Here is a 72089-nt window from a genome sequence, read left to right on the forward strand (position 1 = left end):
AAATTGGAAATGGAAACATTGCACGCAGGAATCAACCAATCATCAAACAGAGGCTGAACTGGGTAATCAAAATGACTGCTAGGAACTAGCTTTTCATCCCGCACTGGGATTACATGAATACCTCTACATTGCAACTGTTCACAATTCTGTAGAATTAGATTAGCAACAATTTTAACCAAACTCCTGTCTTAAAAAATAGTCCTGGAGCATGTGCTAGATATACAAGAGAAATTTATTTGCTTTTTATCAGCTTTAAGTTTTCATTATCTCCCAAACAAGATAGTAAAAACGAGTGATTCATAATTAGTTCAGAGTCAAAAAATATAACAAAGTCTTGGCACACAGTGTCTACAGAGGCAAGAGTGGAAGCTACAACACAAGGGAGAGAATTTCTACTCTGCTGATAGTGATTTTTAAGGCTATTTGACTCAAAGTTGGACTTAGCAGCAAAAGGGGCAGTAACAAAAAGACCAGCTCTAGTATTAAATGATAAGGTTAACACCTCTGTGAAAGATTGCTCATCCCGAGGAGATCGCAGCTCCATTTTTCCTTGGATTGGAGTCTGATCAATAGTCTCCTTCGGAGACAGAGCTCCAGAGACTTCCATTTCATGGAACCTAATTTTTCTTGGCTTTTTCTTCGATATCCTCTGTTTACTCTTCTCAGAGGGCCGTTTTTTGCATTTCACTTCCCCTTTCTAAAAGGCGGAACGGAAGACTCCGGTGGACAGGACGAACTGTTGGTCTAAAAATAGGAAAAGATTCCACCACAGAGCCCGAATCCTTAGGCAGGATATCAGCTTCAGAGAGGTGGGAGGAAGTGTAAAAAGACTTTTTAAAGAGTAAACAAGGCTGACTTGACAAGATAAGTTCTTCCTTAAAAGCTGCCTTAAAAGATACTTGAGGCTTTCCTACTTGCGTTCCCTGTTAAAGTAATGAAGATCATTGAGGAGCTTTTTCAGACAAAACGCTATCAGATGCCACAGGAAGTGGACCAATGTCTGAAAGACCCAGCTTTCTACAAGCTGCATGAGTAGCAGTTAAAAATGTCTTGCCCAGGGCCAGTCCCTCCTCCTTTGAGTCCATCAGCACTTTCAGTATTACCAGTAAAATGTCTTGTATATAGTTAGACTTATTCACCGATTTATTGAGTAAAGCTAGAACAGAAGAAAATTCTTTCCATGCACTTGAAAGACTCGGATATTAGCACATATTGACCAGGGAGATCACAAGACAGGTTAGCGGGAATTTCAAATTCAGAAGTTGCAGTTGTGTGAAGTATCGAAGAAGCTTGTTCCATAGGAGTGCTGCTAAAAAGCCTTTGACGAGAAGCCTGTGTGGCATCCACCAGGGACTTTGACTTCACCACAGACTGGAGAGCTGCTTAAATTGGCTACCACATTGACATCAATGTGCGGGAGAGGGAAATGTTCTATAAAAAGCAACCCTTACAACTAGAAGATGTACTGTTCTCCATTTCTGCAACTGATGATGATTTTACAGCAGATGAAACTAATGAGGCATCATTTACATCTTTTTCAGCAACCACAGGAGAGTTAGGAGCCACTCTATCAGCCATTGTACCTGGGCAGACTTGCTTCTTTTTTTTTTTAAAGATTAAAATGGTTGTTTGAACTTTTTGACTGGGTCAGGCTGAGCGCCTTATTTCTAAGTGGATTTAATTTAGTTTTTTACATGCTCTTGTAAGAATTAATCTGCCCGAACGTAACCTCTGAGCTGTCATGCCTGTGCCACCTAAAGCCTCCAGGCCAAGTTCAAAGACAAAGCTTTAGGTTATGATACCAGGTCACACTACAACACTTAATGATCACTTTAAGGTCTAAATTGAAAGTATGGTCTGCAAAATATGCACAAGAGGGCAAAAAGTTAGCCCTCATGTATATAACGTGCCAAGCACAGGCAAAGTGTGCAAGAGCTGTGCAACAACTGGGTAGCAACTGGGCATGAGAACATCATATACCCAGCAAGCTGCACCCAATTCTAGAAATGGGCCGTTTCTGCAGGTCTGCCAACTTTACTCCTGGAGAGATCCTACAGCTGCGGCAGTGGCAGCGGTGAGCCCTTCGCTGAGTTCCCTACTCTTGCACTTTGTCTCCTCGTTTGTACCCTCTTCCCCCATCGTCTTACTCAATGTCTTGGAATGTCACAGTGAAGAACCTCGCAGTGCTTCCCAGGGGGTTGCCTAGCGGCCTGCGGCATTTCCTCTCTGGCGTCTCCTGTTCTCTCCACTTCCAGGACCCCCTGCAACACCTTCTCCCAACAGCACGAAGTGTGGCATACATCCTTGCAGAGTGAGTAAGTCATAGTGGGACTGAGTGAGCCCCACGCCAAGCCCACTGAGAAGTCAGGCTGGCACACTGGAATTTGAGTCAAAGATTACACCACACCACTTCTAAAGGTCACCAGCTGCCATTGTGATGCAGTTACTCAAACCCCAAGACCCTGACCTTGATTAATTAACCTCACTAGTTCTGCCCCAAAGGCCGGATCCACACCCAATCTGATCTCCAGCCCATGTGGCAGGTCTCCAGTGTCACCACCACCCCCGAACCCTGCCTTCTTAAAAATAAAATATAATGCCCCTGATATGCTGTTAACCCTTTGGTTGCATCGGACAGCTGGGAGCCATCCTACGCAACAGTGCTTTGTGTGTTGAACGGCTCCCGGCTGTCCGTGCACATGGCACTTGAAATCCCTCTGATGCAGGCACCAGAGGGATTTATTTTACAAAGAAACAGGCTCAGGAGACGAGGGAGAGCTTCCCCATCTCCCGAGGCTTTTTCTTTGTTTTCATTGAAATGACGATCAGCGTGCACGGCGCTGACCTCATTTCAATGAAAACTAAAGTGAAATGAGCGATCAGCTCATTTCACGTTCCCTGCCTACAGGTTTAGGGGCTTATCTCAGGCTTATCTCAGTACCCGAGCACCGATGCAGGTGGGAGAGGAATCATTGGAAAGGGGAGAATCTCCCCTTTCCAATGGTACTCTTTCCAAGTGGATCTTTGCTTGGGGATAGCCCCAGGAGGGCGCTCCCCAAGCAGGGACCCACTCCACTAGACACCAGTGAGGAGGAGTGGCCCCTTGGGCAAGGACTTTTGATCCCTCTCTAATTATTTTGGCACAATTCAGTCTTTCTGCCCCCCTGGGGGGCAGATAGGGGTATCAGCCCCTGACCTGCCCTCCTGGGGAAAGAAAGCACATTAGGTACCAGGGAGTACTTTTATTTATAATGTATAGGGGTAAGGGTTGCCCAAAATGGGCACATCCCACACCATATACACAGTCTCTCTGCCCCCCCGGGGAGCAGATGGGCATAATTACCCCTGATCTGCCTCCCCAAGGAAGCAGAAAGCCCACTAGACACCAGGAATATTTTATATATATAACAGAGGGGTGGGGGCTTCCCACAATGGGCATGGCAATGCTCCCACCAAAATAAACTGGTCCTAAGTCTTTCTGCCTCCCGTGGGGCAGATGGGGCCAACAGCTCCAGGGGGTCAGAAAGCCTACTAGGCACCAGGGATTTTTTAAAGAAAGGTCTAGGCCTGGCAATGCCCCCACCCCCCAAAAATGGGCTCAGTCTTTCTGCCCCCCACCCCCAATTGTTAGGTGTGGTAATTACCCCCAATTTGTCCCCAGGAGCAGAAGGCCAACTAGACACCAGGGATTGTTTTGTTTTAATAAAATAGGGGTAGGAATTGCCTACAATGGGCATGGCCATGGCCCTGCCAAATATAAATGGGGCTCAAGTCTTTCTGCCCCCGTGTGATGATGGGGGCAATAGCCACTGATCTCCCTGAAAGCCTACTAGGCACCAGGGATTTTTCTAAGGAAATTCTAGGGGTGGGGCTGCCCAGAATGGGCCTGGCAATGCCCCTACCCCCAATAAATGGGCACAGTCTTTCTACTCCTCTGGGGGCAGATAGGGTAATTACTCCTGATCTGGCCCCTAGAGGCAGAAAGACCAACAGACACCAGTATTTTTTTATATTTTTAAAGAGGGGTGGGGTCTGCCCACTGCCATGGGGGTGGTTATGCCCCAACCCACCTGAAGGGGGCAACATTATTTCTTCTTCCCCAGCAGACTAGAGCATCTCATCCCAATGACACGCAAGAAGACATTTGGCTCCTTTGGGTGTTGATTTTATATATGGGCCAGGAGAGCTCGGCTAACTCCATATCATACCACTTGCAATGGTGAACAGCTGCACTTTTTGGGCTTGGGTAGGCTGCAGACCGGAAAAACCTACCAGACCCAGGTACTTTTAAAAACCAGACATCTGGTGGAGTCCATGGTGATGTGCTTTACATGCACCCCACACTGTGCTCTTACCCACAATGCCCTGCAAACTTTGCCTGAAGTCACGCATTTTCCATAAATTCTGTGATGGAAACTTCTGGAATACGCAGGAATCCACAAAATTCCTACCACCTAGCATTGCCCCACCTCTGCTGATAAAAACTCTGCCCCACTTGTGTGGCTGGGCCTAGTGCCAGTGACAGGAACGGATCCAACCAAGGTCAATAGGAGTCTCCATGTAACTGCTCCCATTGTCCTTGGTTTGATCCATTCCTGTCACAGCACTAGGCCCAGCCACATAAGTGGGACAGTTTTTTATTGGCACAGGAGGGGCAATGCTGGGTGGTAGGAATTTTGTGGATTCCTGCAGATTCCGGAAGTTTCCATCACAGAAATATAAGGAAAATATTTGATTTCAGGAAAAGTTTGAGGTTTGGAGGGCATTATGGGTAAGAAAACTTAATGGGATTCATGCAAGTCACACCATCCTGGAGTCCCCTTGGTGTCTTGTTCTTAAAAATGTATGGGTTGGCTAGGTTTCCCGAGGTGCTGACTAAGCAAGGGTAAAAAATCTACAGCTATCCACATCAGAAAAAGAGTGTCTGTTTTCAGTGGAAAAATGTGCTGCATACATGTTGCATTTTGGGGCATTTCCTGTCATGGGCACTAGGCCTACCCACACAGGTGAGGTACCATTTTTATTGGGAGACTTGGGGGAATGCTGGGTGGAAGGAAGTTTGTGACTCCCCTCAGATTCCAGAACTTTGCATCACAGAAATGTGAGGAAAATGTGTTTTTAGGCACATTTTGAGATTTGCAAAGGATTCTTTGAGACAGAACTTGGATGAGAGCCCCACAAGTTACCCCATCCTGAATTCTTCTAGGTGTCTAGTGTTCAAAACTGTACAGGCTTGCTAGTTTTCTGTAGTCGCCAGCTCAGCTAGGGCCCAAAATACAGTTAGTCCTTTTGTAAAAAACACAAGACAGTTTTCAATGGAAAAATGTGATGTGTCTATGTTGCGTTTTGGGCTGTTTCCTGTTGCAGGCACTAGTCCTTCCCACACATGTGAGGTACCATTTTAATCTGGATAATTAGGGAAATGCTGGGTGGAAGCAAGTTTCTGGCTCCCCTCAGATTCTAGAACTTTGCATCACCAAAATGAGAGGAAAACGTGTTTTTAGACAATGTTTGAAATTTGCAAAGGATTCCGGGTGACAGAACCTGGTGAAAGCCCCACAAGTCACCCCATCCTGGATTTCTCTAGGTATCTAGTTTTCAAAAATGTACAGGTTTGCTAGGTTTCCTTAGATGGTGGCCGAGCTAGAGCCCAAAATCCACAGCTAGGCACTCTGCAAAAAAGGACTCTGTTTTCAGTGGAAAAATGTGATGTGTCCATGTTGTGGTTTGGGCCTTTCCAGTCGCAGGCACTAGGCTTGCCCACAGAAGTGAGGTACCATTTTCACCAGGAGACTTGGGGGACGGCTTGGTGGAAAGACATTTGTGGCTACCCTCAGATTCCAGAACTATGCATCACAGAAATGTGAGCAAATGTGTTTTTAGACAAATGTTGAGGTTTGCAAAGGATGCTGTGTGACAGAACCTAGTGAAATCCACACAAGTCACCCCATCCTGGATTAACCTACATGTCCAGTTCTCAAAAAGTTTCCCTAGGCTTGGTAGGTTTCCCTAGCTGCCGGCTGAGCTAGAGCCCAAAATCCACAACTATGCACTTTGCAAAAAAGGAGTTGGTTTTCATTGGAAAAATGTGATGTGTCCATGTTGTATTTTGGGGCGTTTCCTGTTGCGGGCACTAGGCCTACCCACACAAGTGAGATACCATTTTTATCAGGAGACTTGGGGGAACACAGAATAGCAGAAGAAGTGTTATTACCAATTGTCTTTCTCTGCATTTGTGCCTTCCAAATGTAAGACAATGTGTAAGAAAGAAGTCATTTTGGGAAATGTCCTCTAATTCACAAGCTAGTATGGGTACTGTAGGAAGTTGGCTCTGTATGTGCTATTTCAAAGTAAGGAATAGCATGCACAGAGTCCAAGGGTTCCCCTTAGAGGTAAAATAGTGGTAAAAATAGATAATACTAATGCTCTATTTTGTGGTAGTGTGGTCGAGCAGTAGGCTTATCCAAGGAGTAGTGTTAAGCATTTGTTGTACATACACATAGACAATAAATGAGGTACACACACTCAGAGACAAATCCAGCCAATAGGTTTTTGTATAGAAAAATATCTTTTCTTAGTTTATTTTAAGGACCACAGGTTCAAATTCTACATGTAATAGCTCATTCGAAAGGTATTGCAGGTAAGTACTTTAGGAACTTCAAATCATCAAAATTGCATGTATACTTTTCAAGTTATTCACAAATAGCTGTTTTAAAAGTGGACACTTAGTGCAATTTTCACAGTTCCTAGGGGAGGTAAGTATTTGTTAGTTTTACCAGGTAAGTAAGACACTTACAGGGTTCAGTTCTTGGTCCAAGGTAGCCCACCGTTGGGGGTTCAGAGCAACCCCAAAGTCACCACACCAGCAGCTCAGGGCCGGTCAGGTGCAGAGTTCAAAGTGGTGCCCAAAACACATAGGCTAGAATGGAGAGAAGGGGGTGCCCCGGTTCCGGTCTGCTTGCAGGTAAGTACCCGCGTCTTCGGAGGGCAGACCAGGGGGGTTTTGTAGGGCACCGGGGGGGACACAAGTCCACACAGAAATTTCACCCTCAGCAGCGCGGGGGCGGCCGGGTGCAGTGTAGAAACAAGCGTCGGGTTTGTAATGGAAGTCAATGGGAGATCTAGGGATCTCTTCAGCGCTGCAGGCAGGCAAGGGGGGGGTTCCTCGGGGAAACCTCCACTTGGGCAAGGGAGAGGGACTCCTGGGGGTCACTCCTCCAGTGAAAGTCCGGTCCTTCAGGTCCTGGGGGCTGCGGGTGCAGGGTCTCTCCCAGGTGTCGGGACTTAGGATTCAAAGAGTCGCGGTCAGGGGAAGCCTCGGGATTCCCTCTGCAGGCGGCGCTGTGGGGGCTCAGGGGGGACAGGTTTTTGTACTCACAGTCTTAGAGTAGTCCTGGGGTCCCTCCTGAGGTGTTGGATCGCCACCAGCCGAGTCGGGGTCGCCGGGTGCAGTGTTGCAAGTCTCACGCCTTTTGCGGGGAGCTTGCAGGGTTCTTTAAAGCTGCTGGAAACAAAGTTGCAGCCTTTCTTGGAGCAGGTCCGCTGTCCTCGGGAGTTTCTTGTCTTTTCGAAGCAGGGGCAGTCCTCAGAGGATGTCGAGGTCGCTGGTCCCTTTGGAAGGCGTCGCTGGAGCAGGATCTTTGGAAGGCAGGAGACAGGCCGGTGAGTTTCTGGAGCCAAGGCAGTTGTCGTCTTCTGGTCTTCCTCTGCAGGGGTTTTTCAGCTAGGCAGTCCTTCTTCTTGTAGTTGCAGGAATCTAATCTTCTAGGGTTCAGGGTAGCCCTTAAATACTAAATTTAAGGGCGTGTTTAGGTCTGGGGGGTTAGTAGCCAATGGCTACTAGCCCTGAGGGTGGGTACACCCTCTTTGTGCCTCCTCCCAAGGGGAGGGGGTCACAATCCTAACCCTATTGGGGGAATCCTCCATCTGCAAGATGGAGGATTTCTAAAAGTCAGAGTCACCTCAGCTCAGGACACCTTAGGGGCTGTCCTGACTGGCCAGTGACTCCTCCTTGTTGCTTTCTTTGTTCCCTCCAGCCTTGCCGCCAAAAGTGGGGGCCGTGGCCGGAGGGGGCGGGCAACTCCACTAAGCTGGAGTGCCCTGCTGGGCTGTGACAAAGGGGTGAGCCTTTGAGGCTCACCGCCAGGTGTCACAGCTCCTGCCTGGGGGAGGTGTTAGCATCTCCACCCAGTGCAGGCTTTGTTACTGGCCTCAGAGTGACAAAGGCACTCTCCCCATGGGGCCAGCAACATGTCTCTGGTGTGGCAGGCTGCTGGAACTAGTCAGCCTACACAGACAGTCGGTTAAGTTTCAGGGGGCACCTCTAAGGTGCCCTCTGTGGTGTATTTTACAATAAAATGTACACTGGCATCAGTGTGCATTTATTGTGCTGAGAAGTTTGATACCAAACTTCCCAGTTTTCAGTGCAGCCATTATGGTGCTGTGGAGTTCGTGTTTGACAGACTCCCAGACCATATACTCTTATGGCTACCCTGCACTTACAATGTCTAAGGTTTTGTTTAGACACTGTAGGGGTACCATGCTCATGCACTGGTACCCTCACCTATGGTATAGTGCACCCTGCCTTAGGGCTGTAAGGCCTGCTAGAGGGGTGTCTTACCTATACTGCATAGGCAGTGAGAGGCTGGCATGGCACCCTGAGGGGAGTGCCATGTCGACTTACTCGTTTGGTCCTCACTAGCACACACAAGCTGGCAAGCAGTGTGTCTGTGCTGAGTGAGAGGTCTCCAGGGTGGCATAAGACATGCTGCATCCCTTAGAGACCTTCCTTGGCATCAGGGCCCTTGGTACTAGAAGTACCAGTTACAAGGGACTTATCTGGATGCCAGGGTCTGCCAATTGTGGATACAAAAGTACAGGTTAGGGAAAGAACACTGGTGCTGGGGCCTGGTTAGCAGGCCTCAGCACACTTTCAATTGTAAACATAGCATCAGCAAAGGCAAAAAGTCAGGGGGCAACCATGCCAAGGAGGCATTTCCTTACACAACCCCCCCCCAAACGAAAGAGGATGAGACTAACCTTTCCCAAGAGAGTCTTCATTTTCTAAGTGGAAGAACCTGGAAAGGCCATCTGCATTGGCATGGGCAGTCCCAGGTCTGTGTTCCACTATAAAGTCCATTCCCTGTAGGGAGATGGACCACCTCAACAGTTTAGGATTTTCACCTTTCATTTGCATCAGCCATTTGAGAGGTCTGTGGTCAGTTTGAACTAGGAAGTGAGTCCCAAAGAGGTATGGTCTCAGCTTCTTCAGGGACCAAACCACAGCAAAGGCCTCCCTCTCAATGGCACTCCAACGCTGCTCCCTGGGGAGTAACCTCCTGCTAATGAAAGCAACAGGCTGGTCAAGGCCATCATCATTTGTTTGGGACAAAACTGCCCCTATCCCATGTTCAGAGGCATCAGTCTGCACAATGAACTGCTTAGAATAATCTGGAGCTTTGAGAACTGGTGCTGAGCACATTGCTTGTTTCAGGGTGTCAAAGGCCTGTTGGCAGTCCACAGTCCAGTTCACTTTCTTGGGCATTTTCTTGGAGGTGAGCTCAGTGAGGGCTGTCACAATGGATCCATATCCCTTCACAAACCTCCTGTAGTACCCAGTCAAGCCAAGGAATGCCCTGACTTGAGTCTGGGTTTTTGGAGCTACCCAGTCCAGAATGGTCTGGATCTTGGGTTGGAGTGGCTGAACTTGGCCTCCACCTACAAGGTGGCCCAAGTAAACCACAGTTCCCTGCCCTATCTGGCATTTGGATGCCTTGATAGAGAGGCCTGCAGATTGCAGAGCCTTCAAAACCTTCTTCAGGTGGACCAGGTGATCCTGCCAGGTGGAGCTAAAGACAGCAATATCATCAAGATAAGCTGTGCTAAAGGACTCCAAGCCAGCAAGGACTTGATTCACCAACCTTTGGAAGGTGGCAGGGGCATTCTTTAAACCAAAGGGCATAACAGTAAACTGATAATGCCCATCAGGTGTGGAGAATGCTGTCTTTTCTTTTGCTCCAGGCGCCATTTTTATTTGCCAGTACCCTGCTGTCAAGTCAAAGGTACTTAGAAATTTGGCAGCACCTAACTTATCAATGAGCTCATCAGCTCTTGGAATTGGATGGGCATCTGTCTTGGTGACAGAGTTGAGCCCTCTGTAGTCCACACAAAACCTCATCTCTTTCTTTCCATCTTTGGTGTGAGGTTTGGGGACTAAGACCACTGGGCTAGCCCAGGGGCTGTCAGAGCGCTCAATCACTCCCAATTCCAGCATCTTGTGGACTTCCATCTTGATGCTTTCCTTAACATGGTCAGACTGTCTGAAGATTTTGTTCTTGACAGGCATGCTGTCTCCTGTGTCCACATCATGGGTACACAGGTGTGTCTGACCAGGGGTTAGGGAGAAAAGCTCAGGAAACTGTTGTAGGACTCTCCTACAATCAGCCTGCTGTTGGCCAGAGAGGGTGTCTGAGTAGATCACTCCATCTACTGTGCCATCTTTTGGGTCTGATGACAGAAGATCAGGGAGAGGTTCACTCTCTGCCTCCTGATCCTCATCTGTTACCATTAACAGATTCACATCAGCCCTGTCATGAAAGAGCTTAAGGCGGTTCACATGGATCACCCTCTTGGGGCTCCTGCTTGTGCCCAGGTCCACCAGGTAGGTGACCTGACTCTTCCTCTCTAGCACTGGGTAAGGGCCACTCCATTTGTCCTGGAGTGCCCTGGGAGCCACAGGCTCCAGAACCCAGACTTTCTGCCCTGGTTGGAACTCAACCAGTGCAGCCTTTTGGTCATACCAAAACTTCTGGAGTTGTTGGCTGGCCTCAAGGTTTTTGGTTGCCTTTTCCATGTACTCTGCCATTCTAGAGCGAAGGCCAAGTACATAGTCCACTATGTCCTGTTTAGGCTCATGGAGAGGTCTCTCCCAGCCTTCTTTAACAAGGGCAAGTGGTCCCCTTACAGGATGACCAAACAGAAGTTCAAAGGGTGAGAACCCTACTCCCTTCTGTGGTACCTCCCTGTAAGCGAAAAGCAGACATGGCAGGAGGACATCCCATCTCCTTTTGAGTTTTTCTGGGAGCCCCATGATCATGCCCTTTAATGTCTTGTTGAATCTCTCAACTAAGCCATTAGTTTGTGGATGGTAAGGTGTAGTGAATTTATAAGTCACTCCACACTCATTCCACATGTGCTTTAGGTATGCTGACATGAAGTTGGTACCTCTGTCAGACACCACCTCCTTAGGGAAACCCACTCTGGTAAAGATACCAATGAGGGCCTTGGCTACTGCAGGGGCAGTAGTCGACCTAAGGGGAATAGCTTCAGGATACCTGGTAGCATGATCCACTACTACCAGGATATACATATTTCCTGAGGCTGTGGGAGGTTCCAGTGGACCAACTATGTCCACACCCACTCTTTCAAAGGGCACCCCCACCACAGGAAGTGGAATGAGGGGGGCCTTTGGATGCCCACCTGTCTTACCACTGGCTTGACAGGTGGGGCAGGAGAGGCAAAACTCCTTAACCATGTTGGACATATTGGGCCAGTAGAAGTGGTTGACTAACCTCTCCCACGTCTTGGTTTGTCCCAAATGTCCAGCAAGGGGAATGTCATGGGCCAATGTTAGGATGAACTCTCTGAACAGCTGAGGCACTACCACTCTCCTAGTGGCACCAGGTTTGGGGTCTCTGGCCTCAGTGTACAGGAGCCCATCTTCCCAATAGACCCTATGTGTTCCATTTTTCTTGCCTTTGGACTCTTCAGCAGCTTGCTGCCTAAGGCCTTCAAGAGAGGGACAGGTTTCTTGTCCCTTACACAGCTCCTCCCTTGAGGGTCCCCCTGGGCCTAAGAGCTCAACCTGATAAGGTTCAAGCTCCAAAGGCTCAGTTCCCTCAGAGGGCAGAACTTCTTCCTGAGAAGAGAGGTTCCCTTTCTTTTGCTGTGTTGCAGTTGGTTTCCCAACTGACTTTCCTGTTCTCTTGGTAGGCTGGGCCATTTTTCCAGACTCCAGCTCTACTTTTTCACCCTGTGCCTTGCATTGTGCTCTTGTTTTCACACACACCAGTTCAGGGATACCCAGCATTGCTGCATGGGTTTTTAGCTCTACCTCAGCCCATGCTGAGGACTCCAGGTCATTTCCAAGCAGACAGTCCACTGGGATATTTGAGGAGACCACCACCTGCTTCAGGCCATTGACCCCTCCCCATTCTAAAGTAACCATTGCCATGGGATGTACTTTTCTCTGATTGTCAGCGTTGGTGACTGTGTAAGTTTTTCCAGTCAGGTATTGGCCAGGGGAAACCAGTTTCTCTGTCACCATGGTGACACTGGCACCTGTATCCCTCAGGCCCTCTATTCTAGTCCCATTAATTAAGAGTTGCTGTCTGTATTTTTGCATGTTAGGCGGCCAGACAGCTAGTGTGGCTAAATCCACCCCACCCTCAGAAACTAGAGTAGCTTCAGTGTGGACCCTGATTTGCTCTGGGCACACTGTTGATCCCACTTGGAGACTAGCCATACCAGTGTTACCTGGATGGGAGTTTGGAGTGGAACCTTTCTTGGGACAGGCCTTGTCTCCAGTTTGGTGTCCATGCTGTTTACAGCTATGACACCAGGCCTTTTTGGGATCAAAGTTTTTACCCTTGTACCCATTGTTTTGTGAAGAGGCTCTGGGCCCACCCTCCTGTGCAGGTTTTTGGGGGCCTGTGGAAGACTCTTTACTATTTTTAGTTTTGGTTGTCTCATCACCCTTCTGCTGGGGAGTCTTCGTGACCCCTTTCTTTTGGTCACCCCCTGTTGAAGTCTTGGACACCCTTGTCTTGACCCAATGGTCCGCCTTCTTTCCCAATTCTTGGGGAGAAATTGGTCCTAGGTCTACCAGATGCTGATGCAGTTTATCATTGAAACAATTACTTAACAGGTGTTCTTTCACAAATAAATTGTACAGCCCATCATAATTACTTACACCACTGCCTTGAATCCAACCATCTAGTGTTTTCACTGAGTAGTCAACAAAGTCAACCCAGGTCTGGCTCGAGGATTTTTGAGCCCCCCTGAACCTAATCCTGTACTCCTCAGTGGAGAATCCAAAGCCCTCAATCAGGGTACCCTTCATGAGGTCATAAGATTCTGCATCTTGTCCAGAGAGTGTGAGGAGTCTATCCCTACACTTTCCTGTGAACATTTCCCAAAGGAGAGCACCCCAGTGAGATCTGTTCACTTTTCTGGTTACACAAGCCCTCTCAAAAGCTGTGAACCATTTGGTGATGTCATCACCATCTTCATATTTAGTTACAATCCCTTTGGGGATTTTCAACATGTCAGGAGAATCTCTGACCCTATTTATGTTGCTGCCACCATTGATGGGTCCTAGGCCCATCTCTTGTCTTTCCCTCTCTATGGCTAGGATCTGTCTTTCCAAAGCCAATCTTTTGGCCATCCTGGCTAACTGGATGTCCTCTTCACTGGAGTTATCCTCAGTGATTTCAGAGTTGTTGGTCCCTCCTGTGAGGGAACCAGCATCTCTGACTATTATTTGTGGAGTCAGGGCTTGAGAAGCCCTGCTCTCCCTAAGTAGGACTGGAGGGGGGGAATTTCCCTCCAAGTCACTATCTTCATCCTCTGAGTTGCCATCCTCAGAGGGGTTGGCCTTTTCAAACTCTGCCAAAAGCTCCTGGAGCTGTACTTTGGTAGGTTTGGGGCCCATTGCTATTTTCTTTAGTTTACAGAGTGACCTTAGCTCTCTCATCTGTAGATGGAGGTAAGGTGTGGTGTCGAGTTCCACCACATTCACATCTGTGCTAGACATTATGCTTCTAAAAGTTGGAATACTTTTTAAGAAACTAAAACTGGTTCTAGAATCTAATTCAAACTTTTACAAACTTTTAAACTCTAAAAGAAATGCTAAACAGGATCTAACACAAGGCCCTAGCAGGTCTTTTAAGAATTTAGAAAACTTTTCAAATTGCAAAAATCAATTTCTAATGACAATTTTGGAATTTGTCGTGTGATCAGGTATTGGCTGAGTAGTCCAGCAAATGCAAAGTCTTGTACCCCACCGCTGATCCACCAATGTAGGAAGTTGGCTCTGTATGTGCTATTTCAAAGTAAGGAATAGCATGCACAGAGTCCAAGGGTTCCCCTTAGAGGTAAAATAGTGGTAAAAATAGATAATACTAATGCTCTATTTTGTGGTAGTGTGGTCGAGCAGTAGGCTTATCCAAGGAGTAGTGTTAAGCATTTGTTGTACATACACATAGACAATAAATGAGGTACACACACTCAGAGACAAATCCAGCCAATAGGTTTTTGTATAGAAAAATATCTTTTCTTAGTTTATTTTAAGGACCACAGGTTCAAATTCTACATGTAATAGCTCATTCGAAAGGTATTGCAGGTAAGTACTTTAGGAACTTCAAATCATCAAAATTGCATGTATACTTTTCAAGTTATTCACAAATAGCTGTTTTAAAAGTGGACACTTAGTGCAATTTTCACAGTTCCTAGGGGAGGTAAGTATTTGTTAGTTTTACCAGGTAAGTAAGACACTTACAGGGTTCAGTTCTTGGTCCAAGGTAGCCCACCGTTGGGGGTTCAGAGCAACCCCAAAGTCACCACACCAGCAACTCAGGGCCGGTCAGGTGCAGAGTTCAAAGTGGTGCCCAAAACACATAGGCTAGAATGGAGAGAAGGGGGTGCCCCGGTTCCGGTCTGCTTGCAGGTAAGTACCCGCGTCTTCGGAGGGCAGACCAGGGGGGTTTTGTAGGGCACCGGGGGGGACACAAGTCCACACAGAAATTTCACCCTCAGCAGCGCGGGGGCGGCCGGGTGCAGTGTAGAAACAAGCGTCGGGTTTGTAATGGAAGTCAATGGGAGATCTAGGGATCTCTTCAGCGCTGCAGGCAGGCAAGGGGGGGGTTCCTCGGGGAAACCTCCACTTGGGCAAGGGAGAGGGACTCCTGGGGGTCACTCCTCCAGTGAAAGTCCGGTCCTTCAGGTCCTGGGGGCTGCGGGTGCAGGGTCTCTCCCAGGTGTCGGGACTTAGGATTCAAAGAGTCGCGGTCAGGGGAAGCCTCGGGATTCCCTCTGCAGGCGGCGCTGTGGGGGCTCAGGGGGGACAGGTTTTTGTACTCACAGTCTTAGAGTAGTCCTGGGGTCCCTCCTGAGGTGTTGGATCGCCACCAGCCGAGTCGGGGTCGCCGGGTGCAGTGTTGCAAGTCTCACGCCTTTTGCGGGGAGCTTGCAGGGTTCTTTAAAGCTGCTGGAAACAAAGTTGCAGCCTTTCTTGGAGCAGGTCCGCTGTCCTCGGGAGTTTCTTGTCTTTTCGAAGCAGGGGCAGTCCTCAGAGGATGTCGAGGTCGCTGGTCCCTTTGGAAGGCGTCGCTGGAGCAGGATCTTTGGAAGGCAGGAGACAGGCCGGTGAGTTTCTGGAGCCAAGGCAGTTGTCGTCTTCTGGTCTTCCTCTGCAGGGGTTTTTCAGCTAGGCAGTCCTTCTTCTTGTAGTTGCAGGAATCTAATCTTCTAGGGTTCAGGGTAGCCCTTAAATACTAAATTTAAGGGCGTGTTTAGGTCTGGGGGGTTAGTAGCCAATGGCTACTAGCCCTGAGGGTGGGTACACCCTCTTTGTGCCTCCTCCCAAGGGGAGGGGGTCACAATCCTAACCCTATTGGGGGAATCCTCCATCTGCAAGATGGAGGATTTCTAAAAGTCAGAGTCACCTCAGCTCAGGACACCTTAGGGGCTGTCCTGACTGGCCAGTGACTCCTCCTTGTTGCTTTCTTTGTTCCCTCCAGCCTTGCCGCCAAAAGTGGGGGCCGTGGCCGGAGGGGGCGGGCAACTCCACTAAGCTGGAGTGCCCTGCTGGGCTGTGACAAAGGGGTGAGCCTTTGAGGCTCACCGCCAGGTGTCACAGCTCCTGCCTGGGGGAGGTGTTAGCATCTCCACCCAGTGCAGGCTTTGTTACTGGCCTCAGAGTGACAAAGGCACTCTCCCCATGGGGCCAGCAACATGTCTCTGGTGTGGCAGGCTGCTGGAACTAGTCAGCCTACACAGACAGTCGGTTAAGTTTCAGGGGGCACCTCTAAGGTGCCCTCTGTGGTGTATTTTACAATAAAATGTACACTGGCATCAGTGTGCATTTATTGTGCTGAGAAGTTTGATACCAAACTTCCCAGTTTTCAGTGCAGCCATTATGGTGCTGTGGAGTTCGTGTTTGACAGACTCCCAGACCATATACTCTTATGGCTACCCTGCACTTACAATGTCTAAGGTTTTGTTTAGACACTGTAGGGGTACCATGCTCATGCACTGGTACCCTCACCTATGGTATAGTGCACCCTGCCTTAGGGCTGTAAGGCCTGCTAGAGGGGTGTCTTACCTATACTGCATAGGCAGTGAGAGGCTGGCATGGCACCCTGAGGGGAGTGCCATGTCGACTTACTCGTTTGGTCCTCACTAGCACACACAAGCTGGCAAGCAGTGTGTCTGTGCTGAGTGAGAGGTCTCCAGGGTGGCATAAGACATGCTGCATCCCTTAGAGACCTTCCTTGGCATCAGGGCCCTTGGTACTAGAAGTACCAGTTACAAGGGACTTATCTGGATGCCAGGGTCTGCCAATTGTGGATACAAAAGTACAGGTTAGGGAAAGAACACTGGTGCTGGGGCCTGGTTAGCAGGCCTCAGCACACTTTCAATTGTAAACATAGCATCAGCAAAGGCAAAAAGTCAGGGGGCAACCATGCCAAGGAGGCATTTCCTTACAGGTACCCACAAATTCAGAGATGTGCAAACAACTACTGCTTCTAAACTCCATATCTTATGCCCATGTTAGACATATATAGGATTCATTGATACCTATTTTGCACTCTTTATATTTTACCAACTGAATTGCTGTATACCCTGTGTACAATGAACACCCATTGCAAAGTGCAGCTCAGTTATTGGCTCTGGGTAGCTTAGGTTCTTGGATGACCTACAAGCCCTATATATACTGGCAACCAGAAGGATCCAGTGGCTGTAACAATATATTGCTTTCGAACATCTGCCATAGTTAGAAGTTACTGATGAAAACGTAGACAGAAATGGCTATTTTTTTCAACTCAATTTTAATATTGTTTTAATTTCAACTTTCTATAGGAAAACTTTGAAGGGTCTACACAAATGACCCTTTTCTGAATTCAGAATGTTGTCTGCTTTTCAGAAATGTATCGCTTTTGGGATCCACCATTGGTTTTACACCCATTTCTGTCACTAACTGGGAGGAGGTTTAAAGCACACAAAAAATAGGAAAAATTTGAGAAATTAGGTATGTTCCAGTAAAATGCCAAACCTGCATTGAAAAATTTGGTTTTCTGATTCTAGTCTGCATGTTCCTGAAAGCTGGGAGGAGGGTGATTTTAGCACCACAAAGGCTTTGCTGATGCCATTTGCAGGGATAAAACAGATCCTTTCATCTGCTGCACTTGTCCCATCTTTCCTGCAAAACCAACACATTAGCTGTATTTTGGCTAATTTCTCAGTATCCTCCAGGGGAATCCACAAACCCTGGGTACCTTCAGAATCCCCAGGATGCTGGCAAAAAAAGGGTGCATATTTGGCATGGATAACTTATGTTGACAAACAGTTATGGGGGCCTAAGTGAGAATTACCCCAAATAGCCAACAAGGCTTAGCACAGGGAGGGGGAAGACATACCAGCGAAAGGGTTAATGTCTACCAGAGCATGGAGTATTTTGTTGTTTTTTTCCTGCCTGTGACAACCATGCTTACCGTACATAATGATCGAAGGGGGCAACCAGCATTGACAAAGCCATTAGGTTTTGCCTATGCGAACTATTGGCTTTGTCAATGTTTTTAGCCATGTTGCATAGCAGTAAGCAACAATGTGGAAGGGGCAAGCAACAATGTAGGACTAGTGGAAAGGGACAAACAACAATGCAGGGCACAGTGGAAAGGTGCAAACAACATGACGAAGTGGAATGGGAGGGTAAAAGCAACAACACTGAAAGGGTTAGATTGGTGGGATGAGGCAAATGATAACACGGAGAAGGTGGAAGTAGATAAACAGCAACACAGAGAGGGACAGGAGGCTGGGGAGAGGACAAGAAACAACACGGAGTGGGACAAGAAGGTGGGGGTGCATGCAACAATATGGAGCATGGTGGTAGGGGCAAGCAACAACATGGTGTGGGACGGGAGGGTAGAAGAAACAAGCAACAACACGTAGTGGGATGAGAGGGACGAAGGGGGCAAACAACAACATGAAGTGGGATGGGAGAGGACAAGCAAAAACACACACAGAGATGGGAGGGTGGAAGTGAGCAAGCAACAACGGGGAGTGGGACAGAAGGGGGCAAGCAACAACATGAAGAGGCAAAGCAATAACACAGAGATGGGAAGGACAGGGGACAAGCAACAACAAGGAGAGGGGCAGGAGGGTGTGGGTAGAACCTAAGGGAGATGGCCTGCAAATACATGCACTATTATGGAATTCTTCAACGAAAAGAAAAAAAAGTAGCTCCAGGGCACAAGTACGTGGGCCGTGCTCCAGAGAGGGACAAATATATAAATAAGAAGTGAAGCCAGCAAGCTCAGACCAAAGAGAATCAAGGACATGAGAGTGACGATGAAGCCAACTAACAGTAAGCAATGGGTAGGCTCTAAGGCCACTATAAGGTAACAAATGCCCTGAATGTGACAGCTCATGCGCTGTCTCAGGCGAGACCTCAAAACTGCATGGGAAGGCCAGTCTTTACTGTTCTAAATAACGCAGACCTTTTGATGCTATTGAGCTAACAGTCCTGGGGCACTCAGCCTGCCACCAACGGGTTTCTGACAGAAGAAAATAAGCTATTTCCCTACACCTAAATGTGGTGGAGAAACCGAGTGATGGGTGATTGTGAGGCCTACATATTGTCTGTGTGTTCTCACCTCTAAATTGCGTCCTTAGAGGTTTTATGGTTTTTAAAGGCATGGCTGGTATTAATTTGTAATGTCTTATGCACAGTGCTTAATTTGTGCTTGTTTTTTCCGGTGCTGAGCACCGGCACTTAGTCTTCTGCCTCAAGCATTTGCTGCAAGCAAAAGACACATATGGGAAAGACGGAGGAAGAGAAAGCGTCACAAAGGTAGAAAGCAGAAAGCTGCTAGAGTGAGCTCAAGGGGCAGGGAATGGCTGTAAAGAGGCCCGAGATGGCTTCAGGATTACGCTGCTTCAGTATTCCGTGCTCGCACATTTAAATGCAGCAGCTGCTTGTGTAAGAGGAGGGCTTTGGGCACCGGCACGTATTATTTACAAATTAAGCACTGCTTATGCATGATATTTCTTGAATATGTGATGTGCCTCTGTTATGATGGGTGTGCATTTAGTAATCTCTTTAACGACATCAGTGAAATGCTATTCCAGTAGGCATTTAGTTATAAGTACATGCTGTTGCGAGCACCTTGATACCCATGCATGTGGGTGTTATGGTGGATGACCGGCGATGGTCTCTCTAAATGTGTGTGCTGCTGTCAATCGCCACAATTAAATATGTTTGTCTGACGAATTAGCAGCGAAACTGGAGCTGAGTGTAAAGTCTGTATACACCGAATCTAAAACATGTATTGTGCAATACCATACAAATGTTCACTTTACAACCAGGCCTATTCGCCTTATCGTTTCGGAGAGTCTTTTCGGCTGCATGCGAGTCAGTATACGGTGAAAAATAGAGCATGATTTTAGAGCTGCCGGCAGTCCACGACCCCGTGTCATTTAAATGTCAGCTGAAATGACCCATGTGAAGGTCAGAAATGACGCGCCACCCTGCTACGCCCTCGTTAGCTGCAGCTGCCTTCTCACCTTATCTTGGAAAGGACAGTGTGGGGGCTCAGACTTGCCTCTTCTGCACCAAGAGCTATTTTGGTATGGCTATACTTGTCACTCAGTGAGGGTCATTTCCCTCCCATTGGAGGAGGGAGGTGGCTCAGATGGGCGGCAGGTTTTCTGCACTCCCATTGGCCACCTGGGCTGACATGCAGCTTGCATGGGCAGCAGGCTGAGGGGTGCAAGCAGGATTGACTGCTGTGATTAGTACAGGCTCTATGGTGGTGGTCGTCAGTAAGGCATCACCACGTAAGCCTGCAAGACCAATCCTGTGGTTGTGTGAGTGGTGTATACTGGTGGGGAGACTAAGAAGAATTTTATGGAAGGTCTATGAGGAGAACCTCCCCTTGCAAAGACTTATAATAAGAACCCCTTCCAGAGCGGAGTACCTGAGTAGAGCAAACCCACGCTTAGGGAAGTTGAGCTTGTGAGCAGTAAATTTTCTGAGAGCGATAAATTAGACAACTCTAGGTTTAAGGTGCATAAGTAAGACAAACCTCATATGTGAGAGCTGTGACTTACACAACCCCTAGGCGGGAATTGTGACTAGAGCGCACCCGGTGGGGGGGGTCTGTGTAGGAAAACCCCCAAGACTAACCTGAAAGGAGGGGAAACAAAATGGTGGGTTATTTACTATTAAGACAATAGGTACTGTGAAGATGATGAGTAGAACTAACCAGTCGGGAAGTTGGGGCCTGCCCGCAGGAGAAACTGCAGACTAGGGCTGTGAGTAGGACACACTACAAGAGCAAGGGGGCTATAAGTAACACAGAGCATGTTACCCCATGGCTATGTAATGACAACAGTGGGGAATGCGAGAGTCGCCAGTCAGGACAAAGACAAACCCTTGAACAAGGCAGGTACTGGTTTCCAGATTACAAGTAGAAGAAACTTCACGATGGGTGCTGTAAGTATACCTGTGGGTGCTGGCTGTTAGGATAAACCCTCGAGTGGGTGTGTCTTTGAGCAGGATACCCCTCTGGGTAGGTTTTGTGAATATGCCAAGCCCTGGAGTGGTGATTCTAGGTTGTACAAATGCCAGCGTGTGAAAAAGCTGTGCTACAGAAGTGCCAAGCAGCACAAATCCCATGGGTTGGCGATGTGAGTAGAAAAGACACCTGGGGTTATAGTAGGTCACACATAATATTGAGTTCCTTCTAGTCCAAACCCTGAGGTGAGATACCGCACAATGGTCAACCAACTCCTTGGACAGAGTTATACGAAGGACAAACTCAGGAAAAGAAATGGAAAATAGGTCGAACGGACCCTGGTGCACCTACGTCTAGAATACATTCACTAGCAGGGTTACATGGAGCTCATCAAAGGGATGAGTTTAGTCTAGGCCAAAAGGAATGGGTCACGTGTAGGACAAAACCGAAAGTAGGTATGCGTACAGGACGGATCCCAGGGCGGGGCCGGCCTTCCTAGCTATATATAAGACTGTCCTCTGGCACAGAGTTCACAGCCAGCATTCCTTTGGTGGGGGGAACTGAAGAGAGGGGGCTGGCAGTGTAGCGGGCATTAAGAAGGAACTCAGCTGGACAGGCAACACTTTTCTAATTCGTCAAGGCACTCAAATAACAATTTGCAGTGCTGGTGCCTTGAGGTACACCTGCCTGCTCACAGAATCACCTCACACTCTGTGTGAAGTGAACGTGCGTGTTTAGAGCTCGAGGCCAGCTTGCTGTGAGCTCACCAGCCGCAATGCCGCACCGCCTGGTTATCGTGCGCCACGGCGAGAGCACCTGGAACCAGGAAAACCGCTTCTGCGGCTGGTTCGACGCCGACCTGAGCGAGAAGGGCGCCGAGGAGGCGCGGCGGGGAGCGGAGGCCATCAGACAGGCCGGCATGGAGTTCGACATCTGCTACACCTCGGTGCTGAAGCGCGCGGTGCGCACCCTCTGGACCATCCTCGACACCATCGACCAGATGTGGCTGCCCGTGGTGCGCACCTGGCGCCTCAACGAGCGCCACTACGGGGGCCTGATTGGGCTCAACAAGGCCGAGACGGCCGCCAAGCACGGCGAGGAGCAGGTCAAGATCTGGAGGCGCTCCTTCGACGTCCCGCCGCCCCCCATGGACGAGGCCCACCCTTTCCACCAGAACATCAGTATGGTGAGTTGTTTTCGTCCATTCCAAGGCTTTCTGTGGCCTAAAGCAAACCCTGCCAGTGTACCACTATTGTTTTGCCCCTTGCAATTCAAATACTAGGGCGCACACAAAACTCAGACTCCTGATCGGTAGATTCCTCGTCTTATTCACGCGGAGCCCTCTCAAAGCACCTCAATCCTGAGCAGCAGCACTCCATGAAATTTAGTAAGTCGTCACACGCAACTTTCTGCCACTTCACTTCACTCATGACTTGCTTCACCTCTTGCTGCTCCAGCTTAGACATACTAAAGTACCTCAGTGTTGATCTTCACACACCATCTGCTAATCCAGCAGCAAGAATCACGCACGGCTGTAGCAGCGCACCTCAGTCTCGACTCTGCCCCCTAGCACTACAGCTACGCTAGTGCTGGAACTAACGCACAGCTCTGCTAATGCACCTCAGTATTAAAATAGTCCCCCCTGCTATACCAACCCTAATGTCCGCTTGCCGCTCTGTTAATACTCCTCATTCTTAAGAGGTTGCCCCTTTTGGTATTCATTACTAATTCTGACTCACCGCTCCCCATAAGCACCTCAATGTAGAGTCACAACACTCTTGTGCTATGATAATGGGAGGTGCACAGTCATTGCGACCCTTTATCACTGCTACTCTAGGACGTTCGTGTGGACACACCTGCACACACAGCTCTGTCAATGCACTCTAGCCACAGCCCTCTTTGTGGTGTTACTGTTTCCCCACCTACATCTTCAAACTACAGATGTTTAACACGTGTAACGTATTGCATAATTTGAAACACGAAGGTTTTCCCAATGCATGTTTATTCATTTGGCGAATAGATTTGATTTAAACCTCTTAAACGCTTAAATGCAATGAAATTCAGCGATGAGATATATTTATAATAATTTGCCTGCCATGTCGTAACGTGCTCTGCGTTCCAGAAAGAGCTCTCATTTCAACTCCTATATCACAGTGTGTTTCATTAATCTGAAATTGAAAAGTATGTTACGGTGTCTTCTTTGGACGCCTTTTGCTTAGCATTCAAGAGAGAGCCCTAGTGTCACATGGCCTATTATATGGCATCTTACTGACGTGCTGGACAGCGGTGTTATGATACTGCGCCTATTTGGTTAGCAAACTAGAATCCACATGTGTCACTGTACCACGCTATCACGCAACATCTCAGTAAGGCTTGGGATGTTTGTAACTGCCTATGCGGCTTGTCTCTTCTGAGCTCACTCAGTTTCCTCTTTCACGCCAGGACCGGCGCTACGCAGACCTGAAGGCCGGAGAGCTCCCGCTCTGTGAGAGCCTGAAGGACACTATCGCCCGGGCCCTGCCCTTCTGGAACGACGTCATCGCCCCCCAGATCAAGGCCGGCAAGAGGGTCCTTATCGCGGCCCACGGCAACAGCCTGCGGGGGATCGTCAAACACCTGGACGGTGAGTGCCGGGGACTGGGCTGGCGGTGAGATGCCAGGTGTGGGTACTCCCTCACTCCCTCACTCCAGAGACATCAAGTGCCAAAGGGCAGGTGTAAGTCACCCACTCGAGAGACATCAAGCTGCCCCACTGTCAAGTGTGAGTAATCCACCCTCTCCTGAGACATCATTCTGTCACAGGGTTGGTGCGAGTAGCTCACCTAGCCCTAGAAGATGCAAACTGAGAAACTAGCTAACTACAGAGATATCAAGATGCTCCATGCCAAGTGTAACTCACCCACTCCAGATCCATCAATCAGACCCATGACTGTTGCCGCTTACCCAATCCAGAGACATCAATCAGAACCATGCCTGATGTAACTCACCTATCCAGAGGCATCAAGCTTCCTCTGCCAATTTTGAGTAAATCATCCACTGCAGAGGGGTCAAACTGCTCCAACGCCAGCTATAAGTATTCTCACCCCACATTAGATATAGCAAGCTGCCCAATGCTGGTATAACTCACCCACTGCAGAGACATCAAGCTATCCCCTGCCAGATGTGAGTAACTCAACCACTCCAGAAATGACAGTGACCCATGCAAGGTGGGGATAATTCGCCAACTCCAGAAGCAAATGTCTGTCCAACTCGTCCGCCCCAGAGGCCTAATGTGTTTCATGTCAAGGTTGAGTTAAATATCTCATGTCAAAATATATTTGCACAGTTCCATCTCTGTGTCCCTCTACCCTCTTCGGTACCCTCATTGAACCTACATTTATGTCCCCAAATCCTCGAACAGGGCAGACATAGAAATAGGACTAATGTACTATTAGGTCACAAGGCAACACACACACACACACACATATAAATATTTGTTTCACATTCCCTCCCCTTTCTATGTAAAGCTCCTGGGTCAGGCTGGTTGGCCTGGCCTTTAACTTACACTGGCTCTGATTTACACCTCATTAAACCCTGCTGTGCTGCCTCGCCTCATTCAAGCAGCTTGAATGAGGCGAAGCAGCACAGCAGGAGAGTTTCAACCAGTGAACTTCTGTCCCCGGTTTCTGAGAGGGCCGGTTGAAACGTGAGCCTGCACAAAACCGTTAATAATGTGCAGGTTCACCCGACCTCTCTCAAAAACCGGAACAGTTTTTGGTTTTAGCAAGAAGTGTCTAGACACTCCATCAAAAACCGGGATTGTCCAGGCAAATCCAGGACGTCTGGTCACCCTAGTCCAGACCCTTCTTTTTATCCGCAGTGGTTATCCACGCTCATCAATGCCCTCTGCACACAGAAAGTCATTCCCTCTTCACCGCCCCCTCTGTGCCCTGCACAGATACTGTGCCCTCTTAGCATATATTCTTCTGCCCCTCCTCACCCCCTGTCTTTGCATCACTGTTCTGCCCCTCCATCCTGCCCCCACACCCTCTCTCTGAACTCTGCTCATTCTTACGTGACCACCCTCATCCACGTCATCACCATACACCAATAACTAGGGTGACCAGACATCACGGATTTCCACGTACAGTCACGGTTTTTAGAGGGGTGTCCCAACGCATCTCTTAATTTTAAATAAATGTCCTGGTTTTTGGGATAAAGATCAAATCATTAAATACATGTCCCGGTTTTGGTGACAAAGTCCAGATTATCTAGGGAAGCATAAGTTAAAGGTATGCTCTCCTTTAACAAACGCCTACGAAGTGTGAAATAATGAAAGTAATGTATCTGCTACTGTCAGACAGCACAGTCCCCTGCCTGCTCCCAGCAGAGTTACAGAGTGGGGAGCAGAGAGAGGTGGGTGGGGGCAGGTTGGGGGGGGTGCAGGGTCGGAGGTCAAGCCATAGCTAATTTTATATATGTAGTCTTGTAAATGTGTGTGTGTGTGTGTATATATATATATATAAACACTCATGTATAGGCCCACATCCACAAAGCTACGTAAAAAAAAACGAGACAGGCCGGATTAAAAAGTAGGAGTGAAGTCTTTAGTCCTTCTTTTATGTCTGACCTGGCCCGGTTTTTGCTCCTCAAAATCTGGTTACCCTACCAATAACCCTCCTCCTCCGTTGACGACATGCACTCTCGACCCGCGCGCCCTCTCACCCATCCCAGAAGTCTTGCCATGTCCTTCACCCATTTGCCCCCTCAGCATGCACCCCAGTGCAGACTCCTGAAGGTCAGGTTTCTTTTCTTAGACCTACTTGTGTTTCAGGCAGTCTCCCACCCCTATAAATACTCACGAGAACGACCTTTAGACCTTTATCCCCACTCCAGCACTCTACATTCCCACCGACTACAAGCGGAAGCGCACGTACAGCCCCTCCCAGTGCTAGATCTCTAGCGCCCGCGCGTGCCAAGGGTCTCGTGGGTGAAGGTCAGCGCCCTTGTGAGGAGGTAACTGGCCGCTGCCTGTAAAGCAGGCGTGTAGGCTTAGAACCACCATAACTGTATTGTCTTTGTACTCGCTGCCCTCCACCCATATAACAAATTAAACCAGATTTACAAACCACTAAACATAATCTTTCCCTTCATAAGTTTCTGTAGAGCACAGATTCCAAGAGTTTATTGTGCATGGGAGCATCCTTGGACACCAGGCTTTTTGTCTCCTTTCGTTTAATCCACTGTTTAGGCCTTGGCATGGCCTCCAAGGTGAACCGAGCTTGATCTAGGAAGCAACACAAATGTTAAAATATAGAGTGCAATAAGGGCATTTTGTTCATTCCCCCAATTACCGAACAGACCACGAAATACCTGGCTGCACACCACTCATAAAAGAAAAATGAGCATTTTGTCCTATACAGAAAACAACTAGCCGGTAAAGGATGTGAACGCTTTGCTTTCACTAAATAAGAGGCATCACGAATTTTAAAATTGGTTGGAATTGAAACAACAAAGATCACCTACAGTAGAAGCTGAACAGCCTATGAAACTAGATGGAAAAGGAACAACTGGTAGGTCTTGTTGTCAATTTTGTGACTAATAACCGGAATACGAGCAAATGAAAGTTGAGTTCGATAGTTTGGTTACTAACAGCAGGAAATGTGTGATCTTGGTGGAGCAACATGAAAAGTTACGGAAGGCACTGATCTGTGATAATATGGAGTTAAAATGTGTTGTAGAATAGACGAGCAAGACGTAAATCTTGGAGAAAAGGAAAATGATCTAACTTAAGTGAGGTTATAATTATAAACAATTCAAAAAAGAAACGTTGTGATAAATTATCTAATTTGTCGAAAAGAGGAGCTTATGTTTTTTTCAAGTGCTATTTGAAACGTTATTTGAGCAGGCCATCGTGATAAGGAAGTTGTATGTATCTAAGCATCCCTGAACACCAAGATTTTTGTATCCTTCCTTTAATTCTCTGGTTAGGCCGTGGAGTGGCATCCAATGTACGCTCAACTAAAGAAGAAAAATAACTGTTAACTAGAGTAGGCCTGGTGGAGTTCGCAGAGTTGCGCTATGCAGAGATTCACGAAGTGCCCCAAAAAACTCCTTTGCGCTACTTGGAGTTCCGCAAGGGGTCGCGCCGTTCCCGCTGATTTTAAGCACCAGGTGTTTCTCCTGCGCTGAAAGATCAGTGTGAACTTCTCCCTGTGCAGCGCAAGAGGGCGCTGCTTCTTTTCTGCGCTTGAGTTGATTTTCTACTCGAGCAGCAGCTACCTCAGCGCGAATGGAAGGTTTCTCAATGCGAACAGTCGCAACCATACTGCAACCACTTGTGTTTGGAAATCTTGCCAGCAGGTGGTCTTGAGTAAGATTTTCCTTGCTTATGCTCACCAACTCACCGTTGATGAGCGCGAATGAGATAAAAACTCCACTACGCGGAGTTTTTCGCAGCTCCTCGGTCTACGTGGAGCGCGGAGTGGAAAAAACTCCACAAACTCTGTGAGCAGAGCAGAGTTCACCACCCACCCCTAAACCTGAAAGTGCAATAAAGGGCATTTTATTCATTCAACAGATTTCAAAGAGATTCCGCTAAGCCGACTCCTCCATCAGAAAACCTTGACCTGACAATCCATCCCTCACAGGGCTGCACGGTTAAAGTGGTGAGAGCCCCGCCTCATATTGAGCCACTGATTTTCCTCTGTCAGGTATGCCATGTGTTGCATGGGTAGGGAAATGAAACAACGTCCGTTGCCTGCTGAAGAAATTTACCTGTGCTCAAGGGCATACATACAGAATATAACAAATGCATTACAACTTATACAGACAGTGGTGGCACACAACTCACTTCAGAGGAGAAGCCATTTCTTAATAGTTCTGTCAGTTACCCGCACTTAACAGAATTATTGAGTGCTCTTTGCCCCACTGTAAGTTGGTCGACATTTTGACTCATGCAACTTGTTAATCCAAGGGCTATCATGAGGGCTATCGAAAATTACAGGGTGAAACTGTTGATATTGTAAGGGTATCAAAATGTAGACAATTTTAAAGAAATCCCACCTATTCAATTCTTTCAAGATTTGTAAATGTATGTTTGAAGGCAGTTCACAAGCTTAAGAGGAGTGCAGTGCATCCCATGGCAGAATCGGTAATAGCATTGTCAGTCGCAGAAGAACTGCCAATATTAGGAGATGTGGCAGTGGATCTGCATAAATGTTGATGCTTTTTTAGATCTTGACTACAAACAGCATTACCTGTTTGGTGGCCAGCCCCCCTATTTCCAATATGTACAGATATGCTTTGAGTCAGGCCTTGGCTTATGATTAGATGGCTTTATTGTCTATTTCAGTTATCAACTTCTGATTCAATGGTTGCCTCCCTATTTTTGTGATTTTCCTGCTCAGGAGCATTTTGGTCTTACAGTGTTCTTATCGGCTGACTTATATCCCTTCCATTGTTTGCATTCATGCAACTACTTTTTTCTTTAAGCCCTACATGGATATGGATGTGTTTTCTTGCTCCCTCACTTATGTGCTGCTTCCCACTACCCTCCAGTTCATACTCCGTGTTGCCCCCGTCCTGGCTTGTTCATGGTTCCCCCTGTCCCTTCCCTTCCCACTCAGTATTGTTTTAAATATCCCTCCCCTAATCCCAACTCTTCCATTGGTTTAATCCATCGTTCTTTTGCTCACCATGCTACCCCAGTTTGGACCCAGCCATATGCAAATCAGTCTTGACCCTGTTCCTCATGAGAACAGTCCAGCCCACACTGCCAAGCCAGGTCCTCCCTGGACCTGAAACAAGCATCCTGGGACCAGTTTCAGGGTTTCACCCTTCATCAGCCAGGCTAGCTTGAATCCAGTGGCACAGTGAGTAAGGGACCCACGCCTGGGCATACCCTTCCCACTTAGAGCAACTTTAGCAAAACAAAAGGATGATGGACGGAGTGCTGAACAATGAAAACACTCACCCCCCAGTCACAGATCTGGGTTTAATCCATCGTTCTTTTGCTCACCATGCCAACCCAGTTTGGACCCAGCCATATGCAAATCAGTCTTGACCCTGTTCCTCATGGGAACAGTCCAGCCCGAACCGCCAAGCCAGGTCTTCCCTGGACCGGAAACAAGCGCCCTGGGACCGGTTTCAGGGTTTCACCCTTCATCAGCCAGGCTAGCTTGAATCCAGTGGCACAGTGAGCAAGGGACCCACGTCTGGGCATACCCTTCCCACTTAGGGCAACTTTAGCAAAACAAAAGGATGATGGACGGAGTGCTGAACAATGCAAACACTCACCCCCAGTCACAGATCTGGGTTTCATCCATTGTTCGTTTGCTCACAATGCTACCCCAGCTTGGACCCAGCCATATGCAAATCAGTCTTGACCCTTTTCCTCATGGGAACAGTCCAGCCCAAACTGCCAAGCCAGGTCCTCCCTGGACCTGAAACAAGCATCCTGGGACCAGTTTCAGGGTTTCACCCTTCATCAGCCAGGCTAGCTTGAATCCAGTGGCACAGTGAGCAAGGGACCCACGCCTGGGCATACCACTCCCACTTAGAGCAACCTTAGCAAAACAAAAGGATGATGGACGGAGTGCTGACCAATGAAAACACTCACCCCCCAGTCACAGATCTGGGTTTAATCTATCATTCTTTTGCTCCCCATGCCAACCCAGTTTGGACCCAGCCATATGCAAATCAGTCTTGACCCTGTTCCTCATGGGAACAGTCCAGCCCGAAATGCCAATCCAGGTCCTCCCTGGACCGGGAAAAAGCACCCAGGGACCAGTTTCAGGGTTTCACCCTTCATCAGCCAGGCTAGCTTGAATCCAGTGGCACAGTGAGCAAGGGACCCACGTCTGGGCATACCCCTCCCACTTAGGGCAACTTCAGAAAAACAAAAGGATGATGGACGGAGTGCTGAACAATGCAAACACTCACCACCAGTCACAGATCTGGGTTTAATCCATTGTTCTTTTGCTCACCATGCCACCCCAGTTTGGACCCAGCCATATGCAAATCAGTCTTGACCCTGTTTCTCATGGGAACAGTCCAGCCTGAACTGCCAAGCCAGGTCCTCCCTGGACCGGAAACAAGCATCCTGGGACCGGTTTCAGGGTTTCACCCTTCATCAGCCAGGCTAGCTTGAATCCACTTGCAAGACCTACTGACTTTGCCAACACTTGTTTCTATTCTGTCACTATACTCAAGCGCTGAATACTTTTTTTGATTACTTATTTAAATGTTTCTGAGAAAACAATAACACAATATGTTTTTTTCTCACTACAGTATTATTGTTATCCACTTATTGACTTCCAGATTTCTATGAAAATGTATGAATTTGAAACCATTTCAGATGAAGCACTTTTTTGTAAATAGCTTAGTGACCCAGGTTGAGTCTTGATCTAAGGCATCCCTAATCGTTTTTGAAGACCTTGTTATAATGAGACAACGTTTTTCAAGTTAATTTCCAGACTGGGTTGAGATTTGACAAGATGTGTGGTGATCCAAAATTGCCTTCTGGGATATATACTTTATTTCTCAATTTCATATGTGGTAATAACCAATGAATCTGCACACAAAGATTTTTTTTAATTTGTTCTCCCATTGCCCCTTCTAGAAATGTCAGATGCTGCCATCATGGAGCTGAACCTGCCGACAGGCATCCCAATCGTATATGAGCTTGATGATAACTTGAAGCCAATAAAACCCATGCAATTCCTGGGTGATGAGGAGACCGTGCGCAAGGCCATGGAGGCTGTGGCTGCCCAAGGCAAGGTTAAGAAGTAGGGGCCATCACTACCTGCCAAGGCTTCCTTCCGCCACTGGAGCCAGTCTGCCACTCGTCTCCAGCACCCAAAATGGACTGGGCTTCCAGATGTCACACTCTTTATTCCAGACATAGACTGGTCAGTTGACATTTCTCAACAAGTTAGTGGGCCTGAATGGCGGGAGGGATTGGGATAAGACCATCATAGAGAGTTAGAATTCCTACAAGTGACTGATTTTATCCTAGTTCAGAATAATTTGTGAGAGGAAATCGTCTTTTTGGAAAACTCTTGCTTTCCCCTTGGGCTGGTCTACCTTCAGTTCAATATTGAAAACAAAGAAAGAGATGCAATCTACCTGCCTGTCATGATGTTATACCTCCTAATAAAATGCCCACAAGCCCAGAAAAAACACTTGTCTGGTTCACTTTATGGTCTTGAGGAGTCGCAGGAAAAACAAAACAAAGGTACCAAATGAATTAGCTAGGGACGGCCAAATAGTTGCATCCTGCAACTAAACACAAATGTGTAATTACATGTGAAAAGAAATAATAGCGGCATGATCTACATACAATTTTGTGGAGGTTAGAGACTAGTGGAACTGGATATATTTTGTAAAGATACAGAAGTGCAATAACAGATTGCCACTTGTTATGTTCCCATGAATTAATCTAGTCTCTTTAGGTGGCATAGCATTAAACCAAAAGGATGAAGGTCGAGTAATTTGTAAAGATCAATAGAACGTGGACATGTGTTTAGTAAAGTATAATAGAGGTTTCAATGTACTTAATGTTTTAGATTGCATGCAAAAATCAGTGCTGGTTGAAATCCGATTTTCACAAGAATTATGCAGGTCCCATCAATTATGTAATTATGCAGTTGTTATCAATTATGGAAATAGTTTATGGGTGGGACAAAATTCCTTTGAATTATTGGTTTTGAAACCATTACTGTCTGTGCGTAGACGATATTAAAAGGCAATTGAGAATCAAGTTTGTAGCACACTGAATTACAAATGTTTACCGCTATCAAAGGACATAAAAGGTTGAATAGTTTATTAAGTCACAAGAGCTCCAATATGGTATTATATTAGTTTTACACTGTTATTTGATTTTAATATTACACATTTAGTATGTATTCATCGCACAGCCTTGCTAAATATATACAAGCTGCATTTGTGGGTGCTAATGTTATACAAATGCGAGGACCAGCACATGATAAAGGACAGCAAGATGACTGGATTGTTATTGGGCAGGGGCTGGCTTTGGTTGGGTATATTACCAGAAAACCGTGGACAAAATATTGTCCTACAAAAATATTGTAAGCTAAATATCAACTACCAAAAGATCGTGGAGGTGAATATATTTAGATAAGTATAGGTTTACTGAATTTAACTGCAAATATATGTACTGTGACAATTTTATGCATATCTCAAGGTACATGGATGCGGCATTAAGAATAGTAAATCGCTCTCTCTCGATATATATATCTCTCTCTCTCTCTCTCTCTCTCTCTATATATATATATATATATATATATATATATATATATATATATATATATATATATATATAGTAGTTAAAATAAATACATGGCCCTGTATGTAAAAAATGAAGGGATTGCAAGTTCCTAATTGCAATTCTAAATGAATTGAAATTAGGCAGTCGCAATTCCTATTGCAGAAAATGTAAAGTCTTAAATAGCGATTTCTAGTGACCTGCAAATCAACCTAACTCACAAATATTAAAGAGGGAGGTCGCACTTTGCAGCCCATTAGGAATTAAAGCCATCACCAGGATGGTGGCCAGTTGGGGTCAGCAGACCACCATGTTTGTGATTGCCTTTAAGTAATGTGATATCCTTTTAAAGCAGAAGCTTACTAGACAGGGCATCTGTCTGGTTTGCTAAAGACATCCTGGGGACATTCAGGAGGCTGACATAGGAATACATGATCCCCATTGTTTACCAGTGGCTTTTTGGTTTGTAACTCATATTTTCGGTCTTTCTACTTGCTGGCTATATTTGCTTTAGGCTGTCCACCTTGAGTTTGTCCCTCCCGTTGCCCAAACCTTGTTTACTGGATTTTTCCACAAACTCGTTTTCTGTAAACAGGCCTTTAAATCTTGTTCTTATTTTGTTGCATTTGCTGTGCATTCAAAGACAGAGGTCAATGTCAAGCCCTCTGTTCCAAGGAGCTTGGTGTTTATTTTTCTTTCTCTGACTTCAAAGTGAAAGAATTTATGTGACAATCCTGCCGAGCACCCAGTGTGTAGGATTTTGTTTGTTGCACAGTATAAAACAATGAACTGTGCTGATGTTTCAGAATAAATCACAATGAATAAAATTAAAGCACATTTTCTTTTGAAATTGTGAATTGTGGTGGAAACAAATATTTGGATGCAGTCAAAACACATCAATACACTCTGGTCTACCCTGCTCCACCCCAGTCTATGGCACTCCACTTAAATCCAATCAGCTCCAATCTACCCTGTCTATCCAACTCCAATCTACCCCAATTCAACACACTCCAATGTACCCCAATCCAACCCACTCCAATATACTCAAATCCACTCTACCACTCTTCACTCCAATCTACCCCAGTCCAATTTACCCCACTCAACTCCCAAATCCAGCGCAGCACATCCAACTCCTCTCCATTCTAATCTACCCTAGTCCACTCCAATCTACCTCACTACACCACAATCTACCCCACTCCAGTCTGCCACAATCTATCCCATTCCAATCTACCTCACTCCAATCCATTCTACCACACTCCACTCCATCCAAATATGTCCCATTCCACGTCGCTCCAATCTTCCACACTCCACTCAAGTCTACCCTACTCCACTCTAATCTAACACACTCCACTCCACTCCAATCTACCACACCTCACTTCACCCATCCCAATCTATACTACTCCAAACTACCCCTCCCCAATCTCCCCACCCTAATCTTCCCCACTTAAATCTACCCCATGTACACCACTCCAAACTACTCCAGTCCTCATCAATCTACTCGACTCTTCCACACTCTATTCCACTCAATTGCATACCACTGCAATCTACTCCATCCTACTCTACCCCACTCCAATCCTCCCACTACACTCTAATCTACTCCACTGCCCTTCAAATTTACCCCACTCCAAACAACCCCACTCCAATCACCTTTCTTCAGTCTACCACACTCCAATATACTCCACTCTATTTCAATCTAGTCTATCTCACTCAGCCCTAATCTACCCCACTACACTCCACTCCAGTCTACTCCACTCTACTCCAGTCTATCTCACTCCACTCTAATCTCAACTCTACTCCAATCTATTGTACTTCACTCCACCCCACTCCATTCCACTCTACCCAGTCTACCCTACTTCACTACAATCTAAAACATGCCACTCAAATCTACCCCACTCTAGTCCAATCTAACACACTCCAGTCCAGTCTAAGCCACTCGACCTCAACCAACCCCAATCCACCCCACTCAATCTACCCTATCCCACTCCACCCCAAACTACCCAACTCCAATTTACCCCAATGTACTTCACGCTTATCTTCTCCACTCTACTCCAGTCTACTCCACAATAACCCGACCTTCCCCACTATAGTCTACTCTACCCCACCACATCCTAATTTACTCCACACCAATCTATCCAACTCCATTCCAACCCGCCCCACTCCAATCTACCCTACTCCACTCCAATCTACCCAACTCCAAACTGCCCAATGCTCACCATACAAACAACTCAAAACACAAAAGCGGGGCAGGGAAGATTAGCGATCCACGAGTACTTACTCCCTATAATACTAATCCAGAAACACAACAAGAATACATGCGTGTCTTCTAGCTAATAGTATTGTCTTTTGCAAGAATATCTGTCTCTTAGACTCAAAACAACAAATTGTATTACAACGAAAACCTTCACCAAGCCTTGGGTGGCATGGTTCAACATAGGGTTCCTCTTCACACAATACACACATTTTCATGGTGTGGGCTATAACTCTCCGGTGGGGGGCTCTTAAGAATGATCATCCTATGTGTGCAATGATGTGGGTGAAAAACAGAGTGCATAGAGAAGGTGGTGAATACAAAACTTAAACTACCTTTTGGTGGAGCTAACAATGTATTTATTAATGCCACAAAGGAATAGAATTAAATTGAAGGGGAGATTGTTTAATGCTAATCTAAATAAAGGGTCACATGTTTCAGCCTGTACTGTCTCTAGAATGGTTGACTCAGGCTTTAATCTGGGCCACAAGTTACTAGAAATTCAGCATAATTATACACAAAAAAGTAAAGTAAACTAAGGCAATCTGTTACAACAATGGTCCATGTAAATGGAAAAGATACACTGTTGTCAATACCTTTAGTGGATAGGAGAATACAACTTGTTGGCAATGGCATAGAGCACCTCAAGCAAGTTCCCCACAGGAAGGGCGGATAAATAATGGAGCCACTCTCATACAAGGGTCACGGGGGAACAACCAGAACAAAGTTTAAAAAAAAGATTAGGGTAGACAAGGGGAATTTATTGTAGTGAGAGAACCAACACTGCATTAGACAATGAGAGGAATATGCAGGGTTGTAACAAGCAAGAGAAGGTACAACAGTGTTGGAGCTGGTGGCACAATCTGCTCTCAGTAATCATTACACATCTCAGAGTGCAATCCAGAGGGGCAACAGAGCGTGGAGCCTCTGACATCAGCAGAACTCATGAAACATTGTTTTGGTAAATATGTTTCCTGTTGCTCCTTGCTATGGTGATGATAGTTTTTAGCAGGGGCGTGGGCCCCAAGCTCCTCTCGTTGTCTTAGAGATTTATGGCCTCCAGCCAAATGATCCCTAATTGGGTAATGCCCACTTAGATCATACCCTCCACGTGCTATAGAAAGGCTTAACATCATTGGTACGACCACCTTATGGTCGTGTTTCCTCTCTCTCTCTCTTTCCTTACTAGCCTGCTGCCTGCTTACCTCTCTTTTTTCACAAGCCCCAGAGACCCTCGCTGTGTCTTAGATAAGTGGGATCTCAATTTTCTGCCCTCTTTTTTAGCATTCCTCTGTTGAATCTGGATGTGTCTGGTTCATGCAATTTGGAAATGAGTGATGCCATAGTGTGCATTGTTGAAGGTGAAATGTTGGACCTGTCACTTAAAGAGTAAGATGAAGGACCTATTTTCATATGGATTTTTAGTTTTTTGGTAGGCTGTCTTACTCACGATAATTGTGAAGGGGATACTTCATTAGAGTTTACACTACAGATGGAATGTTAGAGTTACATTCTGTGTGGAGGCTCATGTATATTTGTTACACACTATATAATCTGGTAAGTAAAAAGTAGTGTTTGATGTATTTCTGTGAAAGTGATGTTCAGCACTGAAGATATCTATGTGTGTATTTAGCAATGGAGTCACTGAATATTCGTAACATGCATGAATGTAAAAATCTGTTGACTCCTCCTTGCTTTTTAGAGTCAGCAGGAAAACCTCAAATGAAATGGTAAACTGGAGTAGAGCTTTCAGTGAATATATAACAACTATTTGGCTGTGCATAAATTAGCAATTTTATTCCATGTGGGTAGCTAAAGTCAGAGCATTTTTTATCACTTGTCTCAGTATGCTCCTGATGACAAGTCCATAGATTAGGATACGTACGCTGAAGCTGTAATTCAGCAGGAGAATAATTTGTAATTTAGCCAAGTACTCTATTTAAAAGAAGGAAGATCCCCTTGCGTTAATGTTAGAAATGGGGTTTCTGGTTGGCTAAAGTATGCGCATAAGGCAGGAACAACCCACGACTCTAGTCAGGGAAAGCAAGTTACACACCAAAGATAACCTGTGCTCACCCCCTGGAAGCTTGAAAAAAAGCAGTCAGGCTTATCTCCAGAGGTCATGTGTAAAGCGTTTGCACAACACACACACACCAGTTACACAATTAATTGACCATGTAAGAGACTCCACACAGGATTATATTAAATATGTATATTATATCTTGTGCATTAGACATAGACCAAAACAACAGTATTCATCAATACTGTGCGCTATGTACATCCCAAGTCAGTACTCATGATCTTGGCTAGGCAAGAACAGAAATGTCATATATCACACGTTCGGGCAGGATACACAGCAGGCAGATTATAGTAGTAATCAGATGAGCCACCATGTACCTTTAGGCCAAAAATGTCATAAATCATAATTACTGTGCAGGTATTAACACAACACTTATCATAGCCTCAGGCTCTCCAGCAGTAAAGTATGAGAATCATTGCAGTGTACACCCCATAAGCATATGAACCATCAGTTATACACCACCACATTCATACACTCCTGGGGCATAAAAGGTATAGTCACAAAATGACACAACAGCATCAGTAAACCACACGAATCCTCATAAATATATGGTTCATGCAATGATGTCATCAGACGTCAAACAATAAGGGTTCCACAGAGGTACTGGAACCCCTGCCCTCCGACCACCAGGGTTACAGTAATTTTCAGAATGCTATAACAGGGGGCCTCTCAAGGTTTCACCCTGTCATGCCCACAGGTAGTCCTCGTGCAGCAAATACCCCCAAACATGTGCTAAATTCGGGGCGGGGGTGGGGGAGCAGGCCTGATCCCAGGTTGTGAGCCTAGGTGCGGAGGCCTCCCTGGTTCCTGCCGCAGTCAGGATGCCCTGAGGCAGCAGCCCGCAAACACACGGCACAGCTGCTACACTTTAAGGAGTTTAGCCACATGCAAGGAGGCCTGCCCTTGTCAACCCAATACTGCGGCCAAAGAGGAGCCCTGTACATGGTGTCCCTAGAGCGGTCCTTGCTTTCCTGTGGACTCCCTTGCTCTGTTCCCTTAGGTTGACAGCCAGCACTGACAGGAGAGGTTCTACCCTAACATTCAGGCCATGAGCCCTACTATCGGCATTCCGCGCAGCATAAGTGGTCGGCCAAGGGAGGGTTCCGACAGCTGGCGATGTCCGGGGCAGGAATGTGATCCTCAGCACAGTGGGGTGAGAGCCTCCGATCTGCACTTTTCTCCCCCACGCTGCACATTGCGGTCCCCACACTGGGGGCCGTAGTGGTAGTCCACACGCTACCCTCCCGAAGGGATCAGGAGCACTCTCTGCACACTTGGAGACACCTGGGAGAAGTGTTTTTTCCTGCACTGGACACAGCCACAGGCTGCAGGCTTCCTGAGGTGAAAAGATGGGCAAACATTGTCTAGAGGGCAGCCCAGCAACGCTTAGCACATGCTATAAAGGTGGTAAAAGCACTCCTCAAGTGCTGCAAGTGAAAATGAAGTGTTCTCTATGCACTAGCTCTTGTAAAAGCATAGAGCTGGCCACCAAGCCCTCGGAGAACACTCAGATGGGGAGCACTGGAGGAGCAGTAGGCCAGCTCACCAAAGCAAGTAGTGGCAGTCCTTCCTGGCAGTCCAGCAGTGCCAGCGGAATCCAGGCCATGAAGCACCTGGCAGTAAGACAACATCCAGAAAAGCAATGTAGTGAGTCCTTTATGCCACCCCAGCAGCAGCAGGTAGCAGAGCAACAACAGAACAGCAGCCCACGTGAGTCCATTGAGCAGCAGTCAACTTGCTAGAGGTTCAGCCTCAGTTCCAAAAGTGCTCTAAAAGTCATGGGGTAAGAGCCCCTGTACTTATACTCAAAAATGTCTTTGTTCAGGGCAATTCTTCAAAGGAACCCTTTCAAGTGAAACACAAACCCCTTTCAACCCAGCCCTGTCTCCAGACATTACTAGGGGGTAATCAGCCCATTCTGTGAGGGCAGGACACAGCTATTGACATGTAAGGTGTGAACAACTCTCCCTCTTCCCAGCCCAGGAAGACTATCAGTATGTAGATGCCTCTTCTGTCACACCCAGCCTCTCCTGTGTTATGGCTGCCTGGAAATTATGCACCAAGCGTAGCTGTCACTCTGCCCTATACATCAATTGGAGGCAGACTGCAAAGCACTAGAGTCATAAGCACAGAGAAATGCCCACTTTCTAAAAGTGGCATTTCTAAAATAGTAATGTAAAATCCAACTACACCAGTAAACAGGATTTCTCACTACCATTCCCAACATACTAAACATGCCCATGCTACTCCTCACAGATGAGAAATTACCACTCAGACATATGTAAGGAAATTCCCAATGCTAACCTATGAGAGGAGCAGCCCTTACAGTAGTGAAAAACAAAATATGCTGTTTGTTACTACCAGGACACGTAAAACATATAAATCCATGACCTACTTCTTATATATACATCTCCCTGCCCATAAAGCTATCTAAAGCCTACCTTAAAGGTGACAAATGTGTAGTAAAAAGGGAGTTTAGGCCTTGGCAATTAGTTTGAATTGCCATGTCAATATGGCAGTAAACTGCATATGCATGCCCTGCAGTGGCAGGCCTAAGACAAGTTGGAAAGACTACTTCTGTGGCTGGCGCAATCAGCATTGCATGCACACTAATAGCCTTTAATTTACAGGGTCTAGATATGTAGATTACCACCTTACAAGGGACTTACATGTAAATAAAATATGCCTAACAGGTGTAAGCCAAATATACCAAGTTTTAAGGGAGAGAGCACATGCACTTTAGCACTGATTGGCAGTGGTAAAGTGCCCAGAGTCCTAAAGCCAACAACAAGAGGGTAAGAAAAACAGGAAGAGAAAGGCAGAAGGTTTGGGGACAACCCTGTAGAAAAGACAATTTCTAACAGTTACTAACAGGAGCATGTGTTGACTTGAACAGTATGTGGTATCCTTACCTATAAGTGCTGCAGATTGTGAGTATGAGAATGTTGTGAACCAAATGATTTGAGACAAAGTGGTATGCCATTGTTATACAAAAAAATCCTAGAGAGACTGCACAGATTGTTGCCATTGCTAGGGGGTTAGAACAATCTATGCAATCCTCAAGATTTCAGAATTAACAAGAACTAGGGAATATAAATATTTCACATATTGTGAATATGTTGTCTAGAAATAAGAATTGCAACACTGAGTGAGGAAACAACTTTGATAAAACCAAATAGGGAAGTGTGATAAGCAAGACGAAGGAAACATGTTCTAGATGTGGCTATAATTTCAGAAATTATGTGAAAAGTTGTCCAGCTTGGAGCAAAGCGTCCAATCCATTTGGTGTAATAGGAAATTTTGCAAGGAAATGTAGGAATAAGCATGGACAAAGGTCTATCTTGTTGAGAATGTGAAAGAGAATATGGATAATTTGGTACTTATGGTGAAGTACAAGGATGATGGTAAACCTATATGTATGTTAACCTTACAAAATAGGAACACAGAATGCATGGAAGACTCAGGTTCTTCCTTCAAACTCACTGATATCCCATGTCCCTTCATAAATGGTCAAACATAAAAAAGAGAGTGATATAATTCCTAGTGCATATAAAAATACTAAATGTTCTCTTAGGGTACTTCTATACGAGGGTCAAGTTTGAAGGTAGTAGCACAGATGCTAAAAGTTATGTGGCTGAAGATTGAAATTATGAAGTTTGAGGGTAGTAGCACAGATGCTAAAAATTATGTGGCTAAAGATTGAAATTATACCATAGGTAGACACCATTTTAAAGCCTTAAATATGAAATTAGATACTTGTTCTGAACCTCAAGTTACTCTAGTGGACATAGATGGAGCTAGCAACCTTTTTCTGGAAAGATGCAAGGAGGTGTTAATTTGTGAGATGGGAAAATTGAAGGGTTTTCATGAAGTTGAAACCTGATAGTGTGCCTGTCAAACACCAGTTCTTTGACAGGAGCTGAAGGACACCTGGAAGAAACTTTGCACTGATGGCATTGATTGAAAAAATCAATTCTTCGATGTGGCTTTCCCCAATAGTAGTGGTCCAAAAGAAAACAGTTGAAGTAAGACTTTGAATCTACCTTCACACTTTAAACAAGAACATAGGGGTGGATTGCCACCCACTTCCAAAAAATAATGAATTGGTTTCCTTTCTGCATGGTGTGTGGGTGTTAGCACATTAAATGTAACAACTGTGTAGTACCAGATTGAGTTATAAGAGACTTCAAGGGGTCCAACAGCTTTTATAAAACACACTTTAGAAGAATGATTGTCGGATTAACCACCACATTAGCTTTGTTTCAGCGACTCATGCATAAGTAGTTTGGAAGTAAACCTGGGATTACAGCCATCTAGGACAATGTCCTTATATTTAGTAACAATGATAAGAAACTCAACAAGGCTTTGTGTCTCTAAAAAAACGTAAAGTACCTATGCTGTGTGATCTTGGGTAGTGGAAATTTTCCCAAATCTACCCTTCTGAGGGCAATTGAGCAGGGTCTTGTGCCCTGTAATAAGGAGCAGCTCATGTCATGTGTGAGGACTGCTAAAGTTTATCTGCAACTGAGCCCGTGAATCAGTTGATTAAAAAAAGTAGCATCCAGTGGGATGAAACGCATCAAAAGTATTTTGAATAAGTTAAAATATACATACCAACTGCCTGGGGATTCCAATGTTTCAACCTAGTTTTGAAGTCTGTCATAACTGTTGACATAAGTCAATGTGGTACAGGGGCTGTTTTGTCTCAGATAGATAGGAGCATTGATAACACCACTGCATTGCCTTTCTGTACTCTCAAATCTGCTGACCGCAACTATTCTGTAATAGAAAGGGAGCCTTGTGTGTTCGCGGGCGCTATAGAAATTCCAACAGTTCATTTGGGGAGGTTGTTTCACATTTCAAACCCACCACAAGCCTTTGGTTTATATTTTGTCAGAGCTGAAAGAGATTGAGTGTTCAGCTAGGTTGACAAAGTTAGCTTCAAGGATTAATCAATTTCATGTTGAGGTTCATTAGGTACTGGAGGAATGCATGCACTGATTGTTTATTAAGACCACCATTGCCAGAAGGAGATACTGTAGAGGAGTTTGATAGGCACAATTGCATTGTTTTACATTATTGATGAAATTGAACTAACCGAATACAAAGGGCCTGATTTAGAGTTTGGCAGATGGATACTCTTCACAAATGTGACAGGTATCCAGTTGCCTAATTACAAGTACATTGCATGCATTTAAAATTAGGAAGGCGGGATAGCCATTATGCTTGTGATGGAGTACCCAATCGCAAATCTCTAAAGCAGGACCAAAGTTCATAATGAAGTTGTCTTTAATATGAAACATGGCTGCCCAAAGGAAAATTGCTTGCATATGTCTCTGCAGACTTTTGGGAAAATCAAGAATGAGATTTTTATGGAGAATGGACTGCTGTGTAGAGATCTCAAAATCACTCCCCAACTAAAGTGAGACATGTATTGGTGAGTCTGGCTCATTCAGGTAATATGGAATACACACTAACCAATAGAGGCCCAGGTAGGTGTTCTGATGGCAGTCCATGGATCCTGATGTTGATTTGTTGGTAGTCTTGGGAGGATTGCCATATAGCTGATAAGATGCTGAGTACTCATGAGGTATCTTTGGAGCCTGTTGTTAACTTTGGACCTGCATGGCGGACTCTTGGTATTGTAGCATAGCTATTTAAGCCGTGTTTTAGGCACGTTATTTTAGCAAACTAGGACTGCCATTGTGCATTTTAGCCCAGTTACATTTTATTCAGCAGTGCTTTCATTTTTTAGCATTATCCACATTTGCAGTTTTGTTTTATTTTCTCTGTCTAGTTGTTCTTTCACTTAGGAAAGCATCATGTTCTTAGCACTGCACTTTGTGCTTTCCTCAAGGTTGCAGTCAGATGGGGTTGCTAGGAAAAGTGGTATGCTGTGTCTCCAACATTCAAAGAAACATACATATCCTTACGTGGGGACTTTTTCTTAGAACATCAGTTGTTTTGTTATAAAACACTTCTTTGTCCCATACATGTTAGAGGGAGATTCCAGCCAGATGACTACGACTGCATTCTGATTGCTGAATGTCTTCGCTACAACTGCTTGCTTAGACTGCCCAATCCCTAGCCTATATGGGGACAGTGTCTTTCTAGACAACAGGCTTCCTTGCTCAGGTATGGGGGATAATGTCTTCCCAGGGAGGAAACCTGAAGGGTGGATTAGGGCTTATCACGTTGTGCTTTAACATAGCTTAGGTAGGAAATACAAATATATTATTCTTAGTGACATTATGGTGGGACTGTTTTTGTTTTTCACTCTTCTTGTCACAATTTTGCTTCATTGCAATACATGCCATTTTGTCTAAGATGCAGTTACTTCAATAAACCTTATTGAACTTTACTCTGCTTCTGTTTGCCTTTGCCTGTGTGAGACTAATGTAACTGAGAGAAAGGGATGACATCTGATTGACCACAATTTCCCTGAGGAGTCCTCTCTGTAATGGACAAAGTTGCCACAATCATCCCCGTTCTAGGGTGGAGATGAGGCACTGCTAGTTGGCTGGAAAACCTGGATTTGGGTGACAGATGTCATAAGGTGTGGGATTGTACTAAGTACCCCACAATTCAGGTGATTCTGCCACCCAAATCCCATAGTTTCATTAGGATAATAAGAACCTACACAACAGTATGGATTTCCTGAGGTCCTTCAACATACTTGAGGGAATTTCAACTGTCCTTCTGATAGACAAGGAAGTGAAATTAACATTGTCTAGTATGAGGTCTATTTTATTTTTTACTGACATCTAACACCATACGACCTCCCTCTATCGTCCCCAGGTCAGTGATCCAGCTGAAAGGTCATCGTATTTTGACTGTTTGCAGTGGGCCACGGCAAACGGTTATGATGTTTATTGCATTTATGACGCACTGCAAATGGTGACCAAGGCTCACACAAGTATGCCTTCTACTGTGACACATGAAACTCTGTTTTTCTTGCATGGGGGAATCGTTGTTGAGATTATCACTTAAAGTCAGCCAAAAAACAAGAAATAATATGATATAAACAAGGGTCGTGTGAACCATGATTATATGACAGGTGACATAGCACTAATCAAATCATCTCACCAAATGTTAAAGGGAGGATCTAAGTCTGGTGCTCCTTTTTATGTGACTGGGTTAGGTAAGAACTCAGTCCACAAACATGATGGCAAATGGTGGAACTGTGATAGGATCTGCAGGGTTCTTCATGCCCTCACGAACAGAGGATTAGAAGTAGTTCATACTTGATTTGGAGGTTTTGGAGAAGAACCTGTTCTTAACAGTCCTGAGTGTGTTAGGAATGATGATGATAATAACTGTGCAAAAGATGCATGAGACTCCAATTCGAATTTTGCTTCAATAAGTGGTCTACTTCCACTTGGATCTTCTGACACCTCCAGGCACAAACAGTACAGCATGAGAAGGCTACAGCATATGTCCTGACTCGCAAACATGGCAGCAGAAGAACTGTAATGCTACAAAGATTACATGATTATGTGTCGGAATATCAAGTTTTATATCCATCGTCTGGTTTGCATTATGCTTGAAGCTTTTGTTTTAACTTTGTTGCCTTAAACATTAATTATACTATGTACCTATGTTGTGATGTTCCACCCATTTGTTAAAACGTATGATGTGTAGAGTTGTCATAAATCTTGTCACACATTATTCCACGCCAGGTGATAGCGCTGGCACTGTATGCATATATATACCCTGTCTGTGACGGTTGCAGCAGTTGAAGTCTAACCTGGGGGAGAAAGCCTTTACAACACTTGGTGGTGTAACAAAGGCCCCTTGATGCTGGGGGTCCCTGAGCCACAACCAGGCCCCCTCAGCACAGCAACTTGTCATGCGAACTCCTGAGTGAGTCTGGAGGGGGGGCCCTCAAGTTTTGTTACGCCAGTGACAACGCAGTCTTTACTACGCAGGCAAACATTTATACCTGTACCACGCAGGTAAGTATTTCTTTCTAAATAACATAATTACTATGTTTTATTTTAAAGTGTTTACGGGAGGGAAGTGGTAAACTGAGGTAAGGGCAATTTTAAGGTCATGGGGTAGGCAGTGGTAAAGGGACATAAGAGAAATGTTATGTTTATGGATGGGTTGTGGTAAAGGGAGGTTAGGAGTAAATTCAAAACATGGGGGATTTAGGGGTGTTCCCTCAATAAAGAAAACAATTAAATATTAACACGGCTATGTCTCATTTCACATTCCAAGGAAGATTTGGCATCTTATTATATTTAGTGGTGCGGAAGATGAAGATCTTTTTGGTTGTGGCTCACACCACGGTAGATATTGCTACTATTCATGAACTGTACTTATTGGGCGTCCACTAATGTCTCTGTCTGGAGGACTGCCCCGCCCCAAGTTGGTCTAACTGTCAAAACCAACAGAGGATCCCAGGATCTCACACACGTATGCGTGGCTCTGGAGGCTTCCTACAGTTAGTTCATTCAGTCCTTTGTGCGAATTCTGAGACAATTTCCACTTCATAGAATCTCAGGGAAATGCTAAACTCAGGCCGTTGGAACTGGTGGCTGCTTATTTCTAAGCTATCTGGCCCATCGACACATGCACTGGAAGAACAGGGTTAGGAGCGTGCCTCCTTGCTGGGGGAGGGGGGGGCTGACTCATCCTGACCACAGATGAGAGGGATGCCTGTGTGATTTTTGGATCCGGCAGCAACAAGAGCAACACTGCCTTCCGCCGCCTGTATCCACCAGCAAGAAGACGATCAGTGTTTTGTGCAAGGGCGTGGGAGGTGTCTGACTAAGGACCAAGGAGGCAGCTGTGTTATGCCAAATTAGCACATAGCACAGGGGGGCTTATGGCACGGTCTGTAGCAAAACGTGCAGCAGCAGGCTGTGTTTTCTTGACATTTGTCTTCTGCATCCAGTGGTGTTGAAAGCTGACAGGGTGTACGCGACCGTGGCTAAGTGTTAATAACAGCACTTCTGTTTGGAACTATCTTGTGGGAAGTATTGCAGATGAGCTACTGTAATTAGTTTGTCAGTAAACATGCAGGGGTGGATTTTACACAGTTATTTTGGCTACTTCTCCTGAACTACCTACTAAGAGGAAACAATGTAGTAAAAGGGTTCGTAGGTATTTGGAAACTATAAAAGGCTGCAGTTTGGAGCTTTATAAAGAGCGTCCCTATTGAGTTACTGTTTGAGACCAAGAGGGCACCATATCTTTGACGGCGCCCACCCCGGTGGAGGGACGTTTATCAGGAAGACGAGTACTTCATTGAAAACTATAATGCAGCTCAGAATAAAATCATTTTGTAAAGTTCAAGGCCCCAAAGATGCTTGTTGATGCTCATGTAGCAGGTCTAAGAATACTGCAGAGTGCGAGTTAGAAGAGATAGAGGCTTGATGCTAAGGGAATGTTCAACATTACAAAGAAATATTCAAGAATGGCTCTGGATGAGTATAAATGTTAGGGGCTGTTTTACAATTTGGAAAAGGGGGTGTTCCATGGCAACGGGATCAGAGTACTCTTGACGCCAAACTCATTGTTCGTCCGACTACTTCAGTCGTTGATGATGCGGCCTGCCCCTGCATTGTCACCCACATACTCCTTCCACAGTCCGCAGAGTGTAAGGTGGGCAGCCTGATCACTTTTTTCCTATTCGTCACCTCCAAGGAAACATGGCAGTGAGGACAGTAAAAATAAAACAAGCATTTGCAATCCAAGCAACTTATTTTATCTTTTCTTTATATTAACTCCATAAAGGGGGCTTATATGGCCTTTTACTTTTCTTTCTGGACACAAGACAGCGTGACACATCCGGAAACGGCTGCACCACAAGAATTGTTTTCCTTACGACAGGTAATTTAGGCCCATATGTACGAAACTTCCAATTTACATTTCCAGATAACGAATCCTAAGGAATTGCTATTTAGGCAATGCAAATTGGAATGTACTAAAATTGTGATTTCCCTAATAGCGATACCTTCGGAGTCACAACTGTGATTAGAAAATCGCAAATTAGGAAGTGCAAAACTATCCCTACTTGTGGGCCCTTAGGCCCTACTTAAATCCGAGGGAAGAAAAAATGGTGCTCTAGTAAAGTGATCCTATGCCCTCGGGGTGAGTGCGTGCTTCCAAAAAGTTCATTTTGGGTGCCTTTTTTTAATATGCACATGGTTACCATAGGATTGGATTCAATGGTAATGGGATTTCCTAAATGCCCATTTTGCATTTTGGAAATGCTGTGTTCATGGGGTTTGGGGTTCGCAAACAGGAAATTCCTATTTGTGATTTCACATTTTGGTAATCACAACATGCGATTTGTACAGGGTAGAAATCACAATTTGTGATGCCACAGAACCTTTTGCACATTGGAAAAGGCTGCCTTACATTTCTTAACAGGCTGAAATTGTGCTTCGGTCCGTTAAGCAATGTAAAAAGCTTTTGTACATATGGGCCCAGGTCTCCCAGATCTGCAGTACTAACTCTGGAACGGCAGATCCAAAACAGATGACAGGCAAAAATGCTTCCTTGTTCAACCAGACTTCTTCTTCTTTTATTTATTTTTTAAAGTATGGTTCTGCAAACCCCAAATGGCACAGATTCTGGGATGTAGGTGTGAGCAAAATTTCCTATGAGAGCTAAAATTGGAAAAGACATATTTTTCACTTTTTAACTTTTCCCCCCAGCAAGAAAACTGGCACTTAGGACCTTAGCTGTCTACACCAGGCGACTGCAAAATGACTGTCAAATTTGGTGCAAATCCATCCATGGTGAAAAACATATAGGAAATGAAAAATAATGTGTTTTCAATAGTAAGTGGGGCAACCTTAGCTGTGAAATATGTGTGTGTATTTATTTATATTATTTATTTATATCCTATACTTCTGACATCCAACACCTCAAGCACAACCTGCACATGATTCGGGCCTGGATGTCCTTTGCTTCCTTGAAGATCAACCCAACCAAGAACAGAATTCCTGTTATTTGCCAAGAGCATCAAACAATCATCAAAATCAAACAAGCAACAGTACAAACAGTTCAATTACATGAATGTTGACTTCCTCGAACCCAACTTTCACTGAATGCCAAGTCAATTGAATTCATCCTGAACACCAAACTCACCCTTAAGGAACTCACTGCCAAAATACACAGACAGCCTGGTACCAGCTCTCTATTATAAAGAAGTTAAACAGTTTCTTTCAGAAAGCAACTTCAGAACTGCTGGTCAAACCCACATACTCTTACACACTAACAACCCTTAAAGGCATTGTACACTCCACATCATGTCTCATCCAGGGCCTGAAGAAAGATGATCACATCATCACCATCCTAATGGAACCCCATTAGCTCACCCTTGCTGGGCCGCACCATCTCCAAAACAAGCTGCATCATTTACAAAGCTATCACAACCAGCACCCTCCTTATCTTGCAGACAAGTTCACAATCTCTGGTGGCCTTCACCACACTCAGGACACCATCAGACTGCAGATTAGGAAATGTAAAAAAGATTAAAACAAGCCTGTTTTCCATTTACACACCCATGATCTGAAATAACATCACCATACCCATCAAAGCTGCCCAAAAGTGTTCCTCCTATTTAGGAAGACTCACCCCTTTAAAGGACACTCCACTACAATGTGATAATCATCCACAAGCCAACTACTCTTCTATCACTTAGTGACGTTATGCTTGTTCTTCACTCTTACAGTGCTCTGCTGCCTTTTGGCTAGCTTTGCCTCAGAGAAATATTATATACTTAAACACATATGATGTATGTAAGAATTTCCATTGGAAAGGGTTTTTTTGTTTTCTTAATAACACTAGTGTTGTTTGAGGAATGTGCACAAAGCCATCCAATAAGAAAAGTTCATCTGACTCAGGATCTGCATGGCAAGCTTCATGCAGATCTGTTAAGCTTCTAAGCCAGTGTTTCCCGAACTGTGGGTCACGATCCACTGATGGGTCTCAAGCTGATTTTGGTGGTTCGGGAAAGTGTAAGCAATAAATAAAGATGAGTTTAAATTCTGTGCGTATCTAGTCACATTTTCAGTGTTTCAATGGCAGAGGTCAAATATCATGCTATGTCTTTGGACAAATTGTCGCTTATTCTTTTAATATCTGATTGGCGTTTACTTTTTTTCTCTGACTGCAAAGTGAGAAGAGCTTTTAAAGTGAATTATGTGACAATCCTAAATGTTTTTTGCAACACACAAAATTTAAATACCACTAAGTGAACTATATTCCTTCAGCAGTTAGGAAAGCAAAAATTAAGTACATGTTTTTCTGTAATTCTGAAGTATGCTGGAAACAGACATATTAATATGAGCAAAACAAATAAAGCCACTTCAATTGGTGATTTGGTGATGCACACATTATAAATATTTTGAGAGGGTTTAATCAGTAAAACTGCATGTTTGTGCGAAGTTAGTGGACATTTCAGTGGAAAATGTGCTTTCTATAAATGGCAATGTGCTGTCACAGGATGCATGAGTAACATTCAACAATTACCCCTCCTCATTCCCATTTAAGGTAGGTGAGTTGCGAAAGTTTGTCAGTCGAAAAAGTGGGTTGTGGTTCTGAAAAAGTTTGGGAACCACTGCTGCAGGTTAAAAAAAAGCAGAGGGGTACTAAAAAGTGTAATTTCCCATTTTAATTCATATACAATACTTTGCTCTCTGATCTTGGAAAAATCACTGAACGGAATTACACTCAACTTGCTATTATTGTAGAACTTTACTCAAAGAAGTCCCTCTGCTCTATTTAGTTTAATTCTGTTTAGTAGTTTTCAAGACATTAGTGTTTAATGTTTTTGGATAGGTATCTGGACTGTTAAACTGTGGAGATCCGCAGTATCATGCAGACCAAAAATGTATTTTTAAAATATTAAAATCTGAATAGGTGACATAACTTTTTGTTCCACGAGGCATATTGCGCCTGTAGACCTAAAGCTCTCTCTGGCTGCAACATCTGGAAAAATGTTGCAGATGCAGCCCGTACTTGGTCCCTGTACGTCAGAAAATATAATTAAGGGATCCATAAGAAGGCAGGCAAAGCGGTGTTTAATTTGTGCTTTTTGTTTCCGGTGCTGAGCACCAGCACTTATTTTTGAGGGCCGGGGCTTATTCTTCTGCCTCATGCATTTGCGGCGAGCAAAAGACACATCTGGGGAAAGCAGATGAAGGGAAAAATGAAGAAGCGTCACAAAGGGAGAAAGTAGAAAGCTGCAAGAGTGAGCTGAAGGGGCAGGGAGTGGCTTTATATGGATTGTAGAGGCCTGAGATGGCTTCAGGATTAAGCTGCCTCAGTATTCCATGTTCACACATTTAATTGCAGCAGCCGCATGTTTAAGAGGAGGGCTTTGGGCACCGGCACCTTTTTATTTACAAATTAAGCACTGAGGCAAAGCATCTTGTGACCCTCTGTTTCAGACTGTGGAGCGCCAAAGGAACCCCCTTTGATTTAAAAAAATAATTTTGACACAAACTTTGCGGACCTCTGGGCTGGAATCATGGTCCTTAGCACAGCCTCTAAAGACCATGAACCCTGGCCAAGGGACCGCAAACCTATAGCAAGTGTCCTGGAACCATGCTTGACCCTCTTTGTGGTCTGTGGATCCAGAACCGACACCGTGTCATTAGAAGGTTCAACACGGGCCCATGAGGCAGTGAGCATCCACAAACCCTACAGCCAGCTCCACAAATCTTTTAAAATGTTTTTTTTTAAATCCAGGGCTGCCCAAAGGCCAGGTCCTTCACCCAACACTAATGCCTCGAAGTCAGTCAGACCACTGGTGCAGGATTTCTACCAGTGGAGCCAGTGGGAGCACCACCCACAGAAACATGATGCAAACTCTGACTAGAGCATGTGGGCCATCAGTTTGGGAGGCATCGTACACCACCAAGTTTGTGACCGACTAGCCTGTTTGCCAAGCTCTAAGTCAGGGCCTTAGTTTTCTCAATTGCTCATAAGCATCTTCTGGAAAAATATGGTGGGCAGTAATAGTGCAGTGACCAAAACTGTTTGCAAATCTTTTGTTATTTAGCATTCATTGAGCAATACGAAAATGTGGAAGAAATTAATTTAGGAGTGCAGGCTTTTCTGGCAATGTTGGGTTCAAATGGAATACGGACTAATACTTTCTCTGAAAACAGCAGAAACAGTAGAATGCTTCTGCTGAGCCTCAGATGATAGGGAGAGATTCTTGAGACAACAGCAATTTGAGGTTGTATGAACAGGGCAGTATCTAGGAGTGTACCCAGATGCGTCTACAAATTTCACCTGTAAGGGGCATTGTTCTAAAGATGGAGTTCGGAATTTTAAATCCCAAATGTTCAGCTCATTTAATGTCAGAGGAATTTCTTACTTGGCCGGATTGTGGTCCAAATTTTCTAAAATGTTACATGGATACTCACGTGATACTCAGCGGTGCAAGTGGATGTACTGATCGGTTTTCGTGCATAAAGCTATGTTGTGCTAAACGATAACGCACGCAGAGCAAACATCTCTTTGCATTATGGAGCGCCTCCTCCTGATCGCACAGAGGCCGAAAGGCTAGGAGCAACTTGAACACGACTAGGAACCCACACAACAGCAGAACTACTAATAAAGGGCAACTTGGATTTGTGTAAAACCCTAGCACCAGATGAAACCAGGAGCAAAGACTTGGTATCTGAAATACTGCATATTACCGCCTATAAATTTGTAATTTCCAGAAAAGGACCAATTTATGTGACTTACTTTTGAACGATTCCTATCACATTGAAATGTGTACTTGAGAGTGTATTTCGAGTATAGATGACATGCAGAACAAGACTGACTTGCCTTTGCATCAAGGCACAACTCCTAGCTTTGTGTTAGAGCTGCATATTAAGCGTAAGCGTGGGAGATTACTTTATCTACATGCAACTCTTTGTAAATTATGGCACAACAGTTTTTCTCTGCTTGTGCAATGCAGTGCTGCAGATTTTGATGCAGTACTGCGTGACGTTTAGTACATCTGGAACTGAGTTTTAAGAAAATAGCATTCATCCTCCATCAGCTTCTGCTGAAGCAGGTGGGACTATATTTTAGAAGACTGAAAAAATGAGTATGATCTCCATGCATAAAGAACTATGGACCTGATGTACTATGGTCAGGTCTTTTGTAGCATGACAACTGCACATCTCAGTCGTACACACACCGCAATATGCAAGAAGTCACAAAAGTCCTGCCTCGCTAATATGGATGAAGCAAACTTCCTTTTGAAACTTATTGCATATGGCCAGCGAATTCAGAGCTGGAGGCCTGTGATGGACAGTAGACCTCATCGCTGCATTTGCATTCACAGAGTGCCTTCTTTTTTATGCAAACCCCTGCAAAGGTACAGCGGCTTGAATACACAAGATAAACAGATATTCTGTGCATTGCATTAGAAGATGAGGCAATGCTCCTCTGGACCACTGCCTGCTTCCACCAGCTGTGAGTGACGGACAGAAGGAGAGGCGCCTTCTTCACGCCACTTTCTCCTCAAGACATGTATTAGGTTGGAAAGTGTAATTTACGAGTGCTAAACGTTTTGTGAATCACGTTCTAGTGAAAGAAAATAAATGGATTTAAACATCTGTTAAAATTGAAGGTAGGAGGTTTTCAATAAGACATCCTGGGCCTCATTATGAATGCTCCTGCATATCCCTCATAATTTCCACCCTACAAAGTTACAGATAACTAGGGTACCAGAAACTTACGGGAGCATATTAAAACCGGGTATTACCAGTGGGACCCGAGGGTTCCCATGAGAAATAAAAAAATACTGGTTGAATTAGTAATTCCACATCTGCTTTCCAAATGTAATTGGTCATATTTGCCACATGTCGACCCTGAGATTTCACCTTCTATGAGCATGTGACATCTCCGGGGGAAAACACAGGGTCTGTGGTAAATCAGTGGCCATTACAATGTGGATGGAGCCAATAACTTAAGGTATCAGTCCCAGCATAATAAAGGCTGCCAGGCTTTGCTAAATATTCAATGAACCAATTGAATGATCATGGCTTCCTTCCTTTTCCCGCAGGACCATGGCAAGATACTCCTCCTTCAAGGCACTAAGCATTGTTCACTGAACTATCTACGGCAATGGACGTGCCTTTACTCAATGGAAACTTCGAAGATGAGCCCTTCTTTCTGAACTGGTTGCTCCGTCCGGACCCACAAGAAGTCAGATCTTGCAGTAACATCCTCCAGCCAGGCAGTAAAACTCTGGAATTTGCTCAGGCCAAAGACAGACACATTCAAGATCCCCTCGCATTCACAAAACAAATTAAGAAAAACCTGGCTTTTTCTTATCTGATGACCCCGCAGCATAACTATAGAATAAGGAGTATTAGTCAGAACCAAAATATGGTAATTAACTTGCCCATTAATACTTTCTGCTTCCACAGTAACACAAATCATGCATACTTGACTCCTTTCATAAACTCTCAAAATTAAGTTAGACTCTCTTCTCCAACTAACCTGAACCCATGGCAAACTTTTTTTTCCACGTTTCAGAAACACCATGACGAATCTAGAAAACAAAGTCAGTTCCCACCTGCTTTCCTGTTCCTTTGTACGCCTTTCAAAAACACAAGGTAGGACCATCCCACAATGGAATAAGGGACCCCTCTCTAAAGTATCTACACAATTCTTATCTGTGGGTGACATCCAAGACTTGATTCTATCTTGCACCACACCTGGATATCCTGACCCTAGTAAAACCTTCTTAAAGACCTAAATCATCCAGAGTGTTAGAAGCCATGTATAACTTCCCTAAATAACCAATATTTACATCCCAAATAAATTCTGCTCTCATTATTGTTCCGGGACCAATTTCTAAAAATAATCACCCCTCTCTCAAATGCCTTCTCCACAATGGTACACCAGCAGCTAAACATCTTCTAGAAACAGCGTGCTTCATTTACTCAACCAACCTAGACCTATTATAACTCATGGAAACCTTGCTCAAAGACTCCTCCCAACCAATACCAGACCTCCTCTTACCCCAGAGTACCTACAGCTAAATCTTGAATGGAAATGTGGTTGAGCTGTAACAGATATCCACGGAATACTCATTCAATGCAAGAATCTAAATAGTGACCAATTTTCTTCATTCCAGTGTCTGGCCATTGAATTAAAACACCAGTAAGGAAACCTAGATCGTTTCATATAATATACCATCCATCAGATGACAATCTATTGTTTGTTTAACAACTGATGGAAATGTTACATGAAAAAAATAGTTCCTCCTCAAGCAACATCTATTTGAGACTTTGACGTTCACTGGGGTGACATACAGGACACGTCTACATTACAGGTGTCTCTCATTCGGAAAAGACTGATGTCAAAACATTTTCCTCAACCTTTTGCCCAATAATTTCCTTATTTCCAAAAAACACTTTGTTATTTGACCTTTTACTCTTCTTTGCACCAAAACCTGTAATCAGGGTCAAACACATAGGCTAAAGGTTTGGGTCTGAGAGATATACAAGGGCATCAAGATTGTTTGTCCTGGAATCTAATAAATATGCAAAGAGAAGGAAAATCCCATGGGGCATGAGCCAAACACCCTAATGGACAATTATAAAACAGTAATGACCAAGGATGTGGACAAACTTACCCTCAAGAAACTAAAAAGACAGAACAACAAGACGTCTACTCAATGGTCTGGTTTTCTAAACAACTTCTAGAAGAAAGCCTTTCCAACAAAGCCTCAGATTATTTAGATAACAACTGTAAAATTAAAAAAACACTTCTTGACACCAAAGCAACCTTTTTCAAAACAGATTAATCTGGCTAAAAATGGTCAAGATGCTTTTCTGCGAACAATTCACCAACCTTTCTGCCAGTCTGGATTTCATGATAATGAAGGAAAATTGTGAGACTTTCTCCTCTTTCTTTGACAACAACATACATAAGTTACTGGTTGCTATCACACCTTCTAAAAACAGATTCAAACAATGCTGCATTTACCTGCAAACTGGGAAGGTTTGGGCTTCTTTCATGGAGATTTACAAACCTGATTCAAGCTAATACAGTGAACGACAAATGTGTCCATCACTCCTTATTTCATTTAAGAAACCAATATCTTCCTATTACGAGGTCTAGTTGTGGACTTCCTTCAAACTGGTTAGGTCACACTTCTACTCCAAAAATGAGACTCAGATCTGGAAGACCTGAAAAACCTTCACCTTACCTCCCTTTTACAGCCACAAACCTTAACAGTTGTGCCACAAAGTAGCAAAAACACTTCATCAATGAAAACTGGTTATTTCCAATCGGTCTTTAGATCAAGCTGCAATACTGAGATGGATATTTTCCAAGCAATGGTTGACACGCTGTACATCTAAGATAATGGCAAACCATTCCTTTTATTCTTCTGGACCTGCCAGTAGCACTTGTAGATGTAAATCATGTTTCCCTTTTGAGAATCCTGGATGACTGCATATGGATCCGTGGTAGTATCCTGAGATGGTTGAATTTTACTGCACACCTTCAGCAAGAAGTTCTTAAGGGTCTATGCTTTCCGCCACACTTTTAATTTTGTATGTGGAGCCTATATACTCCCTCCTGAGGCAAATGCGTTGCTGGCAAACCCTGCACTCCTTTACTCTTGAGGCAACCTCCCAACTGTCTCTTGTATACGCTGATGGCACTCAGCTTTGGTAGAAAGCATCATCTTTAGAAGGAGTTAAATTCCAGGTACCGTCCCTATAGGGTATACAGCCCTTGATATCATTACATATCTCAAACTGAACCCACTGGATCCAGCCGGTGCACTCTTGGTTGGATGCTACTAATCTTCTCAGCTCCAAGCCTTTCATTGTTGGAAGCACTACATCATTAAGTTCATGTAAAAAAACTGAATTTTCCCTTCCACATAAACACTCCAGCTAATGAGTCTCAATATCAAAACGGACTGCTTAGTGGGAAATGGCCCGTCATCCCAGCAGAGAACTTCAAAATTGTGGTTCAGTTGCTAATTTTCTCTAAACTAGGGTAACTCATTTGTTGCCTGCATTCTCAGAATACATCTTGCTCCCTTAAAAACAGCCCTAAATGCTGTGGCTCAGCTTGCTCTGGATCCAGAAGATCAGATCCCTCAACCCCAATCCTAATCACTTTAAAGATGTTTCCCAACTAACTAGGAGAGAAGCTTTTTTGCAGCTGATATGCATTCATATAGTTATGTAAAAAGAAAGTGCAAACTACCTGGCACTCAAAACTCTTCCTCTCTAGTGGATCCATATGCTCTCCCATCCCAACCACTTGCCTTCAGAATTAATGCTTCATACAATACTTTAGGAATGACCTGAAAGTCTTTGTTTTAAAGTCACTTCTGGCTGATAGTAGTCACAGATGGACTCTACCTTCCAAAACATTTGGACTTGCAGCCTATGGGGGTCATTATGACGCGTTGGTCGGCGTTAATGTGACGGTAGTACCGCCAACAAGCTGGCGGTACTTACCACCACATTATGACATTGGCGGGTTGGCTGAAGCCAAACCGCCAATGTACCACTCCGACCGCCATGGCGGTAGCAGCCGCCGGACTGGAGATAACCACCTCCAGCCCAGTAGCCACCATTGTGCTGCCTGTGGGATTATGACCCCACCTACCACCATGGTTTTCGTGGCATTCGTAACACCACGAAAACCATGGCAGTAGGCCCTATCAGTGACAGGGAATTCCTTCCTTGTCACTGATAGGATGCCACCTCCAACCCACCACTCCAAACACCCCCCACCCCTACAACTACACCCCCCATGCACACACACACACGCAGACACACACTCATTCACACATACATACATGCATGCATACATCCAATCACACACACATCCGCACACACTTCAAAGATTCCGATTTCTATACATACATGCACTCACACTTCCATACATTCAAGCACGCAATCAACACAAAACACACACCTGTATTCATGTACACACTCACACATACATGCACACACACCCACACACCTACACAACACCCCCCTCCCCTGTCAGAGACCCAACTGGCCTGGATCTAGGGGGTCTTCTGGCAGGAGACGGGACGGGGCGCTGCTACCACCAGCAGCCCCCGCCAGCAGAACACCACCAGGCCGTATTATTTTTCATAATACGGCTGGCGGCGGTCTACTGGCGTGACGCTGCTGGTGGTAGGAGGGCCACCTTACCGCCATACGCCAGTATGGCCACAGCCGGATTTCCGCCCTTCACCCGGCTGTGGTCATAATATGGCGGGCTTTTGGTGGCTGTCGCCACGGAGGTTTGTGGTTTTTACCGTCAATATCATAATGAGGGCCTATGTTCCTCTGAAATGAAAGCTTGCTGTTATATTATGTTTTCTTTATTGTTAATGTAAAACAATTGTAACTTGGCAACCTCTCAACCTTGCAAATGAGTAATATTCTCACTCACCTAATGAGGGTGATTCCACTCCATTCTCCTTTATACCTCATACTACTTCCCTCTGAACTTAACCTGTCTAGGGGATGCAGTACTCACCCTCTATGGGCTATTACCCCCAGGTCCCTCTAGTCCTCGTCCCATTCATCACTAGATGGACATAACTAGCTCCACTACAGAAAAAGAACATGCGGAATGCTGGTCCATCCACCCCACCCCCTCCCTCTGGTAGCACATAATCTCTACTTACCCAGCCTTCCGCCTGTTCTTTTATTCTGTCTTCTGATGGTAACTGAGGACTTGAGGGTGTTGACACTGCAGGACTTGGGCGGCTGCTGTAATGGTTGCGCTTCCTCCTAATCTGCCGAGCTTGCTGGGGAAGCGCTGCTGTGTGCCTCAATGTGGCCACCGGTTGGTCTGTTTTCAGAGGTATCAAGGCAATGTTGGTTTCATTTGCGCTCTCCCGGCCAGCTGGGCTGCTGGGAAACGTGTGGAGGAAACAGGAAGGCTGGAGCTTGACTGACTTCCTCTTTGGGACAAAGTGGATGCGGGCATGAGCAGGAGGCACGCTTTTTGTCCTGGCTGCTGGTGTTTCACTCCTGATGGTTCTCTAGGTGTATTTAAGTGGCAGTAGCCCCTGCTGTGAGTACCGCTTAGAGGATTTACTCTTTTTCTTTGCTTCCTGCTGCCTGGTGCTGTGTTCTTGGGGAATGAGCTACAGTGGTAATGTACCATGAGAGAGCATTCGCATAAGAGGAAGCACTTGGAGGTGTCTTCCTCGTCCTCTTCCTCTTCTTCTCCACCCCGGTCTTGTTCCCCTTCCCGGCTCGGCAGATGTGGGGAGGAGGAGGCCCACATTAAATGCCTTATTAGGGAAACACTGTTAAGATGGGAGCTGAAGGCAAGCGTAAAGTCATTCCTGCTGCTTTGTCTTCTTCTTCAGGTTCCAAGGAGAAGGTTCTAGGCCCTGAGCATCTTATGCGAAAATACATTTCTATGGACCAGTTGCCTGCGCTAGTGCATCATGTTAAGAGTAAAATGGGCTTTTAGGAGGATGAGGCTCCAGAATACTTCTCGTCTGCACTGCTGCACCAATTTCAGAGTTCCACCCCTGTTAATGTGCCTGTATATTCATGCATTCGTGAAGTATTACATATTGAATGGCGTGATCCTTATAAGATTTTGATGCCTCGCTTTATGGCCAAACTTTATCCTTTGCATAACATGCAGTCAGACTTTCTTGATTCCATCCAGGTGGATTCTTTTGTGGGCAGTCTAGTGGGACATACTTCTTTGGCAGAGGAGGAGGTTCTCCGGAATCCTGTAGACAAGAAAGTGGATGGGTCTCTCAAAGAAGTGTACTCTGGGGCTCATCTGACCTCACGACTCTGTATAGGGCTTTGGATGAGTTGTCTGATTGTTCTGTGGTTGTGAACATGATTGAGTGTCAGGTGGAACTTTTATTAGACATCTCGTTTGATGTGGTCCGTGCTTCTGCTCAATCGTACGTGGTATGTGTGTGGCTGCACCTCGCAACCTGGTTCTGAGGCACTGGAAGATGGATGCTGCCTGTAGGAGGCTGGACTGGCTTGTAGTGAGTACCAAGGGGTACTTGCACCTTGCACCAGGCCCAGTTATCCCTTATTAGTGTATAGGGTGTCTAGCAACTTAGGCTGATAGATAATGGTAGCTTAGCAGAGCAGCTTAGGCTGAACTAGGAGGCGTGTGAAGCTACTACAGTACCACTTAGTGTCATATGCACAATATCATAAGAAAACACAATACACAGTTATACTAAAAATAAAGGTACTTTATTTTTATGACAATATGCCAAAGTATCTTAGAGTGTACCCTCAATGAGAGGATAGGAAATATACACAAGATATATATACACAATAGCAAAAATATGCAGTATAGTCTTAGAAAACAGTGCAAACAATGTATAGTTACAATAGGATGTAATGGGGACACATAGGGATAGGGGCAACACAAACCATATACTCCAAAAGTGGAATGCGAACCACGAATGGACCCCAAACCTATGTGACCTTGTAGAGGGTCGCTGGGACTATTAGAAAATAGTGAGAGTTAGAAAAATAACCCTCCCCAAGACCCTGAAAAGTGAGTGCAAAGGGCACTAAAGTTCCCCTAAGGATAAAGAAGTTGTGTTAGAGGAATAATGCAGGAAAGACACAAACCAACAATGCAACAACGATGGATTTCCAATCTAGGGTACCTGTGGAACAAGGGGACCAAGTCCAAAAGTCACAAGCAAGTCGGAGATGGGCATATGCCCAGGAAATGCCAGCTGTGGATGCAAAGAAGCTTCTACTGGACAGAAGAAGCTGAGGTTTCTGCAGGAACGAAAAGGGCTAGAGACTTCCCCTTTGGTGGACGGATCCCTCTCGCCGTGGAGAGTCGTGAAGAAGTGGTTTCCCGCCGAAAGAATGCCAACAAGCCTTGCTAGCTGCAAATCGTGCGGTTAGCGTTTTTTGGACGCTGCTGTGGCCCAGGAGGGACCAGGAGGTCGCAAATTAGACCAGGAGGTAGAGGGGACGTCGAGCAAGACAAGGAGCCCTCTTAGCAGCAGGTAGCACCCGGAGAAGTGCCAGAAACAGGCACTACGAGGATGCGTGAAATGGTGCTCACCCGAAGTTACACAAAGGAGTCCCACGTCGCCGGAGACCAACTTAGAAAGTCGTGCAATACAGGTTAGAGTGCCGTGGACCCAGGCTTGGCTGTGCACAAAGGATTTCCGCCGGAAGTGCACAGGGGCCGGAGTAGCTGCAAAAGTCGCGGTTCCCAGCAATGCAGTCTAGCGAGGTGAGGCAAGGACTTACCTCCACCAAACTTGGACTGAAGAGTCACTGGACTGTGGGGGTCACTTGGACAGAGTTGCTGGATTCGAGGGACCTCGCTCGTCGTGCTGAGAGGAGACCCAAGGGACCGGTAATGCAGCTTTTTGGTGCCTGCAGTTGCAGGGGGAAGATTCCGTCGACCCACGGGAGATTTCTTCGGAGCTTCTAGTGCAGAGAGGAGGCAGACTACCCCCACAGCATGCACCACCAGGAAAACAGTCGAGAAGGCGGCAGGATCAGCGTTACAGAGTTGCAGTAGTCGTCTTTGCTACTATGTTGCAGGTTTGCAGGCTTCCAGCGCCGTCAGCAGTCGATTCCTTGGCAGAAGGTGAAGAGAGAGATGCAGAGGAACTCGGATGAGCTCTTGCATTCGTTATCTAAAGTTTCCCCAGAGACAGAGACCCTAAATAGCCAGAAAAGAGGGTTTGGCTACCTAGGAGAGAGGATAGGCTAGCAACACCTGAAGGAGCCTATCAGAAGGAGTCTCTGACGTCACCTGGTGGCACTGGCCACTCAGAGCAGTCCAGTGTGCCAGCAGCACCTCTGTTTCCAAGATGGCAGAGGTCTGGAGCACACTGGAGGAGCTCTGGACACCTCCCAGGGGAGGTGCAGGTCAGGGGAGTGGTCACTCCCCTTTCCTTTGTCCAGTTTCGCGCCAGAGCAGGGCTAAGGGGTCCCCTGAACCGGTGTAGACTGGCTTATGCAGAATTGGGCACATCTGTGCCCAAGAAAGCATTTCCAGAGGCTAGGGGAGGCTACTCCTCCCCTGCCTTCACACCATTTTCCAAAGGGAGAGGGTGTAACACCCTCTCTCAGAGGAAGTTCTTTGTTCTGCCATCCTGGGCCAGGCCTGGCTGGACCCCAGGAGGGCAGATGCCTGTCTGAGGGGTTGGCAGCAGCAGCAGCTGCAGTGAAACCCCAGGAAAGGTAGTTTGGCAGTACCAGGGTCTGTGCTACAGACCACTGGGATCATGGGATTGTGCCAACTATGCCAGGATGGCATAGAGGGGGCAATTCCATGATCATAGACATGTTACATGGCCATATTCGGAGTTACCATTGTGAAGCTACATATAGGTAGTGACCTATATGTAGTGCACGCGTGTAATGGTGTCCCCGCACTCACAAAGTCCGGGGAATTGGCCCTGAACAATGTGGGGGCACCTTGGCTAGTGCCAGGGTGCCCTCACACTAAGTAACTTTGCACCTAACCTTTACCAGGTAAAGGTTAGACATATAGGTGACTTATAAGTTACTTAAGTGCAGTGTAAAATGGCTGTGAAATAACGTGTGCGTTATTTCACTCAGGCTGCAGTGGCAGGCCTGTGTAAGAATTGTCAGAGCTCCCTATGGGTGGCAAAAGAAATGCTGCAGCCAATAGGGATCTCCTGGAACCCCAATACCCTGGGTACCTCAGTACCATATACTAGGGAATTATAAGGGTGTTCCAGTAAGCCAATGTAAATTGGTAAAATTGGTCACTAGCCTGTTAGTGACAATTTGAAAGAAATGAGAGAGCATAACCACTGAGGTTCTGATTAGCAGAGCCTCAGTGAGACAGTTAGGCACCACACAGGGAACACATACATATAGGCCACAAACTTATGAGCACTGGGGTCCTGACTAACAGGGTCCCAGTGACACATAACAAACATACTGAAAACATAGGGTTTTCACTATGAGCACTGGGCCCTGGCTAGCAGGATCCCAGTGAGACAGTGAAAACACCCTGACATACACTCACAAACAGGCCAAAAGTGGGGGTAACAAGGCTAGAAAGAGGCTACTTTCTCACACAACCCTCCCCCCCCCAAACGAAGGACAATAAGGCTAACCTTGGCCAGTTGAGACTTTATTGTCTAAGTGGTGATAAGTAGAGAGTAGCTCTGCAATAGACTGGTTACTCCCTTTATCATCCACTATATGGTTACTTCCCTGTGGGGATGTAAACCACCCTGTTTGAAGTTTTTTAGCTAAGCAACAATGTGAAGATGTATTTTCAGAGTTTCTATCAGTAAGTTTTAGTTTAGAGCAGTGGGAATTGTCCACTGAACCTATTTGTAATGATGGAAATGCCAGACAGGGATGCTGTCTCAGAAAAGCCATAGCTGGGCAAAAACTTTGTCCATATGGCTGGAAGAGAGAACAGGGATGCTGTTTCTCTTGAGTTGGAGCAGGGCAGGGATGCTGTCCTATGAGCTCCACACTAGGGCAGGGATGCTGTCCTAAGTGTTGTGAGGCAGTGCAGGGTTTCTGCACTAAAGTTTCTCTGGGAGGGTTGGAGGGATGCTCCATTTTCACTAAAATGGTGCTCTTTTTGTCACCAATGTTAGTTATCCCACAGAGAGGTACTTCTACCTCAGGAAGTCCAGCTTTGCCAGCTGATGATTCCCTTGGAACAGGTGCCACCCCAGGAGAGGTTTCTCCCACCACTGGAATGGTATCCTGAATGGTAGGGTGGTTAGGGGATACTGTGATACCCTTTTTACCTGTTGATGGGGAGGGATCCTGAGTTTTCAGGCCTTCTCTCCTTTGCTTTTTCATTTCAGTAGAAATGAGAGGGAACAATTCCTCAGGGATGCCCAGCATGGCTGCATGGGCATAAAACTCTACATCAGCCCAACCTGAGGCCTCTAGGTCATTACCTAAGAGACAGTCTACAGGTAAACTAGGTGATACCACCACCTGCTTAGGGCCAGTAACTCCACCCCAACTAAACTGAATTATAGCTAAGGGAAGAAACTTAGTGGAGTTATGGACATCAATAATCTTATACTGTTGTCCAATGATGTGTTGATCAGGGTGCACTAGGTTTTCAGTCACCAAAGTGATACTGGCACCTGTGTCCCTGTAGGCCAAGGCCTCAACACCATTTATTGAAACTGTCTGCCTGTACTTATCCATTGTAAGGGGACAAGCAGCCAGTGTGGCAAGGCCAATGCCACTAGGTGTGACAGAAACTGTCTTGGGACTGACTACCCCAGTTTCTACTATGGACCCATAAGTGAACCCAACTACACCCTTAACTTGACTGTTGCCAGCAGTCCCACCACTAGTACCACTACTGCTAGGGGCACTAGAGCTTGATGTATTAGTGGTGGTAGGCTCAGGGGGTTTACCTGGACAGGACTTATCCCCTGGCCTATGGCCTCTATTTTTTCACACAAAGCACCAAGGCTTTTTAAATTGTGTAGGTTGAGAAGAAGAGGAAGAATTTGTTTTATCCCCACCCCCTGAAGAGTGTTTAAGATTTGAAGTGGGATCTTTGGTTTTACCCTTATCCCCATGCTTATCTTGAGATTTTTCACCATCTTTCTTCTTATTGTTCTCTTTGTCACCCCCTGTATGAACTTTTCTGTTCACCCTTGTTCTGACCCATTTGTCTGCCTTCTTTCCCAATTCTTGGGGAGAGGTCAGATCAGAGTCCACCAAGTACTGGTGCAACAAATCAGACACACAATTATTAAGAATATGCTCTCTCAGGATCAAGTTATACAGGCTGTCATAATCAGTAACTTTACTGCCATGTAACCACCCCTCCAAGGCCTTCACTGAATGGTCAATGAAATCAACCCAGTCTTGTGAAGACTCCTTTTTGGTCTCTCTGAACTTTATCCTGTATTGTTCAGTGGTTAAGCCATAACCATCCAGGAGTGCATTCTTAAGTACTGTAAAATTATTGGCATCACTTTCTTTCACAGTAAGGAGCCTATCCCTACCTTTTCCACTAAATGATAGCCATAGGATAGCAGCCCACTGCCTTTGAGGGACATCCTGTACAACACAGGCCCTCTCAAGTGCAGCAAACCACTTGTTAATGTCATCCCCCTCCTTATAAGGGGGAACTATCTTATGCAGATTCCTGGAATCATGCTCTTTTGCGGGATGACTATGGGGAATACTGCTGCTGCCACCATGGGTTTCTAAACCCAACTTCTGTCTTTCCTTCTCTAATTCTAATGACTGTCTATCCAAATCCAGCTGTTGCTTTTTAAGCTTCAGTCTGGTTTGTTCCACCCTCAACTTATTGAGTTCCCTCTCTAACAATCTGTCATCAGGGTTGGTGGGAGGGACATTCCTAGATACAGAGGTATGATGGGAATGAACAGAAGGAGACCTGTCCCTTACAGAGGGCACCCTAACAGCTTGGCTAGCAGAAACATCAGTACCACTGTGGTGTGAATAAATGCTTTTGCTATGATGTGAGACAACACTATTTGTATGGTGTGGCTCTCCATCATTACCAACTATGCTAGACTGTCTAGTAATGGGCAGGCTAGGGAGTTTCTTTCCTGAATCTTTTCCTGGGGGAGTCCCTGGATCAGATTGGGAACCATTAGCTACTTTTTCAACAGATGGGGCACTTTTAGCCTTATCTTGTTCTCTAAGCATGTTAAGTAACAGTTCCAAGGAAGGATTCTTCCCTACACTCAAACCTCTCTCTATGCAGAGACTCCTTGCTCCTTTCCAGCTAAGGTGATCATATGCAAGTTTGGACAGATCAGCATTTTGGCCTGTGCCAGACATTTTTAGAGAGAGTTAAAGTGATAGAAAAAGAGAAAGAAGTTTGTCAGAGCTTTTTGGAAAGACAGAAAAAAAACTTTTTAAACTTTTAAGAACTTTTTGAAAGTTTAGAAGTACTTTTCAGCACTTTAGAAAAGAGTGAAAAGAGGAAATGCAAAACTTTTTAGCTATGTGTACACACACTGAACTTGTTTTGTATATTTTTCTCTTATGAAAAGTACAATGACAAGAGTGGTAAGTAGTCTCAAAGCACTTATCCCACCGCTGCACAACCAATGTAGGAGGCTGGACTGGCTTGTAGTGAGTACCAAGGGGTACTTGCACCTTGCACCAGGCCCAGTTATCCCTTATTAGTGTATAGGGTGTCTAGCAGCTTAGGCTGATAGATAATGGTAGCTTAGCAGAGCAGCTTAGGCTGAACTAGGAGGCGTGTGAAGCTACTACAGTACCACTTAGTGTCATATGCACAATATCATAAGAAAACACAATATACAGTTATACTAAAAATAAAGGTACTTTATTTTTATGACAATATGCCAAAGTATCTTAGAGTGTACCCTCAGTGAGAGGATAGGAAATATACACAAGATATATATACACAATAGCAAAAATATGCAGTATAGTCTTAGAAAACAGTGCAAACAATGTATAGTTACAATAGGATGCAATGGGGACACATAGGGATAGGGGCAACACAAACCATATACTCCAAAAGTGGAATGCGAACCACGAATGGACCCCAAACCTATGTGACCTTGTAGAGGGTCGCTGGGACTATTAGAAAATAGTGAGAGTTAGAAAAATAACCCTCCCCAAGACCCTGAAAAGTGAGTGCAAAGGGCACTAAAGTTCCCCTAAGGATAAAGAAGTCGTGTTAGAGGAATAATGCAGGAAAGACACAAACCAACAATGCAACAACGATGGATTTCCAATCTAGGGTACCTGTGGAACAAGGGGACCAAGTCCAAAAATCACAAGCAAGTCGGAGATGGGCATATGCCCAGGAAATGCCAGCTGTGGATGCAAAGAAGCTTCTACTGGACAGAAGAAGCTGAGGTTTCTGCAGGAACGAAAAGGGCTAGAGACTTTCCCTTTGGTGGACGGATCCCTCTCGCCGTGGAGAGTCGTGCAGAAGTGTTTTCCCGCCAAAAGAACGCCAACAAGCCTTGCTAGCTGCAAATCGTGCAGTTAGTGTTTTTTGGACGCTGCTGTGGCCCAGGAGGGACCAAGAGGTCGCAAATTGGACCAGGAGGTAGAGGGGACGTCGAGCAAGACAAGGAGCCCTCTTAGCAGCAGGTAGCACCCGGAGAAGTGCCAGAAACAGGCACTACAAGGATGCCTGAAACGGTGCTCACCCGAAGTTACACAAAGGAGTCCCACGTCGCCGGAGACCAACTTAGAAAGTCGTGCAATGCAGGTTAGAGTGCCGTGGACCCAGGCTTGGCTGTGCACAAAGGATTTCCGCCGGAAGTGCACAGGAGCCGGAGTAGCTGCAAAAGTCGCGGTTCCCAGCAATGCAGTCTAGCGAGGTGAGGCAAGGACTTACCTCCACTAAACTTGGACTGAAGAGTCACTGGACTGTGGGGGTCACTTGGACAGAGTTGCTGGATTCGAGGGACCTCGCTCGTCGTGCTGAGAGGAGACCCAAGGGACCGGTAATGCAGCTTTTTGGTGCCTGCGGTTGCAGGGGGAAGATTCCGTCGACCCACGGGAGATTTCTTCGGAGCTTCTAGTGCAGAGAGGAGGCAGACTACCCCCACAGCATGCACCACCAGGAAAACAGTCGAGAAGGCGGCAGGATCAGCGTTACAGAGTTGCAGTAGTCGTCTTTGCTACTATGTTGCAGGTTTGCAGGCTTCCAGCGCGGTCAGCAGTCGATTCCTTGGCAGAAGGTGAAGAGAGAGATACAGAGGAACTCGGATGAGCTCTTGCATTCGTTATCTAAAGTTTCCCCAGAGACAGAGACCCTAAATAGCCAGAAAAGAGGGTTTGGCTACCTAGGAGAGAGGATAGGCTAGCAACACCTGAAGGAGCCTATCAGAAGGAGTCTCTGACGTCACCTGGTGGCACTGGCCACTCAGAGCAGTCCAGTGTGCCAGCAGCACCTCTGTTTCCAAGATGGCAGAGGTCTGGAGCACACTGGAGGAGCTCTGGACACCTCCCAGGGGAGGTGCAGGTCAGGGGAGTGGTCACTCCCCTTTCCTTTGTCCAGTTTCGCGCCAGAGCAGGGCTAAGGGGTCCCCTGAACCGGTGTAGACTGGCTTATGCAGAATTGGGCACATCTGTGCCCAAGAAAGCATTTCCAGAGGCTGGGGGAGGCTACTCCTCCCCTGCCTTCACACCATTTTCCAAAGGGAGAGGGTGTAACACCCTCTCTCAGAGGACGTTCTTTGTTCTGCCATCCTGGGCCAGGCCTGGCTGGACCCCAGGAGGGCAGATGCCTGTCTGAGGGGTTGGCAGCAGCAGCAGCTGCAGTGAAACCCCAGGAAAGGTAGTTTGGCAGTACCAGGGTCTGTGCTACAGACCACTGGGATCATGGGATTGTGCCAACTATGCCAGGATGGCATAGAGGGGGCAATTCCATGATCATAGACATGTTACATGGCCATATTCGGAGTTACCATTGTGAAGCTACATATAGGTAGTGACCTATATGTAGTGCACGCGTGTAATGGTGTCCCCGCACTCACAAAGTCCGGGGAATTGGCCCTGAACAATGTGGGGGCACCTTGGCTAGTGCCAGGGTGCCCTCACACTAAGTAACTTTGCACCTAACCTTTACCAGGTATAGGTTAGACATATAGGTGACTTATAAGTTACTTAAGTGCAGTGTAAAATGGCTGTGAAATACCGTGTGCGTTATTTCACTCAGGCTGCAGTGGCAGGCCTGTGTAAGAATTGTCAGAGCTCCCTATGGGTGGCAAAAGAAATGCTGCAGCCCATAGGGATCTCCTGGAACCCCAATACCCTGGGTACCTCAGTACCATATACTAGGGAATTATAAGGGTGTTCCAGTAAGCCAATGTAAATTGGTAAAATTGGTCACTAGCCTGTTAGTGACAATTTGAAAGAAATGAGAGAGCATAACCACTGAGGTTCTGATTAGCAGAGCCTCAGTGAGACAGTTAGGCACCACACAGGGAACACATACATATAGGCCACAAACTTATGAGCACTGGGGTCCTGACTAGCAGGGTCCCAGTGACACATAACAAACATACTGAAAACATAGGGTTTTCACTATGAGCACTGGGCCCTGGCTAGCAGGATCCCAGTGAGACAGTGAAAACACCCTGACATACACTCAAAAAACAGGCCAAAAGTGGGGGTAACAAGGCTAGAAAGAGGCTACTTTCTCACACTGCCCAGAAACCTTCAGCTTTGTGGCTTCCTTTTTTGGATTCTGTTTTGTTTGGTACTGAGCCGGTGACTCGTCTTCACAAACTCTTCAAAGAGAAGAAGCAATTTTCTTCCCTTAAGTCCTAAGGGGGTGACAGGCCATTCTTCAGACGTACGTCTCCTCCACAACAGCTTCTGAGGAGGCAATTTGTGAAAGCTCATGGTTGGTTTCCTGCCTGCAGGGGTAGGATGGAGAAGCCCAAGTCCCTGTCCCGCGTACTTCAGACGCCTGGGTCTTGGAGGTGGTTCAACACAGCTAGAGGATAGAGTTTGGGGAAATTCCTAGTGTATCTATGGTGCATCCTTCTCCATGGTTGTTCCTCTTGGACAAACAGTTGGCCCTTCAGCAACGTGTTCTTTCCCTTCTACAGAAACAGACTGTTTGGGTGCTGCCCCCTGTGGAACAGGGTCTGGTGTTCTACTCCATTATTTTTCTGGTGCCAAAGGTGACAGGGGGGTTCTTGCTAGTGTTGGACTTGAAGGCTCTGAACAAGTTTGTCCACCATGTACCTTTCAAAATGGAGACTTTACAGAGAATCATTCCCCTGGTGATGCAGGAACATCACATGTGCACACTGGATCTGCAGGATGCATACTATCATGTGCCAGCTTATCCACCGTCTCAACGTTTTTTGAGATTCTGCCTAAAGAGGGCACATTATCAGTTTACAGTGCTTCCTTTTGGTCTCCGCTCTGCACCAATGTGCTCACCAAGCTGGTGGCACCACTGGTAGCCTTCATTCATCTTAGGGAGGCGTCTTGTATCCTTATTTGGACGATTGGCTCCTTCATGCCCCGTTAAAGGTGGATCTTCAGAGGGACCTTCAGACAGTATGTGCTGTGCGTCAGGCTCAGGTTTCCTGCTCAATTGGGTCAAGTGCCAGTTGGTACCATCTCAGAATCTGGCTTTTATTGGTGCCCAGTTTTGCACAGATCTCAACAAAGTGTTCTTGTCTCCTCACCGGGCTCTGGGATCCCTGGCCAGTCCTGCTGTCTCATTTCGAATGTGGCTTTGTCTCTTGGGCTTCATGGTGGCAGCAGTTTTTACTGTGCAAGGGGCACGATTTCTTCTTCGCCCATTGTTGGTCCATCTGCTGTCTCACTGGGATACTCACTTGGAGGATTTTGAGTTCATGGTTCCAGTATCTTAGGAGACTTTGGGGGACTTGAGGTGGTGGTCTGTTCAAGCCAATCTGTTGCGGGGGTTCCCTTGCAACTCGATCCGCCCTTGATTCACACCACAGATGCCATTTCCCTGGGTTGGGAGGCCACCTTGGGGGATCAGTCAATTCAGGCCGCTGATCTTTTCAAGAGGGCTGCAGGTCCTCCAATTGGAGGGAATTGATAGCTGTGGTCAGCGCTGTCTGGCAGTTCTGTCACTCTCTGGAAGGTCACCAACAGGTGGTGAGGTCTGACAACCGGGTGACGGTGGCTTATTTGAACAATCAAGGGGGTATTCATTCTGGGCCCCTTAATGCTGTAGTTCAGCCTTTGCTTCACTTGGGGGAATTACATATTCTCTCTGTCAGGGCAGTGCATGTTTGAGCAATGGACAATGGAGGGGCGGATGCCCTCAGCTGGGTTTTTCCTTTCTTCCAAGAACTATCTTTCTCGTTGGCGTGTTCAGGCAGGTGTGCAGGACGTTTGGTGTTCCCTTCCTGGATCTATTTGCGTCGCGCATCAATGCTCAGGTTCCTTTTTTTTGTGCCAGATCTCCACGGTGGGGGGTGGGTTGGGGGCTTGGATGCACTGTCGGTCCCCTGGCCCAATTGCCTATTATATGCCTTTCAACCGTTGGCGTTGACAGCCCAATGTCCGACTTTATTGAGGAGGGAGTCCCGGTTTGTGATTTTGGTGGTTCATTTTTGTCCCTGGAGATCGTGGCTTCCCATTCTCAGGAGGATGGCTGTCCATGGCGGCCTCCGGTTGATTCCGTCCTCTCCGTTTCTTCTCCGTTTGCATCCCTCTCTGGAGAAGGGGCTTACCCCAGCTTCTAGCAGTAGCTGTGCAGTGCTCTACGAAGCCTGCTACTCTTCAGTCTTACAATCGCCACTAGGGTAATTTTCTGAAATGGTGTAAGCCAGTGGGGTCTCTCCTTTAGATTGCTTTCTACCCATGGTCCTTCAGTTTTTGTGGGAGGATTTTGAGAAATAATTGCTAATGTACACTTTGTGGACACAGTGGGCTGCTATTAACTTTTTCCAGTCTCCTTGGGATAATCTGCAGGATGTGGATGACTCAGTGGTTCAGGTGCTTTGGAGTTTTTCTCTGGATCATCCAGTGATGAAGCCTTTTTTTCCTTTCTGGGACTTGCCATTTGTTCTGTGGGCCTTGGTTTCAGCTCCCTTTGAGACTTTGAACGTAGCTGATGTTAAATTTGTTACCTTTAAGGTGTTTGTTTGGTGGACATCAGTTCGGCCCTCATGGCCATCTTCTTGTCTTTTACACAAAATGGGGTGGTTTTGCATTTGGACTCCTCATATGTTCCTAAAGTTCCTTCCCAGTTTCATTGTTCACAGGAAGTTTTTTGCCTTTCTTGGGTTCTCAGGGTGGCGAGGACTTTGGTTGGACTATTCTTTTCTGGATGTGAAGAGGGCCTAGAGGTTGTATTTGGATCGTACCCAGGTTTTTTGATGGTCAGGATCCCTTTTTGAGTCTTTTTACCCGCCTCTTGGGGTGAGAAGGCTTCTTCAGTTTCCATTGCCAGGTGGATTAAGCAGACAATTAAACTGGCCTATTTTGTGTCTGGGGTTCCTCCTCCGTTGAGGGTCCAGGGCAGGTCTATGCGGGGGTGGTGACCTTCTGGGCTGAGCTTAGACCATTCATGAGATCTGTTACGCTGCTACCTGAGCTTCCTCTAATACTTTTGTCAAGCACTATTGGTTACAGAATGTTTTGGGCTCTGACACTAACTTTGGCCTGGGGGTTCTGAGAGTGGTCTGTCCTTGATTTGTTTGTGTTTCTTATTCTATAAATAAATCACTGTTTTGGGTTACTGCATTGGTTGTATGGTCTACCTTCTTGTGGTTTATTGACGGTACTGTCCGGTTCTCAGAAGGTCCTTTCTGGCTGCTTGGGTATTCTCCATATAGTGATGAATGGGACAAGGCTAGAGGGACTTGGGGGTAATGTCCCATTACTTACCGGTAATCTTCATTACTCCTGATCCTGTTGTACTCGTCCCATTCATCACGTCCCTCCCGCCCTCCTGTATGGCCGGCCTTCTGTTCTGGGGCTTGGTAGTACAGGTGGAATGCTGGGTAAGTACAGATTATGTACTACCAAAGCGAGGGGTTGGGGTGGATGACCCAGCATTCCTCATGTTCTTTTTTCTATTGTGGGAATAGTTATCTATATATAGTGATGAATGGAACAAGGACAATAGGATCGGGAGTAATGAAGATTACCGGTAAGTAATAAGACATTCACAGTGTTACCTCTGAATGTGACATACTGAGTTTAAATTGTTCTCATATGCTGCATGTATTTACCCCCTCTCCCACCTAGCATGCTCTGCTACTGTGGTAGGTCTGGTTCATGCTACATAAAGCTGTATAATGGATACAATAAAAATAGGCATCAGCATATGCAAAGATGCTTCTAGCGTCTTTTCATTCCACCTATCACTTAAGCACAGCCGCAAGATCGCAACATGATAGGTGCACCCCGCTGGTCCTCAGGCTCTACATTAAAACACTTCCTACATAGGTCACACCATTAACACAAACTCTTCTGTCTATACCTGGGTAATTGACTGCTTAAGGTCGAGTGCCACACCGCTAGACCATGTCAGAGTGGCTAGTAAAATTCCTGAATAATTACGCGCCTTTAATGAAGCATGTAAAAGCATTTTGAATTCTCATTCACATTAACCATCAGAAAATGAATATAATTAATGACAACACATTTAAAACCGAACCAGTCTAATAACTGTAGAGCAAACTGATCAGTTACCATTGGTAATAAAAATGGAAAGTTAAATAAGTCTTCATCAACCAACCAATAACCTCGTCGGTATTATAATTTACTTGTAATTAATTTCAGTGGCTTATCACACAAAAATATGATGTACATTAAAATTTGAATGTGGATTCATGAATGATGCCACGCAATACAAGGAACAAGTGAGGACATGTGATAAACCACAGATATAAAATGTGTATGCAGCAAGGTCCTGCGATAACTTTTAGTTGAATATGCAGCATCTGGTAACTCCTAGTGACTATTACAAATGATTCACCAATTACAGTCTGGTGTTTGGTGGGTTTAGTGAAACAGATTACACATTGTACTGCTTAATGAACTGGGTCACCTTTGCTGGGAATGAATTGGAATACTTATTGAGGCACTTAAAAAGTTAAGGGGCATATATACAAGTTCCTAACGCCACCGGAGTGTCACTTTTTGTGACCCTCTGGTGGCGCTGTGCACTGCACTCTACCTACAAGGTGGCGTTAAGCCATTTTTTATGGCCGCCACCTTTTAAATACAGCCCCTTCACACGCAGAACTTTGCATGG

General features: G+C 45.7%; 1 protein-coding gene across 1 annotated transcript; it reads left to right on the top strand.

Annotated features, from left to right (window-relative positions):
• Positions 1–21311: 21311 nt before the first annotated feature.
• PGAM2 (phosphoglycerate mutase 2) lies at positions 21312–32893 on the top strand. The gene is made up of 3 exons (XM_069214285.1): positions 21312–21981; positions 23238–23418; positions 30397–32893. Exons 1-3 carry the CDS (start codon positions 21571–21573, stop codon positions 30564–30566), a joined length of 762 nt encoding a protein of 253 aa, XP_069070386.1. The 5' UTR covers positions 21312–21570; the 3' UTR covers positions 30567–32893.
• The last annotated feature ends 39196 nt before the right edge of the window (positions 32894–72089 follow it).

This window comes from Pleurodeles waltl, chromosome 11, assembly GCF_031143425.1.
Source record: "Pleurodeles waltl isolate 20211129_DDA chromosome 11, aPleWal1.hap1.20221129, whole genome shotgun sequence".
Lineage (NCBI taxonomy): Eukaryota > Metazoa > Chordata > Amphibia > Caudata > Salamandridae > Pleurodeles > Pleurodeles waltl.

Bases quoted from the DNA above. Each gene is read 5' to 3' on its own strand.
- PGAM2 (XM_069214285.1), top strand. From the start codon at position 21,571: ATGCCGCACCGCCTGGTTATCGTGCGCCACGGCGAGAGCACCTGGAAC. The intron at 21,982-23,237 runs GTGAGTTGTTTT...CTTTCACGCCAG, and splicing joins TCCACCAGAACATCAGTATG to GACCGGCGCTACGCAGACCT. The intron at 23,419-30,396 runs GTGAGTGCCGGG...TGCCCCTTCTAG, and splicing joins GATCGTCAAACACCTGGACG to AAATGTCAGATGCTGCCATC.